Source organism: Mauremys reevesii, linkage group 12 (assembly GCF_016161935.1).
Source record: "Mauremys reevesii isolate NIE-2019 linkage group 12, ASM1616193v1, whole genome shotgun sequence".
In the NCBI taxonomy this organism is placed as follows: Eukaryota; Metazoa; Chordata; order Testudines; family Geoemydidae; genus Mauremys; species Mauremys reevesii.
In genome coordinates this window covers 40,912,958-40,984,172 of record NC_052634.1, presented here as the reverse complement: position 1 = coordinate 40,984,172, position 71,215 = coordinate 40,912,958, and the positions used below count along the sequence as shown (strand labels likewise).

Genomic DNA, 71,215 nt, shown 5'->3' with positions numbered 1-71,215 from the left:
AGAGGAAGATTATTTACCAAATCAGAGTGTGAATGTTGTGATCCTCTGTGAGTTTACTGTCTGTGTGCCTTTAGCCAGAATCCACCTTGAGTGGAATGGGGCTCAGCATGAAGTGATAGCTGGCGTCAGGAAGTTATTGCCTAGAGATCTTTTAATTGGGGAAAATGTTAAAGCTTTGTTCAATCCAGGTAGCCAGTCACAGGAGAGGAATAATCTTAAACCTGTGTCTAGTGTGAGCAATGATTTGCCTGAGGTGGGTTGCTCCAAAGGTTTGTCTGTGCAAAAAAGCAGCTTGTCTGGGAATGAAGTTTCTAAATGTCTGTCTAATGTCTCAGAAGTGAATCTGGAGTTAAATCAAGAACAGAAAGATCTCATTGGGGAGGAAAATGTTTCTCAGGTTAAATCCCTAACTAAGGAAGGAGAGGGTAAATTTGTAATGGGTAATGGATTGGTGGCTAGTGCAGCTTGTAAAAGTAAACCTGAAATGGGTAACTGTGATTTGCTAAAAGTAGCTCAGTGTAGTGAAAAGAGCAGCAGCTTATCTGTTGGGAGAGGCAATGTGCCTGGTAGGGAAAGTTTGGAGGAGCCTAGGCAGCCTTGTGAGCTGATGGCTTTGTCTAATCAACAGTTTGGGAAGGGAGGGATAGTGGAAGATGAGTGTCCATATCCCTTATCTGTTTCCTGTGTGGAGAAATGTGACAGTGAAGGGAATGTGCCTGTCTCTGTCAGGGGTATTGACTTGCCTATGAAGGGAGCTACCTCAGTCTCCAAGCAGTTGTCTGTGAACAGCCCTGTGTGCTGGGACAAGGGAAATGAGATCCCAAGCTGTGTGTCTGGTAAAGGAGAATGTGTCTCCGGCTCTTCTGTGTCTGTGGAGCAAACAGAAGGGGCCTTTCAGCCTGTGATGGTTGAGGGTGATTCAGTTGTCTCGGAGTTGGTTGTAAATACAGCTAAAGCCCAGGAAGGGAATAGTCCTGAGTTTGTGTCTGCTGGGGAGAATGGCACTGTGACTAGGTTGCATCCAGTTAGTGTCATAGCAAGGTCCCAAAGACAAGACAGTTCTGGTGCTTGTAGTTTGCCAGTTGCTAATGTGTGGTTGGAAAAGGGTGCAGCAACTCTGTCTGATCAGGGTGATACCCTAGCCAGGGCACAAGGAGAGCGTGAAGGTAATTTAAGTGTGTTACCTACTGACAGTTTGACAACTGGTAGCAAGAAGGAAAAGATTCCTGAACTTGTTCATGGCCAAGGGAAGGAGACTGCTTCTGACCTGTTGTCTAGAAAGTCTGTAGGTGTGCCTAAAAGGGGATTGTGTAGAAATCCGCCTGTGGGGCCTGAAGTGAGTCTAAGTGTAAGTGAGACCCAGAAAGCGGCTGTGGTTGCTCAGGGAAGTGTTCCTGTAGAGCAAGCCCTAGGTGGAGAGGGGAAGGGCAGAATTTCTGTGAGGGGTGAATTGCTGCTTAGAGAAGCTCCTAGGGAAAGGAATCCTCATGGTAGCCTGTGCAAGCAGTTTACTGCAACTGAAGGGTGTAAAAGTGATTTAATCAAGAAAGTTTCAGTTCCTAACAGCCAGAAATTTTCTGTTGTGAATGGATCCACTGACTTTCCTTTTGAGAGATCCAGTGTGGGCAGCTTTGAAAAGGTCTCAGGTGGAGTAGAAGCTGTTAAGGAAGTTGAGCAGCCCTATAACCACCTGGCTGTGTGTGGCCAGCTTGTTGGTGGGGAGACAATGCTGTTGGGACAGGAATGTCTCCATGCTGAATCTGTAAGTGAGCAGTCGGTGCTTCAGGATCTGAGGACAGATTCAGTTACTGGTGTTTCAGGGCAGAACAGTTGTATGGCTAAATGCTTGAGGAGGCAGGGGAGAGCAAGCCAGCTCTCACCCTCAGACTCTTTGGATTTGTGTGGTATCTCTGTAAGACAAAGTCCAGCCGTGGAATCCATAGCAGCTAAGAAGTTAAAAGCGAGTGTCTGTGTTGATGCGAATTACTTGGCTGGCAGGGAGAAGAAAGACTTGCTAATAGCTGTTAGCACAGAGGGCCCACCCCATCAGCCGGTGATCTCTGTTAAGCAAGAGAAATCAGGGTTTAGTCCCGAAGAACAAGAAGGAAAGAGAAGACTGAATTTTGCAAAGGGAACCCCCAGGTTAACCCTAAAATGCCCAAATTCCAATGGTATTGAGCCAAGGGTGTGGCATGACAAACATGATTGTAAATGGACACTTGCAATGAATTTGTTGTTATTGCTAATGCTAATTTTTGTAACTAATGTGTTGCTATGGCCAAGAACTGTAACAATGTACAATGTGCCTAATCTTTTGGAAAATCCCTGGAACATGGTGAAAGGAATACATGAAAACACACTTTATGTTAAAGGGCCTTGCTATACTGATGTTTCACAGTTAATGCATGTAAACAGTGTTGGAACTTTTCACAGGGGAAAATACATTCCAGACCTGATGTGCTGTATGAGAGGGAAACTGAGGCACACTACCATATTGCTTTCATGGCTAAATGCCAAGATTCCTGTAATATGAACAACCTCTATATCTACATTGGTTTAATGTTATTTGGGTTCAAAATATTGGCCAGAACTGGTATGGATAAAGTAGCTATTTTCTTTAGCTCTTGGCAAGATCACATGAAACATACAGGAACCATGCTGCAAAAGCTAACCAAGTTATACCTTGAGTTTGTAAAGAGATCCATTCATGTTATTGAACATGACTTTGATAAACCATTTCGGTTATACCCTGGTGCGGCCTCTAGCCCAACACTAGCTGTAGTGAGACAGACCCAAGGAAAGGGGCTCTTGGGATGCAGTCAGCGATGTTTTGTCATCCCTTCCTGCATCAATTTTGCGTTGGGGGTGTGACGTTATTGATATAAATGGGGACCATATAGAACATGGGTTGCAACCAAGGTCCTGTAGTGGCACCAAATCCTAAGTAAAGGGGGTCATATAAGGTGTCTAAGACCAGGTTATGGGTTGCTGGTTATAATTATGCTGTCTGTATGTCTGTATCATTGTTAGCTGAAGTTATGAATGTTGGCTCCATGCTGTCAGTATTTCAAGTTTGTGCTGTGCTTCTGGGAAGCCTCCCAGACAAGCTGGTGTTAGCTCTGCCTAGCCTATTTGATGGCCCATTAAGGACCATTAAGGACACAATGGACCCATGGAGAGAAGGCAGACACGCCTTGTGACTCAGCAAAGTATGCAGGGACTGGCCCATGTGACTCCAGACTCCATATTTTTGCTGTAAAATTCACAGTGAAGACAAAGGGATTCTTACACCTGGAAAAGTCTATATAAGCCTAATGCCTCATCTCCATCTTGTCTTCAATCCTGCTTCTGACCTCTGGAGGGACTTTGCTACAAACTGAAGCTCTACACCAGGGACTGAAGGACCCATCCCAGTGGGGGATGCTCTCCAGAGACTTAATCTAAACCTGCAGTTTACTCCATCACTGCTGCAAGCCTGAACTAAGAACTTTGCCATTACTGCATGTAATTGATTGCATTTAACCAATTCTACCTCTCTTCTCTACCTTTTTCCCTTTGTAAATAAACCTTTAGATTTTAGATTCTAAAGGATTGGCAACAAGCGTGATTTGTGGGTAAGATCTGATGTGTATATTGACCTGGGTCTGGGGCTTGGTCCTTTGGGATCGAGGAACCTTTTTCTTTTATTGGGGTGTTGGTTTTCATAACCATTTATCCCCAGGACAGTGCACTGGTGGTGATACTGGGAGACTGGAGTGTCTAAGGAAATTGCTTGTGTGACTTGTGGTTAGCCAGTGGGGTGAGACCAAAGTCCCTTTTGTCTGGCCGGTGTGGTTTGCCTTAGAGGTGGTAAAAACCCAGCCTAGGGCTGTAACTGCCCTGTTTAAGCAATTGGTCCTGATTTGGCACTCTCAGTTGGGTCCCGCCAGAATCGCTCCATCACAACAGGGCAGTTACAGCCCTAGGCTGGGGTTTTTCCACCTCTAAGGCAAACCAAACCAGCCAGACAAAAAGGACTTTGGTCTCACCCCACTGGCTAACCACAAGTCACACAAGCAATTTCCTTAGACACTCCAGTCTCCCAGTATCACCACCAGTGCACTCGTCCTGGGGATAAATGGTTATGAAAACCAACACTCCAATAAAAGAAAAAGGTTCCCTCGATCCCAAAGGACCAAGCCCCAGACCCAGGCCAATATACACATCAGATCTTACCCACAAATTACGCTGTTGCCAATCCTTTAGAATCTAAAATCTAAAGGTTTATTTACAAAGGGAAAAAGGTAGAGAAGAGAGGTAGAATTGGTTAAATGGAATCAATTACATACAGTAATGGCAAAGTTCTTAGTTCAGGCTTGCAGCAGTGATGGAGTAAACTGCAGGTTCAATTTAAGTCTCTGGAATGCATCCCCCGCTGGGATGGGTCCTCAGTCCTTTGTGCAGAGCTTCAGTTTGTAGCAAAGTCCCTCCAGAGGTCAGAAGCAGGATTGAAGACCAGGTGGAGATGAGGCATTAGGCTTATATAGACTTTTCCAGGTGTAAGAATCCCTTTGTCTTCACTGTGGAATTTTACAGCAAAATGGAGCCTGGAGTCACATGAGCCAGCCCTGCATACTTTGCTGAGTCACAAGGCGTGTCTGCCTTCTCTCCATGGGTCCATTGTGTAGCCGATGGCCTTTAATGGGCCATCAAACAGGCTAGGCAGAGCTAACACCAGCTTGTCTGGGAGGCTTCCCCCAGAAGCACAGCACCAACTTGAAATACTGACAGCATAGAGCCAACATTCATAACTTCAACTGAAAATGATACAGACATATAGACAGCATAATTATAATCAGCAACCCATAATCTGGTCTTAGACACCTTAGATGACCCCCTTTATCTAAGATTTGGTGCCACTGCAGGACCTTGGTTGCAACCCATGTTCTATATGGTCCCAATTTATATCAATAACGTCACACCCTCCCTGTCGGGGAACCGAACCCCGGTCTCCCGCGTGACAGGCGGGGATACTCACCACTATACTGACGAGGAAAGGGGCACAGTGAGTGGCCCCAGCTCCCACAGACCAGCTATGGTCAGCGTACACCTACACCATCGCATGGGCCCCAGCAGGCAACAACACCCCTGGCCATCTTCTGCTTCCCAAAGGCTTTGGCCGCAGCAACAGCCCTGGCCCTCCTCACCTGCCCTTGCCCAGCAGGACGCCTTTTCGGGCCTACACAGCTCCTCACACAACACCCGCCTGGGACCTTGCCCTCCCCTACCAGCTCAGCAGCACCTTTTTTCCTCTCAAAACCTCCTCTTGCCATCCTCCCCCTTCCACACTTCACACTCACCTCATCACAAACTCACCCACGGCCCCTTTGGCTTCTCAAGCGCCTCTGGAGGGATGCAGCTTCCCTGGCACGCAGATCCTTCCCTTCAACGCGCGCACTGGATGGACATTCGATACACAGCCCTTTCCAGGAGGGAATGCGCTGCTTTTGGACCCTGGCACCCAGCAAGAAGTCCTGGGACACTTTGTCAGACCGATGGACCACACTGACTTGACTTTACCAAGCAGAAAATGCGGACCGGCTGATGGCTCTCTTTGCAAGCGGAGGCCAGCAGACTGAGGCACGAGGCGTGCTGCAGGATAGCCCTCCCCACCAAAAAGCAATGCCGTGACCCGGATTCGAAACGAGGTTGCTGCGCCACGGTGCAGAGTACTAACCACTATACGATCACGGCCAGGTGCTGGGGCGCAGGCAGCAGCCCAGCGGAAAATGCTCAGCTCTGCGCTCTCGGGGCGGCCACCTACCTCGCCGGCGGCCACAGGTCTTTCTCAAGTCTCCCCATTACAGTCACAGGTCAAATGCTGAGCAAAGGAAACAAGACAGGAAGCCAATCCCATGCCTGTCCCTTTTTCTGTCTTCCTCCACCCCTGGACCAAGTGCCTCCCTGTTTGTCTGGGCCATTGTCCTCATGGTCCTGGCCAGCCTATTTCCCTTTGCCGCTCTGAAACGTGCCCCCACGTGCAGGCCCCGGGGGAGGCTTTGGCTAGGGCGAGCGTGTCCTTGCGAGGTAACTGTCTCTCTGGAGGTGAAAGTCATCAGTGCGGGGTGCGAAGGGAAGTGGCCGTCGAAAGAGAATGCAAGGCATGTGGCGGGCAGGCCAGGGATTTCTTTGTCCCCCCTTCAAAAGGGGTCACCCTCCCCGTCGGGGAATCGAACCCCGGTCTCCCACGTGACAGGCGGGGATACTCACCACTATACTAACGAAGAAAGGGACATGATGAGTAGCCCCAGCTCCCACAGAAAAGCTATGGTCAGCGTACACCTACACCGTCGCATGGGCCCCAGCAGGCAACAACACCCCTGGCCCTCTTCTGCTTCCCAAAGGCTTTGGCCGCAGCAACAGCCCTGGCCCTCCTCACCTGCCCTTGCCCAGCAGGACGCCTTTCCGGGCCTACACAGCTCCTCACACAACACCCGCCTGGGACCTTGCCCTCCCCTACCAGCTCAGCAGCACCTTTTTTCCTCTCAAAACCTCCTCTTGCCACCCTCCCCCTTCCACACTTCACACTCACCTCATCACAAACTCACCCACGGCCCCTCTGGCTTCTCAAGCGCCTCTGGAGGGACGCAGCTTCCCTGGCACGCAGATCCGGCTGATGGCTCCCAAGTGTGCAAGTCCGTCCCCGCAGAGCTGCCCCATATGGTGACATTGAAGAAACTGTGGAAAACGGGACGGGGGTGGGGGGGTAATAGGCTCCTATAGAAGAAAAAGTCCTCCCAAACCGGCCTGTCCCTTTAAACATGGGACATCTGGTCACCCTGGAGCAGCCCCACACTCCTGCTCCCCGGTTGGTGCGTTTGTAACCCGGGGGCTGAAGCCGACGCGAGAAAGGGAAGGGAGCGAGCTCGGAGCTCTCCGCCGCCACCTGCTGGGAGCAGAGGGAAATGACTGAGCGACGTCCTGGCTAATTTAAATATCACCTGGTTCTCTCCTGGGTGGCTCCACTGGAGAGCTGGGGCGTGGCCTGAGTGTGGCAGCACCTTATTTGCATATTAAAAGCAGCTGTTTGGGGCCATTGGGGTAAAATATGAGTAAGTTTTGGGGTTGGTCCCCACATGTTTAGTGCAGGCTGTGGGGAGCCGGGCTGAGCAGAGCCTGCCCCGACGGGGAGTGTGTGGTCACCCTGACCTGGGAGCGTGTGGCCAGACATGGGGAAGGGGCTGCGGGGGGCGAGGTGAGGGAGATTGTTGGCTTTAGACAGTGCTCCCTGCCCCTTTCTCTTTTTGGTGTGTGGGTTGGGTTCTTGTTACCTACTGAAGAGCAGCAGCAGCAGGGGTGGGAGAGGGGAATTGAGACTCTGCTTTGGGGGTTGTTGTGAGGTGTGACACAAGCCCCCTGGTGCTGGCTGCTGCTGTGGGGCATAGGACAGGTGCGGGCGGGGCTGTCCTTGAGATGAGGGGCGGTTCCTGGTTGGCTGGTGCTGGCCTGCCTAGTGTTTTCTGACAGCTGATCTCCCATTGGCCCTTGCGCGGGGCGGTTCTCTGAAAGCTGGTCTCCCATTGGGCCCTCCCCACCTGACGTTTCTGACAGGCCCATCTCCCATTGGTGACGTTGTGTGACAGCGATGCGGGGCGGAGCCGCCAGGGCCTTGTGCGCTCAGAGCTCAGCGCCGCCCGCGAGAAGCGGCGCGAGGCCGCGCGGGGCGGGTCCCGCTGCCGGGCGGAGGGACCGAGACCGCAGCAGCGGCGCCGCCTCCCGCCTGGCGCGGCCGCAGCACCGGGGTCACAGGGCGCGGCGCTTCGCGCGCGGCTGTTTCCTGCCGGTCGCGGGGTGACGGGTCCTGCCCGGGCGGCCGCGGGGTCCCGATGGCAGCGGGGGCTCTGGCGTCCGCCCGCCCGCGCGGCTGGGAGCTGCGGGGCCCCTGCACTGGCCGGGGCTGCGGCTCCTCACACCCCGTGACTGGGAGCTCCGGGCTCGGCCTGCGGTGTCTGAGCGCCGGGGCTCCTCTCCTGCCCGGGCGGCCGGGAGCTCCCGGGCTGCGGCTCCTCACCCCTCACCCCGGTGACCGGGAGCCCGGCTCTGCCTGCGGTGTCTGAGCGCCGGGGCCTCTCCTGCCCGGGCGGCCGGGAGCTCCCGGGCTGCGGCTTCTCCTCACCCCGGTGACTGGGAGCCCGGGCTCTGCCTGCGGTGTCTGAGCGCCGGGGCTCCTCTCCTGCCCGGGCGGCCGGGAGCTCCCGGGCTGCGGCTCCTGCTCACCCCGGTGACTGGGAGCTCCCGGCTCTGCCTGCGGTGTCTGAGCGCCGGGGCCTCTCCTGCCCGGGCGGCCGGGAGCTCCCGGGCTGCGGCCCTGCTCAGCCCCGTGACTGGGAGCTCCGGGCTCTGCCTGCGGTGTCTGAGCGCCGGGGCTCCTCTCCTGCCCGGGCGGCTGGGAGCTCCCGGGCTGCGGCTTCTCCTCACCCCGGTGACTGGGAGCTCCCGGCTCTGCCTGCGGTGTCTGGGCGCTGGGCTCCTCTCCTGCCCGGGCGGCCGGGAGCTCCCGGGCTGCGGCTTCTCCTCACCCCGTGACTGGGAGCTCCGGGCTCTGCCTGCGGTGTCTGAGCGCTGGGGCTCCTCTCCTGCCCGGGCGGCCGGGAGCTCCGGGCTGCGGCTCCTCACCCCGCCCGGTGACTGGGAGCTCCCGGCTCTGCCTGCGGTGTCTGAGCGCCGGGGGCTCCTCTCCTGCCTGGGGCGGCCGGGAGCTCCCGGGGCTGCGGCGCTGCAGGGTCTGTGAGCAATGACGTGGGGCTGCAGGGTCCTCCCGCCATCAAGGCCTGTTGGGAAATCCCGGGTCCATCCGCAGCGGCTGGGAGCTCTGGGGTCCACTCGTAGGAGCTGCAGGGTCCATACGCAGTGGGGTGGGGCTGTGGGGGCTCCCCGGCCACCCATGGCGGCTGGGAGCTCCAGGGTCTGCCTGTGGGAGCTGTGGGGAGATGAGGGGTTTGGGGTGGAGGAGGGGGCTCCTGGCTGCAGGGTGGGGCCGAGGGATTCAGAGTGCAGGAGGGGGCTGTGGGTTGAGGCAGGGGTTGGGGTCCAGGACGGGGTGATGGCTCTGGGGTGGGGGCAGGGATGGGAGGAAGCTCTGGGCTGGGGCAGGAGGTTGAAGTGCAGGGGGGTGAGGGCTCTGGGGTGCAAGAGGGGGCTCTGGGTTTGGGGGGGTTCAGGGCTGGGGCAGGGGGTTGGGGTGCAGACTTACCTCGGGCGGCTCCTGGTCAGCGGCGCAGCAGGGGGGACCTACTGGCCACTTGCAGGGCGCAGTGCGGTGCCCTAGGACACGTAGGGACCAGCCTGCCTGAGCCCCGCAGCACCGCTGACCGGACTTTATAACCTGGTCACCCCACTGGGAGCTCCAGGGTCCCCCTGTCACATGTGGTACCTGGGAGCTCTGGGATCCACCTACAGTAGCTGAGAGCTGTGGGGTCCATCTGTGGTGGCATGGGCCTGTGGGAGCCCCTTCCGACACTTGTGGCTGACAGCTGTGGGGCCCCCACCGGCCGACAGCTCCAGTCTTGCTGCCCCAGGGCTGAGGTGGAAAATGTCACTGAGATCTCTGAAAGTCACAGATTCTGTGACCCCCTTTCTATAATCTTAGCCTTAATCGTTGTTAACTGTCTCTCTCAATCTAGTGATCTGCTCTAGCGCAGATGGGACAGGGAAGACAGATGATACACATCTAGAGATAGCATAATTCTAATCAGCCAGTCATAACCTCTCCATAGACCCCTTTCACGACAGCTCTTGTGTCATACAGGAGGCCTGTAGTATGCAGGGGGTCAGATTAGATGCTCTAATGGTCTCTTCTGGCCATAAAGTCGACTAATTTCTGAAAAACTGAGTGTAGCATTGGGAGCAGCGTCTGATGTTTTCCTGTCTAGCCGGCTTGCTGCCTAGAACGAACGCTCCTTGAGTGGGGTGATCCGCAGGGAGTAGCTCAAACCTGCAAAGTGCCTGGCCAGGGGCAGGACATTAGCACAGCAAGGGAGGGGTGTGGCAGTGACATCACAAAGGCCTTTTGCAGGACCTCAGACTATTGGTCAAATGTAGTGGGGAGGTGGTGACCTCACAGACAGATGCTGACATCAGCCAGGCAGGACAGGGGTGAGGGGCCAGGGAAACCTCAGAGACCCCTGTGGCTTTGCTTCAGCAAGTCTCCTTCTCCAGGTCTCTCTTTGAGGACTGAGAGAGTATTTGGGTTCAGGTACGTGAGTGCCAGGGGGTACCTCTTGAGTTTTCTCCTTTCCTTTTCCTGATTTTACTAGAAAACAGCCATCCCTGTTTAGAAGGTAAGAGCCTCCTCGAGGGAAGGGGTGTCATGGGGGTGTCAGTTTGGATGCCGTTGCCTCCCCAATGTAAGGAAGTTCCTGCCACCCTGCTCTGTGTTCACAGGGCGGGAGAGAGCAGCATCCACAGCAGTGATTTGCTCCTGGCTGCCGGAGCAGAGCAGCAGGCTCAGCTGTCAGAACTTCCCAGAGCGATGAAAGGGGAGGGGCCCATGGCGCTGTAGCAGGAATGCAGGGCAGGCGAGTTCACGGCAGGCATTGTGGGATACTGGAGGAGGCCAGTTATGGTGATATAATGAACAGCAGCGTCTACACTGACACTTTAAGTTTGCTGCAAAAAGCTCTAGACCTCTCATCAAAGTCGTTTTATTGTCAGTAAAACAGGGCAATTTTGTCGCAAGACGTGGATTTGCAGTGTGTGCACCAGCCACAAGCTGCCGACCGAGGTAGCATTGTGTGTTTTTCACACACCTGAGCAATATAATTCTGCTGAAACAACTTTGTAGTGCAGACCTGGCCAAAGATTCACTCACACACACAACTTGTAAGGGAAACGTCACCTGCTCCTCTGCTTTGCAGAATCCAAACACAAGCAAAGCTTATCAGGCCCTGGTGGCAATGGCAGGGAGTCAGGTGTGGGCAGACAGTGTGTTCTAGCTACCCACAGGCACGATGGCTTAGCTGGCTAAAGCATCTGTTTTGTAAACAGGAGATTCTGGATTCAATTCCTAGTGGTGCCTTGTTGACTGGTTGTTGGGGCACCTGCTTTTGGCTACTGTCAGAAGACAAGATTCAGAGCTAGGTGGGCCTTTGGTCTAGCCCAGGGTGGTTTTTCTCATGGTTTAAATTACACTCACAGGCACTGATAATAGAGTTACTGAAGGTTTGGGAGTTAGGAGCTGATAGCTCAGTGGTCCAGTCCCCCCACAGATGATCCCTCCCTCTGAGACAGGGGCAGGTCTGAGCTCTCACCCAAATGCTCATTGTGGCTGCCAGAATCTCTGAGCAGCTTGTTTAGTTGATGCCAAAGGTTGGATCCTGCTTTGTGCATCGTGTGTGAGAATGAAAATCCTAAACCGCCCTTTGAAATAACGAATGCAGCAGGACATGTTATTGTCCCTGCCCCAAAGCAGACAGACCAATGGAGAAATGCCGTCGAGTCCAAGGTGATATTCCACTGCCATTTTACCTTTTTTGCTTGCTAAACTCCTTCTTATCTGCCTGGCCCAGGCTGTCCTCTGCCTCAGCTGCTGCTCCCGGCCTGCTCTAGAGTCAAACAAGCAGGGCCCCCAGGGGAACAGAGGCTGGGACAGGGCAGCAGCCTGGGCTGGGCTGGGCAGATGCTGGGAGTTCTCGTTCCCTGAGAACTGGCCCGGCTCCCTTCTCAACAGCAAACAAATCAATTCCACATCCCCTCCCCAGAAAAACCAGCCTGGAGCCAAGGGCAGCAGGGGACGATTCCCTCCAGTTCCCACCGAGGCAGGAGAAAAGCCAGGGTGTTTCTAGCAGAGCTTATGGAACTAAGGTGGGGAAACCAGCCTTTAATAACAGGCAGTTCCAGTTTAAGCTCAGTGTTTTTAACAATTTCTACAACATTAAATAACCCTTCAATCATAGTGTCACCATCCATAACATTGCTTCAGCCTTATAGGTTCCTAAGTGCACAACTAAACATCTCTTCAAACACAAGGGAGTGGAGATCAGTCAATGTTCAGAGTCATCCCACATAAAAGAACCATGTTGTGGTACATACTGGCCCCATCATGTGGCCATCGCCTTTCCCTCCTCTCTGTTAAAAGTTTTAGTATTTTGCACAGAAACTTTCTTCCCTCAGGAGAGACCTGGGACCAGGGCTGCCAGCCAGCCAAACACTGTTAAGAGAAGGCGACATCTGTCAAAAAATGATCTCTCTCCTTCAGTTCAGTGACAGCCTGAAATGTTACTTATCCCGGCAGAGCTGGAGGATTGAAAGCAGCTACATCAAACCCCTGTGTAGCTAGCAGGAATGAACAAAAACACTCCCTGGTATCTGAAGAGATGTTTAGTTTTATCCTTTGTTAACTAGAAGACTAAAGGGAAAGGCAGTGGTGGTGCCAGATATTAAGAGTGAAACATGAAACAATCATCATAGTTATGTCCATAGTGACTGCAAAATCTTTCTATATTCTTCTTATCATCATCAGTGTATTATTTTCTCTGGCATCTAGACATTGACTAGACCTTGACCAAGAAATTTGGATCTTGATAAAATAATAGACTTCCCTGGTTAAGGTAATGGACTTGAGACCCACTCGGGTGTCTCCACGCTGGTTCAAGTACTAACAACAGTGGCTGCCTTTTAGCCATAGCTTTTAATCAGGGCAATACATTGATACAAATTCCTGTTAAATAATTTCTCAGCCAGAGTCCTTCACCCACATTCCTTAGGGCATTGGGCCACCATGTGGACGTTTCTTTTCCCTCCTCAATTTCACACAGAGACACAATTTCCTTTGCACAGATCCATGAACAGCAAAACCTCCCTGTGTCTCTTGTCTGAGCCAGGGCATTCAATTGTATTGAAACCTTCACTCCTGCAATGGCAATGATCAGACAGAGGGGACGTGGCCACCTTCACCTCTGACAGTGAGATATTGGCTCCGCTCTTTGTTTCTGCTGCTGTTGTTAGTCCATGAAACATCAGGGATGGAATGCAAGGCTGAGTTCATGCACCAAACCCCTGAAACATTTCAGTGCCCCTGAAAAATCCTGACCCTGGCTATTGGAAGGATATGGTGGAGATTCGAATAGGAAAGGGACTGTGTGAATTGTCAGTGTGGGGAATGAACAACAATCTATAGCAATGTCGTTAACACAAACACACTCTCATCATGCTCCAGCTGGAAGGGAAATGGGCAGGAACTCTTGCTGTTCAGCCATGGACACACTTACACTAATGCACAGCCGTGAGTGTGCTGGGGGAGCTGGTCTGAGCAATTTGAAGTGACAATTCAGTGAGAAGAGAATCATGGTGTAGTGCAGCAGTTGGACATCAAGTAGTTGTGGCCGAGTGGTTAAGGCGATGGACTAGAAATCCATTGGGGTCTCCCCACGCAGGTTAAAATCCTGCCAACTACGGAAACATTAGTGCATTGTAATTAGTGTTGTCTTAGTGCCTGAGCATCTATGGAGCCAGATCTGATGTCACTCTGAGGCTGTCTACACTTAAAATACTGCTGTAGCACTGGGGACTAGACAGCTGCTACAGTGACTGGAGGGGTTTTCCATCCCTGTAATAGCTACATTGACAGAACAATCTTTCCTTTCATTTAGCACTTAGGTCAGCTTAATTATACTGGATCCGGGGTTTTTCACACCCTGAAAGACGTACTTGTTAGAGGGTTTATTCCATCACCCTCTGTCAAGGTTCCTTCCCCACTCTGAACTTTAGGGTACAGATGTGGGGCCCTGCATGAACACTTCTAAGCTTAACTACTAGCTTAGATCTGGTCTTGCTGCCACCACTCTCAAACTAGCTCCCTTTTCTGGATAGTCTTGAGAGACTTCCTCACCACGTCCCTGGTGAACAGCGATCCAACCCCTTGGATCTTAACTAGGGCCGGCTCTGGCTTTTTGCCGCCCAAGCAAAAAAAAAAAAAAAGGAGGTGGGGCCACTGGAGCCGCAAAGCTGGTGGGAAAAAAACGGCCCGGCTGGAGCGGCAACGGGGGGGAGGAGGAGAACACGGCGCGGCTGGCGCCGCAACGGTGGGGGGAGGACACGGCGGGGCTGAAGCGGCAACGTGGGGAGGACACGGCGCGGCTGAAGCGGCAAAGTGGGGAGGACACGGCGCGGCTGGCGCAGCAAAGCTGTGGGGAACAACACGAAAACGGCAGGGCTGGAGCGGGGAGGTGCGGGGGGAAACAACAGCGCGGCCGGCAAAGCAGGGGAAAAACAAAACAAAAAACCCCACAGGGCGGCCGGAGCCAGGGGACTCCCTGTGCTGCAGAGTGTGCACCTGGTCCAGCGGCGGGGAAGGGGAGGGAGCGGGGGGAGAGAGAAGGGGGGTGGCCAGCGCTTCAGCGGAGCACTCACCACGCGGCCCCGACCGCCACGCTGCCTGGTGGGAGGGCTCCGCTCTGCTCCGGTCCGCGAGGAGGGAAGGACGCGGGCTGCCCTGCCGAGTTTGCTGCAGGGGGCTCGCCTCCTCCACACTGCCACCCCCTACAGGGCGGCCGGAGCAGCAAAAAAAAAAAAAAAAGAAAAGAAAAGAAAGCGTCCGTGCTGCCCTAGGTTTGGGCGGAAGCCGCCCCGTAGAATCTGCCGCCCCAAGCACCAGCTTGCTCAGCTGGTCCCTGGAGCCGGCCCTGATCTTAACACAAGGAGAATTTAACCATCCCCCCTCCTTTCCCCCACTAATTCCTGGTGAGTCCAGATCCAATCCCCTTGGATCTTAAAACAAGGAAAAATCAATCAGGTTCTTAAATAGAAGGCTTTTAATTAAAGAAAGAAAAGGTAAAAACCATCTCTGTAAAATCAGGATGGAAAATAACTTTACAGGGTAATCAGATTCATAGAGCCCAGGTGAACCCCCTCTGGCCTTAGGTTCAAAGTTACAGCAAACAGAGATAAAATCCTCTCAGCAAAAAGGAACATTTACAAGTTGAGAAAACAAAGATAAACCTAACCCGCCTTGCCTGGCTGTTACTTACAAGTTTGAAACATGAGAGACTGGTTCAGAAAGATTTGGAGAGCCTGGATTGATGTCTGGTCCCTCTTAGTCCCAAGAGTGAACAACCCCCAAAACAAAGAGCAGAAACACAATCCTTCCCCCCACCAAGATTTGAAAGTATCTTGTCCCCTTATTGGTCCTTTGGGTCAGGAGTCAGCCAGGTTTCCTGAGCTTCTTAACCCTTTACAGGTAAAAGGATTTTGGTGTCTCTGGCCATGAGGGATTTTATAGTATTGTACACAGGAGGCGGTTCCCTTCCCTTTATAGTTATGACACCCTCCCATTCCCTGGTCCTTCTCTTGTGACCAGAGAGCAGCAATACCCAAAGTTCAAAGGTGCAAACAATTCAATGTTTATTGGGGTAAACTTCCAGCAAGCAATTATTCCAATTTCCTGCCTCAGGATCCCCCTTCCCAGCTCTGACACCACAGAGCCTTGCCTGTGTCCCTGTTCCCATTCCCTCTTCCTATTCCCTCCCTTAGCAAAACATAATTCTAATTCCCCTACCCCCATTCCCCTTCCCCTTCCCCCCCTTACTTCCTGACTGACTGCAGACTATATAGTAAAACTGGAGTTCTGCTTAGCTATACCTTAACCAAGCATTTTACTGAAATGTAACTAACCAATCCTAACACATTGTAACATGATTATCTAACCAATTATACCCCAACACCTTAATTTACCTTAGTGTACACCCAACAATTTAATTATACAGCAGACAGAAACAGTCATAGAACCAGACAGAGATTATGCAGACAAGCAATAGGAAAGTGGGGACTACAGTGATAGAACAACACAGAAATGAGGATTTCACACCCCAGCTATTGATCAGTGAGTTGTTGCCAGACAGGTAATAAAAATAAAAATAGGTAATAATTGGAGCTATACCAATCTCTTAGAACTGGAAGGGACCTTGAAAGGTCATCAAGTCCAGCCCCCTGCCTTCACTAGTGGGACCAATTTTTGCCCCAGATCCTTGAGTGACCCCCTCAAGGATTGAACTCACAATCCTGGGTTTAGCAGGGCCCCCCCCCCCCATGCTATCATGGTAGAGGTTGTGGGTGCTGGTTGCTTAACTGTCTGGGAAGGATTTTGAGGTTCACCATTACTGTCTCAGAATACCAGCACCCATCTTTTGTTCACTTAAAACACAAGCAGGGAGATTACAACACCACAGAACTCATGGAGCTCCAGGAAACGTGTAACTTTAGGTCCAGGTGAGTGTGTCTAAAAATCAGCTGTGCTGTAGAAGGTCTCTAGGAGTTGAAAGATGTGCCACCTCGACCTCCCTAAAGAGTTCATCAACTATTAACAAAAACGAGGGCTCATAAGTCACAGTCTTTGTAGCAGGAGGATAGTGGGCTGGTCTAAAGTGCTAGTTTTAAGACTCTTTTCTCCTATCTCTTGGGTGTTCTGGTCTCTGCATAGAGACGTGGTTTCAAACCCCACTCCTGACATGACCATCTGGAGAAAATAACCTCACTTCAATCTCCTGTGCAACAATAGAACCCTATTTGCTTAGCTTTTCTATTCCAGTAGTTGTGGGAGAAGCTCCAAACCAGGGGGAAACAGGGCCTGTTCTCTCGACCGATCAATTTTTGTCTTTCTTCATTCCAAGCCCTTTCCTCAGATACATCCGTATTTCCCACACTATTTTGTTTAATGTTCTTTGCTTTTATGAAACTTTAGGGTCATCATTTAATTGCCACACAACTGTACTTATGAAGTAAAGTGAAACACAATATTTTTTGGATATTCTTGCAGAAGAGTTTTGTTTTCTGACCTGGAATTGAACAGGGGCTGCCTGAGGGGACAATGCTGCTCCCTTTCTTGGCTCATCCAAAAAACATAAGTTTGTGGTGCCCTTTGTTTCCCTGTTCTTCAAACACCTGTCGGGGTGGCCTAGGGATACTTGGCCCTGACTCTTGGCTAGCCAACTACAAAAGCAATTTCTCCTCCCTTGGTATTCACATCTCAACTGCTAGAAGAGGGCCTCATGCTCCCTGATTGAACTAACCTCCTTAGCTCTAGACTGATTCTTGCCTGCATATTTATACCTGCCTCTGCAAATTTCTGCCACATGCGTCTGACGAAGTGGGTATTCACCCATGAAAGCTTATGCTCCAATATGTCTGTTACTCTGTAAGGTGCCACAGGACTCTCTGTCTTTTTGAGGCGAGTGCAGCTTGCTTGGGATGGTGCTGACGATGGATAGAAAAAAGGCTGGAGTCAATGACTGATGAGACCACAGAAGGGGAAGGGGAATGGCAGCCCCATAGAAGGTCCTGGGTGCTCAGATGCCCCCGTTATTGCACCCTGGCCTGTTGTAGAGAGAGAAAAGACACCGAGGGACCCAGCCCCCCTACAGTGATGCCATGGACAAGAACCTGGTTGGGAGTGGGGTGAAGGTTCCCTCTGGGCAAAGGGGAGCTGAAATCCCTCAATGTCATGGAATTTAAGTAATGCAAGCTTAAAACCATGCACAGGTCTGGGCTGAGGTGCATCAGCAGAAGGTTGGGCTGGACAGGGGTGGCAGATTTGTATAATTTTTGGTGGTGCCCAGAATGGAACCAAGTCCTGCCCCACACCCCACACACATTTGCCTAAGGCTCTGGGAGGGAGTTTGGGTGAGGGAGGGAGAGGGGTTGGGCTCTGGGAGAGAGTTTGGGTGCAGGGTCTGGGTTCAGTCAGGGGGTTGAGGTGCAGGAGGGTGTGTGGGGAGCAGGGTCTTGGAAGGAATTTGGGTGTGGGGCAGGTTGCTTTGGGAGATGCCTGAGGTAAATGTTGCACCCTTCACCATCTCCTGCACCCCAACCCCTGCACCAACCCAGACCCCATACCCTCTGGCAGCAGCCCCTAAGCCGGGAGGGCCGGGGTGTCTCTACGCACCGCTGCCCGCAGACTCCACCCTTGCAGCTCCCATTGCCACAGTTGACAGAGTTGGCACTCAGGGAGGGAGCAGCGCGTAGAGACCCCTCCCACCCCAGGGGCCGAAGGGCGTGCCAGCCGTTCCAGGAGTGGTGTGCCACACGCAGCGAGGGCGGGCAGGAAAGTGCCTTAGTCCCCTTGTGCTGCTGGCGGTGGTGGCGGGGTCCCCAGGCCCTTTAAATTGCCCAGGGGCGGCAGGAAGGACCAGGAGGACACTCCCAAGGGCGTAACGTTGCTTTGCACAAGGATAAATCTTGGAACAGGAAACAAATGAAATGGCGGCAGAACCTAAGGAATTAAAAGCCTCCGGATTCTTGTGTGTGCACTGACTCCAAACGGAAACTGTAATTTGACTCGCTTTGTGTCTGCGGCTGCTAAAATATCAAGGCAAAATCATTCCAATGAGTGTGACCCTGGGTTTGAGGAGGCTTTGGTCTTATTAAAATATAACTAGCATATTACACTTGTGTTTTTAAAGGTGGCTTCCCCAAGCAATATCAAGTTGTTCTTCCCACAGCTGGCTGATGGGGGCAGCAGGATCTCCCAATCTGGGGAATCTCTCTGGGACCCACTGTGAGATCTCCATCCTTTCTCCCCCTAACCACACACACCACTCCCCACCCCATTATCAGTGTTTTGGAGCGACCCCTCCCTCCCTTTATGGGATACAGACTCTGTGACAGAGACTGACTGGGACTCCTCTCTGCGTGGCCCCAGTGGGGAAGGAAAGTGACTGGCGGGGGTGGGGGCGGCGAGATGGGCAGAAGGAGTCAAATGGGGCTAAACGAGAATTGAGGAGATTTTCTTCCTGTTAAAATGTCCTGGAGTCTCATGGCTGAAAAGCCGCATCTTGAGTTAGGTTTGATGCATCAACCTTTCAATTACCAGGCAAAGATGTGACCCAGAGACTGATAACTGCCTGCTTCCCAGCTTTGTCTAAGAAGCACCTGCACTGGTGCAACTGGTTAGTGCAAATGGGGAAACTGCTGGGGTCATGAATTCAAGCCTTATCTGGCGCCCTGGTTTCTATTACCTGTGTAGTTTCCCCAACTTGCTTTGCTTAATTCACATGGAAAGTGCCCTACTAGGAAAAGGAGAGTAAGTTCTAAAATGTGGAAGTAGGTGCACAGCTTGGAAATATCCCCCCTGTGCTGCCATTAGTTCCAGTAGATTGTTCACTGGCAGCATGAATTGATTTCTTTGCTGCTGTGAAAGCTGCCAGGAAAAGTCTCTGGTCACCAGAGCTCCCTGCGTCTTCCAGCACATTCCTGGCTCTTTCCCTGCCCCAGTCACGGCTGTAGAAGGGTCCTATATGCACTGAGCCTAAAGTTTTTCCAAGCCTTCTCAGTGCAGTTGGCAGCGTGTCAGTCTCATATTCTGAAGGCCTTAAGTTCAAACCTCAGAGAAAATGATTTTATTTTTTTACTCCCGGCTTCAGATTTTCTACAGGAAATCAGAGAAAACTAGAGAAGAGTGGTTTCTAGACACCCTCCCACCCATCTCACAAACACACACACAGACACTTTTCTAGGGCATTAACTTTTCCTTCTCTGTGGAGTTTCTATTCTCCACAAAGCAAAATAAAACAAAAACATGCAAGTCTAAGCCTAATACAGATAAAAATCTCATCCTCAGAGATCTTCCAAAAAGCTTCTTTTGCAGACTAGACTTATTTCTAGTCTAGGCCCAATCTTTTCATCTGGTATAGTCCTTGTTCCAGCTCAGGTGGTAGCTAAGGGATTTCTCATGACTGTAAAGCAACAAAGAATCCTGTGGCACCTTATAGACTAACAGACGTTTTGCAGCATGAGCTTTCGTGGTGAATACCCACTTCTTCGGATGCAAGTGGTGGAAATTTTCCACCACTTGCATCCAAGAAGTGGGTATTCACCCACGAAAGCTCATGCTGCAAAACGTCTGTTAGTCTATAAGGTGCCACAGGATTCTTTGTTGCTTTACAGATCCAGACTAACACGGCTACCCTCTGATACTTGACACCATGCAAGGCACTGCATTTAGCCGTATGGAGTGGAAATCCATCAACCTCATGAAGAAACTTGCACAAATACAGACAGACATCATCTTCCTTTCCAAATGCAAACGGATGGACATCATACCAAATGGACTAAAGGTAAAAAATCCACTGCTATCTACATACTACACAGACCACAGTGAGAGATTATGCCATACTCTATCAAAGAAACTGAGGAACCACCTGATCAGCCTCCTATACAGCAAACAGGAAAACATCAAAAAAGAGCTCTCCAACCTGGAGACTCTCATCAATAACCAAACTTCCATACAAACGGACTTCACTAAAATAAGACAGGAGATCTACATCACTCACTTCACCTCTCTACAAAGGAAAAAGGACTGTAAGCTGTCTAAACTCCTACCTGCCACATGGGGCCACAACCGTGGTACCCCTAACCCACCCAGCAATATCATCAATCTATCCAACCACACACTCAGCCCAGAAGAAACGTCTGTCCTATCTCGGGGACTCTTTTTTTGCCCTGCCACCCCACCAACATGATACAGTTCTGCGGCGATCTGGAAGCCTAGTTTCGCCGTCTCCGACTCAAAGAATACTTTCAGGACAACACTGAACAGCGCACTGATACACAGTTACCCTCCCACCAACAGCACAAAAAGAAGAACTCCACATGGACTCCTCCTGAGGGTCGAAATGACAGTCTGGACCTATACATTGAATGCTTCCGCCGACGTGCACAGGCAGAAATTGTGGAAAAACAACATCGCTTGCCTCATAACCTAAGTCGTGCAGAACGCAATGCCATCCACAGCCTCAGAAACCATCCTGACATTATAATCAAAGAGGCTGATAAAGGAGGTGCTGTTGTCATCATGAACAGGTCTGACTACCAAAAGGAGGCCGCCAGACAACTCTCCAACACCAAATTCTACAGGCCACTTCCCTCAGATCCCACTGAGGAATACACTAAGGAACTGGACCATCTACTCAGGACACTCCCTACACTAACACCGGAACAAATCAACATACCCTTAGAGCCCCGACCAGGGCTATTCTATCTACTGCCCAAAATCCACAAACCTGGAAATCCTGGACGCCCCATCATCTCGGGCATTGGCACTGTCACTGAAGGACTGTCTGGATATGTGGACTCTCTACTCAGACCCTATGCCACCAGCACTCCCAGCTATCTCCGTGACACCACTGATTTCGTGAGGCAACTACAATGCATTGGTAACCTTCCAGAAAACACCATCCTGGCCACCATGGATGTAGAGGCTCTCTACACCAACATCCCACACGCTGATGGAATACAAGCTGTCAGGAACAGTATCCCTGACGATGCCACAGCACAACTGGTTGCTGAGCTCTGTGCCTTTATCCTCAGACACAACTATTTCAAATTTGATGACAATATATATCTCCAGATCAGTGGCACCGCTATGGGCACCCGGATGGCCCCACAATATGCCAATATTTTTATGACTGACCTGGAACAACGCTGCCTCAGCTCCCGTCCACTCACGCCCCTTCTCTACCTACGCTACATTGATGACATCTTCATCATCTGGACCCATGGGAAAGAGACTCTGGAAAAATTCCACCACGATTTCAACAGCTTCCACCCCACCATCAACCTCAGCCTGGACCAATCTACACGGGAGGTCCACTTCCTAGACACTACGGTGCAAATAATTGATGGTCACATTAACACCACCCTATACCAAAACCTACCGACCGCTATGCCTACCTTCATGCCTCCAGCTTCCATCCCGGCACACCACAAGATCCATTGTCTACAGCCAAGCACTGAGGTACAACCGCATCTGCTCTAACCCCACAGACAGAGACCAACACCTACAAAATCTCCACCAAGCATTCTCAAAACTACAGTACCCGCACGAGGAAATAAGGAGACAGATCAACAGAGCCAGACGTGTACCCAGAAGCCTCCTACTGCAAGACAAATCCAAGAGAGAAACCAACAGGACTCCACTGGCCATCACATACAGTCCCCAGCTAAAACCCCTCCAGCGCATCATCAGGGATCTACAACCCATCCTGGAGAATGATCCCACACTTTCACAGGCCTTGGGTGGCAGGCCAGTCCTCGCCCACAGACAACCTGCCAACCTGAAGCATATTCTCACCAGTAACTGCACACCGCACCATAGTAACTCTAGCTCAGGAACCAACCCATGCAACAAACCTCGATGCCAACTCTGCCCACATATCTACACCAGCAACACCATCACAGGACCTAACCAAATCAGCCACACCATCACCGGTTCATTCACCTGAACGTCCACCAATGTAATATATGCCATCATATGCCAGCAATGCCCCTCTGCTATGTACATCGGCCAAACTGGACAGTCTCTAAGGAAAAGAATAAATGGACACAAATCAGATATTAGGAATGGCAATATACAAAAACCTGTAGGAGAACACTTCAACCTCCCTGGCCACACAATAGCAGATCTTAAGGTGGCCATCCTGCACCAAAAAAACTTCAGGACCAGACTTCAAAGAGAAACTGCTGAGCTCCAGTTCCTCTGCAAATTTGACACCATCAGCTCAGGATTAAACAAAGACTGTGAATGGCTTGCCAACTACAGAACCAGTTTCTCCTCTCTTGGTTTTCACTCAACTGCTAGAACAGGGCCTCATCCTCCCTGATTGAACTAACCTCGTTATCTCTAGCTTGCTTCTTGCTTGCATATATAAACCTGCCCCTGGAAATTTCCACCACTTGCATCCGAAGAGCTCATGCTGCAAAACGTCTGTTAGTCTATAAGGTGCCACAGGATTCTTTGTTGCTTTTGCTTGTGAAAAAGACTCCTCTTTTGGCTCCCCTTCCAAACTTCCAAATGCCTCCAAATGGGAAAACACACACACTGAAACACCCAAACGGTCCTAACGCTGGGGCCAGGCGAAAAAGAAAAGCAAGGAAAAGATTTCTAAATGGCCACCCTGCCAGAGTCATACAGCTCCGCAAGTGAAACCCGTGGGAGGGACATTACACAGAAAAGGGGAATGGAAAGCTGCCCAAATTGAGATGCTGTGGAAAGCTACAGCCCCATCGCTACTCCTACTCTGCACACTTCTTGCAACAGCTGATGAACGGCCAGGTGCTTTTCGCATCCAAGCCCACACCAGGGGAAGACCTTGAGAAGCTTCCCGTGGCTTGCCTGGTTCAGCTCGTCAGAATGCGGCACTCGTGGAGGCAAGATGGTGCAGAGGAGCCCCTGGGTGGCTGTGGGCCTGGGGAGGGTGGCTTTTGATTTTTCGGCCTGACCGCTACGGGCAGCAAGGCCAAAAGTCAGATGGCCGGCTCTCCCGTCCACCACGCTCATCAGGAGCCCTTAGTCGACAGGCTCGGAGAATGCGGGCAGCGTCCCCCACTACCTCTCGCATGCAAAGCGAGCCTCTGCCGCTTGAGCTAATTCCCCGCAGCTGGCCTGACTCTCAGGCACCGGGCAAAAAAAGGCAAGGGCTCTGTGGCCTTAAGCAGAACACAGCCTGAAATGGGGGGGAGGGGGGCGTGCTACCCAGAGCTGGGGAAGGGGGTCCGAGTCCCAGCCACGCTCCACGGCACAAACATCAACGCTCCCTCCCTGGAGTGTGTCTGGGCTGAGAGTTAGCCCCTGAAACAAGCACCAAACTTCAGAAGACAACGCAGGGATAGATCACTTGATGATTGCCTGCTCTGGCCATTGCCTCTGAAGCGCCTGGCATCGGTTACTGTCAGAAGACGTGATAGTGGCCTAGATGGACCATCGGTCTCACCCAGGATGGCCGTTCTTATCTTCACCACTTTCCTCTAACCCAAGCAAAGCCAGGAGCAGGCCCAGCTCAGCAACTCTAGCAGGCTCCCTGGCCCCTGGCCCAGCATACAGCAAAACGACCCTGCCTCCACCAGGATAGACAGCCACCGACTCCCTCTTCCAGAGCAACGCAGCCTTTCCCCGCTTTGGCTGTCTCCAAGCTGTCTGCGTGCTCTGCTCTGCTCCACGGCTGCCATGCTGCCTGAGATCAGGAGGCTGCGAGGTCTCACGGTCTCAGCTGAGCTGGTATCGCGTGCCACCCCGCCCATCTCCTCATTCCCTTCATGGACCCCTGGGATGTGAGTAATTCTGTATTTGAGTGGCTCTCCCTCCCGGCCAATGAGCTTGGCGTAGACTAGCAGGGAGGGAGGAGGAAAGGGATTGTGCTCCAGTGAGAGCTCAGAAAGAAAGGTGCAGGTCCCCCACTAGAGCCCAGCACAGCAGAGCAAAGCAGAGCAGAGCAGACTGGAGAATGTGTGTCTGGGTCTGACTACTTCTCCCATGCTCTTCCATTTGAGCTAACTTCCCCCAGCTGTCGCCAGCCTCCCAGTCAGTGCAAGGGGGAGAAGGGCCGGGGTGGAAGAGCTTTGTGCTCCGCAAGGGCTGGCCTTTTGGGAGGCCAAGCGGGGAGAGGGATGGAGGCCACTGGAGGAGCTGAGCCGGCTGACTGTCCATGGCTTCTAAAAGAAGGGCAAGAGAAGGTCCCCGCGGCTGCCTTGCTGCTGGAGAATGCGGGCATTGATCCCGATGCCTCTCGCATGCGAAGCAAGCGCTCTACCACTTGAGCTAATTCCCCTACCTTGGCAGGCGGTGTCTTGATCCATCCATTTGATAATGGAGGCCACATCGTTCCCCGCGCCAGCCGGTGACTCCTTCCAAAAGGGTCAGGCAAGAGAGGGCTTCCCGTAGGCCGGCTAGCTCAGCTGGTTAGAGCGTGCTGCTAATAACGCCAAGGTCATGGGTTCAAGCCCCATGCTGGCCACTCAGGGTGCAGGAGGAAGAGTGTGGCTTCTGGTCTTTTGGCTGACTGCTAGGGGTGGCAGAGGCCAAAACCAGGTGGGCCGGGAGCGGGCAAGAGCCCTGCTGGGCGCGGGCGCAGGCGCCGGGCAGGAGGAGGATCCCGAAACCTCCCTGGGCTCCTCGCTCCACCTGCTGCCTGAAAGGAACTTGGGTCCGGGGAGGAGACGGGTGAGCCCAGCCGGCTGCCTTCCAGGCTCATAGGAGGCCAGGCTTGAGCTGCCCGCCCGCGAAGCCAAAATCGCAGGCCTGCCGGCTCACCCCCATTTCCACAGAGGGTTGACCTGATGGCCCGAATTCTTGCCGGCCGCCAGCTCCACCCAAATGGACCCGACGCCGGATCATGCTCCCCAGCCCAAGCCACAGAGGAAGGCTTAATCCTTGGCACCCCAACCTAGGGGAGAGGCTTCACACTCCGCCGGCGCAGGGTGACCTTTGGGACTTCCCTGGACACCATCCTCCCACTGCCCACAGCCAGACTCCCCAAGCCCACACTAGAGCCCACACCTCCGACAGGAAGGGGCAGGAGGACCACTCCGCCCAGGGGCACCACCACTCAAAGTCAGCTTCACTTGCTTCCTCTTCTACCCCTTTCCTCCCAAGTTATGCGCGCCTCACGGGAGCCGGCCCTGGGAAGACGCAGGCACGGCACTCTGACTGGTGCAAGCCAAACGCCCACTCCGAGAGTTTAGCACGGGCTCTTGAGGCACTGGAGGAACCCCATGCAGACGCAATGATGGAGCTAAGCTTTACGGCCAAGGGCCCTACCTGTGCAGAAAGCTAACTTGCTTGTGAAAAGACGCCTCTTCGGCTCCTTCCACACTCCCCAATGCCTCCAAATGGGAAAACACACACACTGAAACACCCAAACGGTCCTAACGCTGGGGCCAGGTGAAAAAGAAAAGCAAGGAAAAGATTTCTAAATGGCCACCCTGCCAGAGTCGTACAGCTCCGCAAGTGAAACCCGTGGGAGGGACATTACACAGAAAAGGGGAATGGAAAGCTGCCCAAATTGAGATGCTGTGGAAAGCTACAGCCCCATCGCTACTCCTACTCTGCACACTTCTTGCAACAGCTGATGAACGGCCAGGTGCTTTTCGCATCCAAGCCCACACCAGGGAAAGACCTTGAAAAGCTTCCCGTGGCTTGCCTGGTTCAGCTGGTCAGAGTGTGGCACTCGTGGAGGCAAGATGGTGCAGAGGAGCCCCTGGGTGGCTGTGGGCCTGGGGAGGATGGCTTTTGATTTTTCGGCCTGACCGCTACGGGCAGCCAGGCCAAAAGTCAGATGGCCGGCTCTCCCGTCCACCAGGCTCATCAGGAGCCCTTAGTTGACCGGCTCGGAGAATGCGGGCAGCGTCCCCCACTACCTCTCGCATGCAAAGCGAGCGCTCTGCCGCTTGAGCTAATTCCCCGCAGCTGGCCTGACTCTCAGGCACCGGGCAAAAAAAGGCAAGGGCCCTGTGGCCTTAAGCAGAACACAGCCTGAAATGGGGGGAAGGGGGGCGTGCTACCCAGAGCTGGGGAAGGGGGTCCGAGTCCCAGCCACGCTCCTCGGCACAAACACCAATGCTCCCTCCGTGGAGTGTGTCTGGGCTGAGAGTTAGCCCCTGAAACAAGCACCAAGCTTCAGAAGACAACGCAGGGATAGATCACTTGACGATTGCCTGCTCTGGCCATTGCCTCTGAAGCGCCTGGCATCGGTTACTGTCAGAAGACGTGATAGTGGCCTAGCTGGACCATCGGTCTCACCCAGGAGGGCCGTTCTTATCTTCACCACTTTCCTCTAACCCAAGCAAAGCCAGGAGCAGGCCCAGCTCAGCAACTCTAGCAGACTCCCTGGCCCCTGGCCCAGCATACAGCAAAACGACCCTGCCTCCGCCAGGATAGACCGCCACCGACTCCTCTTCCAGACCAACGCAGCCCTTCCCGCTTTGGCTGTCTCCAAGCTGTCTGCGTGCTCTGCTCTGCTCCACGGCTGCCATGCTGCCTGAGATCAGGAGGCTGCGAGGTCTCACGGTCTCAGCTGAGCTGGTATCGCGTGCCACCCCGCCCATCTCCTCATTCCCTTCATGGACCCCTGGGATGTGAGTAATTCTGTATTTGAGTGGCTCTCCCTCCCGGCCAATGAGCTTGGCGTAGACTAGCAGGGAGGGAGGAGGAAAGGGATTGTGCTCCAGTGAGAGCTCAGAAAGAAAGGTGCAGGTCCCCCACTAGAGCCCAGCCCAGCAGAGCAAAGCAGAGCAGAGCAGGCTGGAGAATGTGTGTCTGGGTCTGACTACTTCTCCCATGCTCTTCCATTTGAGCTAACTTCCCCCAGCTGTCGCCAGCCTCCCAGTCAGTGCAAGGGGGAGAAGGGCCGGGGTGGAAGAGCTTTGTGCTCCGCAAGGGCTGGCCTTTTGGGAGGCCAAGCGGGGAGAGGGATGGAGGCCACTGGAGGAGCTGAGCCAGCTGACTGTCCATGGCTTCTAAAAGAAGGGCAAGAGAAGGTCCCCGCAGCTGCCTTGCTGCTGGAGAATGCGGGCATTGATCCCGCTGCCTCTCGCATGCGAAGCAAGCGCTCTACCACTTGAGCTAATTCCCCTACCTTGGCAAGTGGTGTCTTGATCCATCCATTTGATAATGGAGGCCACATCGTTCCCCGCGCCAGCCGGTGACTCCTTCCAAAAGGGTCAGGCAAGAGAGGGCTTCCCGTAGGCCGGCTAGCTCAGCTGGTTAGAGCGTGGTGCTAATAACGCCAAGGTCATGGGTTCAAGCCCCATGCTGGCCACTCAGGGTGCAGGAGGGAGAGTGTGGCTTCTGGTCTTTTGGCTGACTGCTAGGGGTGGCAGAGGCCAAAACCAGGTGGGCCGGGAGCGGGCAAGAGCCCTGCTGGGCGCGGGCGCAGGCGCCGGGCAGGAGGAGGATCCCGAAACCTCCCTGGGCTCCTCGCTCCACCTGCTGCCTGAAAGGAACTTGGGTCCGGGGAGGAGACGGGTGAGCCCAGCCGGCTGCCTTCCAGGCTCATAGGAGGCCAGGCTTGAGCTGCCCGCCCGCGAAGCCAAAATCGCAGGCCTGCCGGCTCACCCCCATTTCCACAGAGGGTTGACCTGATGGCCCGAATTCTTGCCGGCCGCCAGCTCCACCCAAATGGACCCGACACCGGATCATGCTCCCCAGCCCAAGCCACAGAGGAAGGCTTAATCCTTGGCACCCCAACCTAGGGGAGAGGCTTCACACTCCGCCGGCGCAGGGTGACCTTTGGGACTTCCCTGGACACCATCCTCCCACTGCCCACAGCCAGACCCCCCAAGCCCACACTAGAGCCCACACCTCCGACAGGAAGGGGCAGGAGGACCACTCCGCCCAGGGGCACCACCACTCAAAGTCAGCTTCACTTGCTTCCTCTTCTACCCCTTTCCTCCCAAGTTATGCGCGCCTCACGGGAGCCGGCCCTGGGAAGACGCAGGCACGGCACTCTGACTGGCGGAAGCCAAACGCCCACTCCGAGAGTTTAGCACGGGCTCTTGAGGCACTGGAGGAACCCCATGCAGACGCAATGATGGAGCTAAGCTTTACGGCCAAGGGCCCTACCTGTGCAGAAAGCTAACTTGCTTGTGAAAAAGACGCCTCTTTCGGCTCCCCTTCCAAACTTCCAAATGCCTCCAAATGGGAAAACACACACACTGAAACACCCAAACGGTCCTAACGCTGGGGCCAGGTGAAAAAGAAAAGCAAGGAAAAGATTTCTAAATGGCCACCCTGCCAGAGTCGTACAGCTCCGCAAGTGAAACCCGTGGGAGGGACATTACACAGAAAAGGGGAATGGAAAGCTGCCCAAATTGAGATGCTGTGGAAAGCTACAGCCCCATCGCTACTCCTACTCTGCACACTTCTTGCAACAGCTGATGAACGGCCAGGTGCTTTTCGCATCCAAGCCCACACCAGGGAAAGACCTTGAAAAGCTTCCCGTGGCTTGCCTGGTTCAGCTGGTCAGAGTGTGGCACTCGTGGAGGCAAGATGGTGCAGAGGAGCCCCTGGGTGGCTGTGGGCCTGGGGAGGATGGCTTTTGATTTTTCGGCCTGACCGCTACGGGCAGCCAGGCCAAAAGTCAGATGGCCGGCTCTCCCGTCCACCACGCTCATCAGGAGCCCTTAGTTGACCGGCTCAGAGAATGCGGGCAGCGTCCCCCACTACCTCTCGCATGCAAAGCGAGCGCTCTGCCGCTTGAGCTAATTCCCCGCAGCTGGCCTGACTCTCAGGCACCGGGCAAAAAAAGGCAAGGGCTCTGTGGCCTTAAGCTGGACACAGCCTGAAATGGGGGGGAGGGGGGCTTGCTACCCAGAGCTGGGGAAGGGGGTCCGAGTCCCAGCCACGCTCCTCGGCACAAACACCAACGCTCCCTCCCTGGAGTGTGTCTGGGCTGAGAGTTAGCCCCTGAAACAAGCACCAAGCTTCAGAAGACAACACTGGGATAGATCACTTGACGATTGCCTGCTCTGGCCATTGCCTCTGAAGCGCCTGGCATTGGTTACTGTCAGAAGACGTGATAGTGGCCTAGATGGACCATCGGTCTCACCCAGGAGGGCCGTTCCTATCTTCACCACTTTCCTCTAACCCAAGCAAAGCCCGGAGCAGGCCCAGCTCAGCAACTCTAGCAGACTCCCTGGCCCCTGGCCCAGCATACAGCAAAGCGACCCTGCCTCCGCCAGGATAGACAGCCACCGACTCCCTCTTCCAGACCAACGCAGCCCTTCCCCGCTTTGGCTGTCTCCAAGCTGTCTGCGTGCTCTGCTCTGCTCCACGGCTGCCATGCTGCCTGAGATCAGGAGGCTGCGAGGTCTCACGGTCTCAGCTGAGCTGGTATCGCGTGCCACCCCGCCCATCTCCTCATTCCCTTCATGGACCCCTGGGATGTGAGTAATTCTGTATTTGAGTGGCTCTCCCTCCCGGCCAATGAGCTTGGCGTAGACTAGCAGGGAGGGAGGAGGAAAGGGATTGTGCTCCAGTGAGAGCTCAGAAAGAAAGGTGCAGGTCCCCCACTAGAGCCCAGCACAGCAGAGCAAAGCAGAGCAGAGCAGGCTGGAGAATGTGTGTCTGGGTCTGACTACTTCTCCCATGCTCTTCCATTTGAGCTAACTTCCCCCAGCTGTCTCCAGCCTCCCAGTCAGCGCAAGGGGGAGAAGGGCCGGGGAGGAAGAGCTTTGTGCTCCGCAAGGGCTGTCTTTTTGGGAGGCCAAGCGGGGAGAGGGATGGAGGCCACTGGAGGAGCTGAGCCGGCTGACTGTCCATGGCTTCTAAAAGAAGGGCAAGAGAAGGTCCGAGGGCTGCCTTGCCGCTGGAGAATGCGGGCATTGATCCCGCTGCCTTTTGCATGCAAAGCGAACGCTCTACCACTTGAGCTAATTCCCCTACGCTGGCAGATGGCGTCTCGATCCATCCATTCGATAACGGAGGCCACATCGTTCCCCGCGCCAGCCAGTTACTCCTTCCAAAAGGGTCAGGCAAGGCAGGCCTTGCCATTGGCCGGCTAGCTCAGTTGGTTAGAGCATGGCGCTAATAACGCCAAGGTCATGGGTTCAAGCCCCATGCTGGCCACTCCAGGAGGGAGAGGGTGGCTTCTGCTCTTTTGGCTGACTGCTAGGGGTGGCAGAGGCCAAAACCAGGTGGGCCGGGAGCAGGCAAGAGCCCTGCTGGGCGCGGGCGCAGGACAAGGCTCTGGACACCTCCCTGGGCTCCTCGCTCCACCTGCTGCCTGAAAGGAACTTGGGCCCCGGGGAGGAGACGGGTGAGCCCGGCCGGCTGCCTTTCAGGCTCATAGGAGGCCAGGCTTGAGCTGCCCGCCCGCGAAGCCAAAATCGCAGGCCTGCCGGCTCGCCCCCATTGTCCACAGAGGGTTGACCTGATGGCCCGAATTCTTGCCGGCCGCCAGCTCCACCCAAATGTACCCGACGCCGGATCACGCTCCCCAGCCCAAGCCACAGAGGAAGGCTTAATCCTCGGCCTCCCAACCTAGGGGAGAGGCTTCACACTCCGCCGGCGCAGGGTGACCTTTGGGACTTCCCTGGACACCATCCTCCCACCGCCCACAGCCAGACCCCCCAAGCCCACCCCTCCGACAGGAAGGAGCAGGAGGACCACTCCGCCCAGGGGCACCACCACTCAAAGTCAGCTTCACTTGCTTTCTCTTCTACCCCTTTCCTCCCAAGTTATGCGCCCCTCACGGGAGCCGGCCCTGGGAAGACGCAGGCACCGCACTCTGACTGGCGCAAGCCAAACGCCCACACCGAGAGTTTAGCACGGGCTCTTGAGGCACTGGAGGAACCCCCTGCAGACGCACTGACGGAGCTAAGCTTTACGGCCAAGGGCCCTACCTGTGCAGAAAGCCAACTTGCTTGTGAAAAAGACGCCTCTTTCTGCTCCCCTTCTAAACTTCCAAATGCCTCCAAATGGGAAAACACACACACTGAAACACCCAAACGGTCCTAACGCTGGGGCCAGGCGAAAAAGAAAAGCAAGGAAAAGATTTCTAAATGGCCACCCTGCCAGAGTCGTACAGCTCCGCAAGTGAAACCCGTGGGAGGGACATTACACAGAAAAGGGGAATGGAAATCTGCCCAAATTGAGATGCTGTGGAAAGCTACAGCCCCATCGCTACTCCTACTCTGCACACTTCTTGCAACAGCTGATGAATGGCCAGGTGCTTTTCGCATCCAAGCCCACACCAGGGGAAGACCTTGAGAAGCTTCCCGTGGCTTGCCTGGTTCAGCTGGTCAGAGTGCGGCACTCGTGGAGGCCAGGGGCACCAACTTAAATAGGCTCCTGGGGCTAAAGCCCCAGGAATATGCACAGTCAGGGGCTCTGCTCCACCAATATTTGGAGCTAGGTTTCTCTCCTGCTTGGAGCGCCCCCCCCCCCGCCTCTCATTTCCCCCCCTGCCGCCGCCGCCGCAAGGGCTGGAGCTTCCCCCCACTCCCCGCTCTGGAGCTTCCCTGCCTGAACGTAAAGAGTGTGCAGCGCGCGTCTCTCTCCCTTGCTGCTGCTGCTGCCACCGCCTAAGGGCTACAGCATAAGAGCAGTGCAAGCTGCTGGTGCTGTAGCACCTCAGGAGCGGGAGGGGAGTGGAGGGGCCCGTGCCGTGCTTGGCAGCCCTCCCCTCCCCTGCCCCTACCTGGAGGAGACACGAAGGGGACGTCCGGCCAGGAGACGGTCCTCACTCACCTTAGCAGCTGCTGGGGCTTCCGTGAGTGTTTGACCCTATGATTCCCCCCCTGCCCCCACCCCAGCCCCAGCCCCCACTCCTGCCCAACGCTGGGGAAGGGGGGGCATCTCCACCCCCTCCCACCGTCCCCCAGTGAGGCTGTGGTGAGGGGCAGCAGGCTGCAGCAGGGGTCAGGGAGGCAGGAAGCCACATGTGAAGGCAGTGCCCCTCCCCACCTCAGGGCAGATGGGGGAGGGGGTTCATAGGCCTACCTGAGCAGCTGGGGCTTGGGTGTATTTTGTGCCAACTTGCCCTCCCTGTCCCGCCCCCCCAGCCACCACGCTGCAGCCCCCCCCCACTCCTGCCCCACGCTGGGGACGGGGAAGCCCCATCCCCTACCCCCAGTGAGGCACAGCAGGCTGCACAGGGGAGGCAGGAAGCCACATGTGAAGGCAATGCCTCCTCCCCCAGCACCTACCAACCCACCCGCCACAGGGGGGATGGGAGAGGGAGGCTTCCTAGACCTGAGCAGCTGGGGCTTGGGTGAATTTTATGACACCCTGCTCCCCCGTCCCATAGCCAGCCACCACCCTGCAGACCCCACTTCTGCCCCATGCTGGGCAAGGGGCAGCCCCATCACCCATCCACAGTGAAGGGTATGGTGAGGGGCAGCAACATGGAAGGCCACCTGTGATGGCAAACCCCCCCCCCCGTACCAATCATAGGGGAGGTGAGTGAGCTTTCTGGACCTGAGAGGGGCCCTAGGAGCATGTGCAGTGACTGTGGGGCAGAGTGAGTGTGCTGTGGGGGGTAGGGGGAGAGGGGGGTCCCTCCTCTGGAGCTTGCTGCTGCCAGTGGTGGTGATGGGGAGTCCTCTCTGGCCCTAGCCCTGGGGCAGCCTGTCTGCACCCCAAGTTCCTCATCCTCAGCCCTGCCTCACCCCAAAGCCTGCACCCCCAGCACCAAGCACGCTCCTGCACTGTGAACCCCTCATCCCCAGCCCCACCCCAGAACCCTCACCTGAGGGGAAAAACGTGCAACTTAAATTTGGTGGTCAGTTTGGAGTATCATTGTGTTTAGCTTGATACTTGATTATTTTACACCCTTCAAAGTATGTAACTGGTCATATGCAGGTGTTACGAAGTGGGAATGTTCTTAATGTTTTCTCTGAATACTGTGTGGGTGCCTCAGTTTCCCCAATGCATTTCTCAAGGATCTAGATGGTGGGATAAGGGGGTGTGATTGTTGTAGAGCCCTAGAGGGCCAGTGTGATGCCGTCTGCACAGAGAATGTCCGACACCCTGTCGCCGGGCAACTGATGGCCTGGGCCCCTCCCCTGCAAAGGTGCCAGTTGAAGGTGTTGGAGACAAAGAGATCAGGTGACCTCCTGGCCCGGGAAAGGAACTGAGCAGAGAGGAGTGGGGGCTGGAGGGGGTTTGGGAGTCCGGAGCTGGCTGGGGACCAGGCGCGAAGTGTAGACAAGGGGGGTCTGGCTCACTGCCCCCAGAATGGACCCGGCCGAGGGGTCCAGTTCACTGTACCTACAAGCTCTGTTTTACACCCTGTTCCTGTCATCGAATAAACCTCTGTGTTACTGGCTGGCTGAGAGTCACGACTGACTGCGGAGTGGGGGTGCAGGACCCTCTGGCTTCCCCAGGACCCTGCCTGGGTGGACTCGCTGTGGGAAGTGCATGGAGGGGCAGAGGATGCTGAATGCTCCAAGGAGAGACCCAGGAGGTGAAGCCGTGTGAGCTTCTTGCTCCGAGGGAGAGGAGGCTCCCCAGAGTCCTGCCTGGCTTTGTGAGGAGCAGTTCCAGAGCATCGCCCAGGGACTCCATGACACCCGGTACCCACCACAGGGGAGGCGAGTGGGCTTTCTGGACCTGAGAGAGTCCCTAGGAGCATGTGCAGTGACTGTGGTGCAGAGTGAGTGTGCTGCGGGGGGCGGGGAGTGGAGGGGTCCCTCCCCTGGAGCTTGCGGCTGCCGGTAACGGGGAGGGGGAGTGCTCTCTGGCCATAGCCCTAGGGCAGCCTGTCTGCATCCCAAGTTCCTTATCCCCAGCACTGCCCCACCCCAGTCCCTGTGCCCCCAGCCCTGAGCACCCTCCTGCACTGTGAACCCCTCATCCCCAGCCCCACCCCAGAGCCCTCACCTGAGGGGAAAAACGTGCAACTTAAATTTGGTGGTCAGTTTGGAGTATCATTGTGTTTAGCACGATACTTGACTATTTTACACCCCTTTAAAGTGTATAACTGGTTGTATACAGGTGTTACAAAGTGGGAATGTTTTCTCTGAATACTGTGTGGGTGCCTCAGTTTCCTCTCTGCATTTCTCAAGGCTCTAGATGGTGGGATAAGGGGGTGTGATTGTTGTAGAGCCCTAGAGGCACAGTGTGAGCTGTCTGCACAGAGAATGGCCGAAACCCTGTCTCCTGGTAACTGATGGCCTGGGCCACTCTCCTGCAAGGTGCCAACTGAAGGTGTTGGAGAACAGAGAGATCGGGTGGCCTCCTAATGCCTGGAAAAGAGACAAAGGCCAGAGGAGGGAGTGTCAGTGCCTGTGCGGACTTCTGGGAAGCGCATGGTGTGGAAGGGGATGCTGTGATGCTTTGGAACTACTCCACACAAAGCCAGTCAGGACTCTGGGGGAGCCTCCTCTCTCGGAGCAGACTGTCTCCAGGGCAAGAAGCTCACACCTTCCTGGGTCTGACCTCGGAGCATTCAGCCCTTCCACATCATGCACTTTCCACAGCGAGTCTGCCCAGGCGGGTCCTGGGGCAACCAGAGGTCCCTGCACCCCAACTCTGCAGTCAGATGTGACTCTCAGCCAGACAGTTAAAACAAAAGATTTATTAGATGACGGGAACACAGTTTAAACAGAGCTTGTAGGTACAGAAAACAGGACCCCTCTGTCAGGTCCATCTTGGGGGGTGGGGAGCCCAGAACCAAGTTCTGGGTCTCTCTCCATTTCCTCAGCCAGCTCCAAACTGACACTCCCTCCTCTGGCCTCTGTCTCTCTTCCGGACAAGGAGGGCACCTGATCTCTTTGTCCCCAACACCTTCAGTTGGCATCTTGCAGGGGAAACTGAGTCACCCACACAGTATTCAGAGAAAATATTAAGAACATTCCCACTTTATCACAACAGGTGCAACAAAATATAATACTGTATATTGAAGTAGGCAAGTGCTGCTTCTGACTTTCCACTTTTAATTGACACTTGTAATTTTGTGGCACTGACGCATTGTAGCTTCATTTTATATTGGCTTACAGGGTGGGAGCGGGGAGGCACCACCATTTTGGGCCCCACGAAAAATTATACAAACCTGCCACCTATGCGAGCAAGCACCTGCCCCAGTGCCACAAGAAGCAGGTAGGAGAAGGAGGTGAGGTCTCTCAGCTGCTCAGCCCCTTGCTCCAGGAGCAGTTCCCCTCGCTGATCGGCTGGTGGCCAAAAAGCAGCTAGACAGTGAGCACTCGCACTCCCCTAGCCAGCTACCCTACTGCCCCTGCCCTCTACTAACTGCTGATGGCTCATGGGGCCCATAAACAGTTGACTGGTGGGTGGGTGCCTCTGCCCCCTATAGGGGCATTTCCCAACCGACCCCCTTCTTCCCCAAGGCCCCAGCCCCTCCTCCTCCAAAGGAGCCAAGCTTGCTGGAGCTCAGTTTTCCCCCTCCCGCCCTGATTAGCTGTCTGGCTCCCTCCTGCTGGGAGACAGCTAATCAGCGAGGCAGGGAGGGGGCCAGGTTTAAGCAGCGCACTAGGGGAAGCCAGCAGAGCCTACCTGCAGGAGCCCAGCTCGCTGGAGCTCAGTTCTTCCACCTCATCTCCACATGCTTCTTTCCATTGGTTTGAACCCCACAGGCTCTGATCAAATCAATTACAGGGGATTCCAGAATTCACACTTCTATACCTTTTAGCCAAAGCACCATTTCACCATCCTATTATCCAAACATGCTTTATCCCTGTTGTACATTTCCTGAGGACCCAGGGCCTCCCAAATTCAAGGCAAAAAACTCTGTAGTCTTGCCTTCCCCAAACTTTTCTGCCAAGTGTCTGGGTATAAAAGGGAGTGTTTCAGCATAAAATGAATTGCCTTTTCCGTGGTGCAGTTCAGATATCAGCTCCTTGCCCTGAGAAAAGCTCCCTCGGTCAGAATGCTCCAATGTATGTACCTTTACATCATCTTTTATAGCGTACGCTAACAAGCACATAACCTATGGTGACTCCGAGTGGGTCAGCATCATCACCTCTACTTAAGATTATTCCTAGTTATGTGATGTTTGGTTTTCAAGCTGAATATGAGTCAACAGTGTGCCCTTGTTGCCAAGAAGGCTAATGGCATTTTGGGTTGTATAAGTAGGGGCATTTCCAGCAGATCGAGGGATGTGATCATTCCCCTCTACTCAGCACTGGTGAGGCCTCATCTGGAGTACTGTGTCCAGTTTTGGGCCCCACACTACAAGAAGGATGTGGATAAATTGGAGAGTCTCCAGTGGAGGGCAACAAAAATGATTAGGGGGCTGGAGCACATGACTTATGAGGAGAGGCTGAGGGAACTTCTAATTGCCTTCTATGACGAGATAACCGGCTCTGTGGATGAGGGGAAAGCAGTGGATGTGCTATTTCTGGACTTTAGCAAAGCTTTTGATACAGTCTCCCACAGTATTCTTGCCAGCAAGTTAAAGAAGTATGGGTTGGATGAATGGACGGTAAGGCGGATAGAAAACTGGCTAGATGGTCGGGCTCAACGGGTAGTGATCAATGGTTAAATGTCTAGTTGGCAGCCGGTATCAAGTGGAGTGCCCCAAGGGTCGGTGCTGGGGCCGGTTTTATTCAATATCTTCATTAACGATCTGGAGGATGGTGTGGACTGCACCCTTAGCAAGTTTGCAGATGACACTAAACTGGGAGGAGTGGTTGATACGCTGGAGGGTAGGGATAGGATACAGAGGGACCTAGACAAATTAGAGGATTGGGCCAAAAGAAATATGATGAGGTTCAACAAGGACAAGTGCAGAGTCCTGCACTTAGGACAGAAGAATCCCATGCACTGCTACAGAGTAGGGACCAAATGGCTGGGCAGCAGTTCTGCAGAAAAGGACCTAGGGGTTATGGTGGACGAAAAGCTGAATATGAGCCAACAGTGTGCCCTTGTTGCCAAGAAGGCTAATGGCATTTTGGGTTGTATAAGTAGGGGCATTTCCAGCAGATCGAGGGATGTGATCATTCCCCTCTACTCAGCACTGGTGAGGCCTCATTTGGAATAGTGTGTCCAGTTTTGGGCCCCACACTACAAGAAGGATGTGGATAAATTGGAGAGAGTCCAGCGGAGGGCAACAAAAATGATTAGGGGGCTGGAGCACATGACTTATGAGGAGAGGCTGAGGGAACTGGGATTGTTTAGTCTGCAGAAGAGAAGAATGAGGGGGGATTTGATAGCTGCTTTCAACTACCTGAAAGGGGGTTCCAAAGAGGATGGATCTAGACTGTTCTCAGTGGTAGCAGATGACAGAACAAGGAGAAATGGTCTCAAGTTGCAGAGGGGGGAGGTTTAGGTTGGATATTAGGCAAAGCTTTTTCACTAGGAGGGTGGTGAAGAACTGGAATGGGTTACCTAGGGAGGTGGTGGAATCTCCTTCCTTAGAGGTTTTTAAGGTCAGGCTTGACAAAGCCCTGGCTGGGATGATTTAGTTGGGTTTGGTCCTGCTTTGAGCAGGGGGTTGGACTAGATGACCTCCTAAGGTCCCTTCCAACCCTGAGATTCTATGATTCAGACGGCAGCAGCTAAACAAACAAAATAGCTGACTACAGTTAGGTAAAGTCCTGGGGTATGTGCAGGAATGTCAAATTCTAGGGCAACAGGGGCTTGGAAAGCCAAGCCGGGGGGGGGAGGGAGAGAGAGAGAGCGCGCACCAACGACAGAGGAGGAGAGAACACATGAAGAGGGGAAGCAGCTAGAGAGAAGCTGTGAGTGCAGAGGGCAGCCTCACAGCTGAGCATCATAGGTACACAGACACCATAATGACAGGTTTCAGAGGGGCAGCCGTGTTAGTCTGTATCAGCAAAAAGAATGAGTACTTGTGGCACCTTAGAGACTAACAAATTTATTTGAGCATGAGCTTTCGTGGGCTAAAACCCACTTCATCGGATGCATGCAGTGGAAAATACAGTAGGAAGAGATATATACACACAGAGAACATGAAAAAATGGGTGTTGCCATACTAACCATAACAAGAGTAATCAATTAAGGTGGGCTATTATCAGCAGGAGAAAAAAACACTTTTGTAGTGATAATCAGTATCAGGTGACATGGTCACTGGTCCTGTGAGACCCCAGCCTCCATTCTTCCAGGGCTGGGCCCCACGCACCCAGGAAGGTTTGCAAGTGAACAGAGCCATTTACAACCACTTGTCTTAGTCAATGGGAGCCATCAAGCTTCCGAAAGACCATTAAGGGCCCACACTTTGCATAATTACAATAGGCCTCAGAGTTATACTTCATATTTCCAACTTCAGATACAAGAATGCTACATACATACAAATAGGTTGAACACACTCAGTAGATAATAAGCTTTGTAATGATACCTTACAAGAGATCTTTTGCATAAAGCATATTCCAGTTACATCACATTTATAAGCATATTTCCAAAAAACACATGGAGTTTGAGAATGTCTGAGTTAGAGCATTGGTGGTTCGGTAGCAGAAGTCACAGCTACAGCGGGGGAAGTCTAGCTCTGGTTTCTGGCCAACAGAGGGATGAGTTTTATTGTCTCCAAATTTCAGTAGAAAAATTTAGCCCCAAACTGGGTGCGGTGGGGGTTTCTCTGGCTTTCATTTGGTTTGGTTTTCTCATTTGAAATGTCCTTGATCATTTTTCTGGGAAAACTGTTCGGACAAGGCCAAGGAAGAGTCGGAACAATTACAAATCTTCATGGGAGTGAGGGGGTCTCTCAGCGCCGGGGGAGGGGTGGAGATTTTCATGGAGGGGAGTTGAGGAGATAAATGAGAGGCTTTTGCTCCAGCAGAGGGGGCGGTTTGGCAGGTTCATTTTTACCAAGTGAATCTTTCCCCCCCACACACCTGTTGCTCCCCTGCTGCTGCCCCAGCTCAAACCCCACTGTCACCCCCAGCATGTGACCTACAGCTTCCCACTGACAAAGCCCTTAAATATCAGACACAAAATCCCCTAGTCTGCCCCTTCTCCCAGCTGAGCCCTGCCCCCACAGAGCCCAGGACAACCCCGACCTAGCTGGATCTCATGGCAGATGACTGTGAATGTGCTTTGCCGACACAAGAAGCCAAGTGTGCAGCCACCCAGGAGATGTAATAACTGTGTAAGTTCAGTGGACAGAATCCCATAGTACAGACATTGCCTTAGTATTTCACTCCGTGCACTGAGATCTGAATGTAAAAGATTCACCCACAAATGCAGCCATTGAAATCTCCCAATTTACGATCTCTGCCTTTCCCAGACAGTCATAAACTTCAGTTCCTTCTGGCTGGCAGAGGGGAAATTCAAGTGACACTAATGTTCACAATTCATTGACTAATGTTTACAGTTTAATTAATAGAACAGAAAAAAACAAACAAACAGTGATTCCTTGACACAACACCACAAAGGTGAAATAGGAACAGAGACAAACCTTGCCAGTAAAGTCTCTTTTCCCCAAAGATCCTCAAAATCCTGTTAATTCCCACCCCTGCATCAAGCCTCCCATTAGAATTGCCCTCGTTGGACATTCCCAGACTTGGACGCTGGTGAAATACAGAATTTGAACAGCAAACCCGGCTCCCTGCACCTGTCACTTACTCCTTTATCATGCCACAGAGAACTTTTCTGGCATGGAAAACAGAGCAGAACTGCTGCCCAGGATCACCAATTGTAGGGAAGAAACAATTGGCTTTGCTTTGGGGAAGCTGCCTGGAATCAGCTATAACATCATTATTCAATCTGAGATACGGTTACAACATCCACAACCCCAGTGTCACAATTATTGAAATCACATGGTCCTTATAGTATACCAGCCACAGAACTAAAGGGATTTGAAATAAATCCCTGTTCAGAGTCAAGACTGAGGTAGGAGAAATTATAGAAAGTATTTTAGATGTTCCTCCCCCGAGAGAAGATTTTACCATTGAAAAGGAATCCAGAAGTGGATTCTAGGGGGTTAATTGGTAAGTGGGGAAAGCAAAGTAGAGAGGGTAAAGATATAATGAATAGTCTGATAGAAATTGAAGAATTACTTAAGGAGGATTCAACTAAAACATTTGGATGGACTGAATTGGAGAAGATATGTCTCATTAGTAGATGGAAAGAATCTTGGAGGAGATAAACAAATTGAGATGAGGACTAAAGGTAGAGGGAAGGGAGTAGGTACTGAAAGGACGCAGTCCAGTGCGATTAGGAGGTATGCAACAAAAAAAGCAAAATATAAATTTTATCAGGAATTATTTAACAAAGATAGAAGATTAGCTCGAGTTATTATGGGAGAACCGGATAAAGTGAACTGTGAAATCCCTATGGATGAAATAGAAAAGTATTTTATAGATATTTTAGGAAATGCTGGACATGGGAATATAGTGGGGTGGCCTTCATCTATGGAGAGGGCGGATAATGATATATTAATGAGTCCGATCTCTGTGGATGAAGTTAGAACTGTATTAAGGGAAATTAAAAAAGATAGTGCCCCTGGTCCAGATAAAATTAAGGTGAGTGATTTAAGGGACATTTTTAATTTAGACTCCTTAATTATCACAAAAAATTTTAATATGTGGTTTTTAAATGGGCACAGGATGAGGAGGAATTGAAGAAATTAACCTCCTGGAAGCCACTAACAATTGGGTCAGTATGGGTAAGATTGTATACGAAAAAATTAGCAAAGAGATTATCGGAGGCAGTGAAAATTTGTAACAGGCAGAAAGGGTTCATAGCTGCTCCCGGCTGTGAGGAAAACACTGCTATTCTAGATAATCTGATAAAGGGAGCCAAGTGCAGGGGAGACGAAATAGCTATAGTCTTTATAGACTTGGCTAAAGCATTTGACTCAGTAGGCCATGGGCACATAATAGCTGGTCTCAAGAGATATATTGATGAACGTTTTATTGAAAATATTAGAGATTTGTATGATAATTGCATAGCGAGGGTGTGGGTTGGGGATAAACATTCTGAGTCTATTTTAATTAGGAGAGGGGTAAAACAAGGCAGCCCTCTGTCCCCGATTTTATTTAATATTGCTTTGGATCCGCTTTTAACTAAATTAGAGTTAGATGGAAGTGGGTTTTATGTTCAAGGCAATAGTGTCACGTCATTGGCTTTTGCCGATGTGGCAATTTTAAGTCGTTCACATTTAGGGATGGTTAAAAATTTGGGTATTTTACAGAGCTTTTGTAATAGTACTAATCTTCAGATAAATGTGAATAAAACAAAGGGATTTCACATTTTGCCTAAATATAAAAAACTTATTTAGTGAATCCTAAAAGTAGATGGACAATAGGGATTGAGGAGATAGAGTATGTTCAGCCGGGGGAATTTGAGAAATATCTAGGGGCAAGAATAGATCCCTGGATTGGTGTAGGAGGGTCTTTACTTAAGGAGAAATTGAAAGAATGGAGTGAGAGTTCCTTGAAACTAGCTAAAAAATTGATTTTACAGACTTATGTTTTACCAAGGTTATTTTATAATTTGCTTTTAATAGAACCCCCATTTTATATTTTAGACGATTTGGATATTTTAGTTTAACTATCCTCCTAAGATATTTTACATCTACCTCAATGTACTACGGATGGGCTATTTTATTCTAGGGGGAGAGATGGTGGTTTAGCTCTCACCAAATTTAGTGTACAAATTCCAAATATGTTATTGCGAAAATGGAGAAGACATTGTCTCTAGGGACACATGGATTGATTTTTCTTATTTATAGGTAGGTGAAAATTTGGTAGATAAAATCATGGTACTTAGTGCAGCAACCTCTCATCCCAGAAAATGGAGAGAGGAGGAGTTTTTAAGATGGGCTGGGATGAGATGTCAGGGAGTTGGTATAAAATATTTTAGGAAAGATATACTTAGTAATTCGATTTTTAAGAACTCAGATAAAATCAAGTCCTCTGCATATATTGCTGCACTGCAAGCCATGGCTGGATGAGGCACCGCCTGGTCCTGGGGGGTGGTGGCAACTCTGGATGTGAGCGGGGCCCTTCGTGTGGATCGCCCCAGCTGCGGCAGGCGTCGCTCGCCTCTCCCCCTCCGCGGGGACGGGGGTGGGCTGGCGTTCCGTGTGGGGCGGTGCCTAGCACCTGACTTAGAACTGGTGTGGACCAGGGGAATCCAACTGTTTAATTAAAACAAAGCATCGCGAAGGCCCGCGGTGGGTGTTGACGCGATGTGATTTCTGCCCAGTGCTCTAAATGTCAAAGGGAAAAAAAAAATCAATGAAGCGCGGGTAAACGGCGGGAGTAACTATGACTCACGTTCCAAGATGGCGGCCCCCATGCAGCGGGGCTCGGCTCAGCTCTCCGTGCTCTCCATGCGTCTCTGGACCCTTTCAGTTCTCAGGTTTGAACGGCTGCATTGCCTAAGGGTAGTGAGAGGCTGGGTTATCAGTGAGGTGAGGATGGGCGCGAGCCTGGTCGCTAGGGGCAATCCTCGCCGAGATCTGAGCCCTTTTCTCCACGCCTGTTAAAACCTGAGGTTATGCTGACTGGGACCCCTCATTGAGGAAAGCCTCTGGGATGCACGTCCAACTGCTCCCTTGAGGGGAGAGTTGGTAACCATTTGGATAGCTGGGCGAATTGCTGTGGACGAAGTTACTCTCCCCCCGGTAAGGGTAGCCTCCCCCAGGCACGGGTAAGACTCCCCCTGGTAAGGGTAGCCTCCCCCTGGTACGGGTTAGTTTCCCCCTGAGAAGGGTAAATCTTGGAGACATGGAAAAAAGTAATTTTTATTTAAATACCGGAGAGGCGCTGGACCGGGTTAAAAACGCCCCCGCTACCGGCTTTGATGCCCCGGCCGATAGTGTAAAATATATTAGGGGAGTGATTAGAATCACTGGACCAATGACCGAAGCAGAGGGGACGGAAATGATGCCTCAGGTGGCTGAGGTTGAGGATATGATCCCCTTAGTGGAGGAGAGAGTTGTGGAGGATGAAGAGGAGGTTTTTAGTGAAGACCAATTGGATGAACTTTTAACTATCTTCCCCATGGTTTTTACTGGGGAAGTTTTTAATGATTTTATAAAGGACAAAGTCAATCTGGATTTTAAGTATTTAAGTAAATTTGAGGACCCATATTTTATAGAGCCGGGAGGCTTTTATTCTGTTTTAGTGAGAGGTTCTAATGTGAAAGTTAATTCAATCCCCTTAGAGGGGGATTTGAATAGGGGTTTTAATGAAGATTTAGTGCAGGGAGCGAAAGTGATAGAGAGTAGCTCCTGGAAAGAGGGTGTTTTTTACTTAGAATATCCGGTAGACTGTTTTAATTGTCCCATTTGTCCCCAAGTTTTAGCTACGTTTGGAAAATAGGCTAAACATATCAATGTAGTACATAAGAGTAAGGCAATACGTGTGCTATGTAAGAAATGTGGTAAAGCTTCTCAGTATCATAGTATTGCTTGCCACTACCCTAAGTGCAGGCCCAGGGAAGTGGATACCCCGTCTGGGAGTCATGCCTGTTCTGCCTGTGGACTTGCGTTCCATACTAAGTCTGGCCTTAGTCAGCACTGTAGACATCGACACCCGGCTATTAGGAACGAACAGCGGATTAATGAGAAGGTTAGGAATAAAATTAGAGAGAGTTCAGCTCGAGTTCGTATATGGACTGAGGAAGAGATTGAGCAACTGATAGTACTAGAGAGGAAATATATTGGGAAGAGAAATATTAATAAATGTATAGAAAGTGAATTAAAAACGAAGACTAATAAGCAAATTTCGGATAAAAGGCGAGAGTTAGCCAAAAAGAGACAGGAGACAGCTCAGATAGAGGAAATTGAGGTAGAGAAGATTGTAGATAGTATTTTAGAGGTTCCTCCACCTAGAGAAAGGATTTTACCCCTGAGAAGGGATCCTGAAGTTGATCCTAGGGGATTAGTTAGTAGGTGGGGAAAGCAAAGTAGAGAGGGTAAAGACATACTGAATGGTTTGAGGGTAGTTGAGGAATTACTTCAGGAGGATTCGACTAAGAGGTTAGGATGGGCAGAATTGGAGAAGATATGTATTTCTTTGGTTGATGGAAGGAAATTAGGAGAGGATGAACAGGTTGAGATTGGGATTGATGGTAGAAGGAGGAAGGGAATAGGTAATGGTAGGAAAAAGCGGTCTAATGCTCTTAGAAGATATGCAACGCAGAAGGCAAAATATAGGTTTTATCAGCAGTTGTTTGATAAAGATAGACGGAGATTAGCTAGGATTATTATGGGAGAACCAGACAAGGTGAATTGTGAAATCCCTATGGAGGAGATAGAGAGGTATTTTATGGATATTTTGGGAAATATTGGACATGGCAATATTGTGGGGTGGCCCTCATCCATGGAGAGGGCGGATAATGATTTATTAATGAGTCCGATCTCCGTGGATGAGGTTAGGAGTGTTTTGAAAGAAATTAAGAAAGATAGTGCCCCAGGTCTGGATAAGGTTAAGATAAGTGATTTGAGGGACATTTTTAATATAGACTCCTTAATTATCACTAGAATTTTTAATATTTGGTTTTTAAATGGGCAGGTCCCTGATGTTTTTAAGGAAAATAGGACTATTTTAATACCGAAAACAGATGATGTGGAGGAGTTGAGGAAATTGACTTCTTGGAGACCACTTACAATCGGATCAATGTGGGTCAGAGTATATACTAAGATATTAGCGAAAAGATTGTCGGAAGCAGTTAGGATTTGTGATAGGCAGAAGGGATTTGTAGCTGCTCCAGGATGTGAAGAAAATATAGCAATATTGGACAATTTGATAAAGGGAGCTAAGAGGAAAGGTGAAGAAATAGCGGTAGTTTTTATAGACTTGGCTAAGGCATTTGATTCGATTGGTCATGGACATATAATAGCGGGTCTTAAAAGATTTGATGTGGATGAGCGTTTTATTGGGATAGTTAGGGATTTGTATTTTAATTGCACGACTAGGGTTTGGGTTGGGGATAAAGCTACTGAGTCTATTTTAATTAGAAGAGGGGTGAAACAGGGTGACCCTTTGTCACCGATTTTATTTAATATTGCCTTAGATCCGTTTCTAACTAGATTGGAGTTAGAAGGTAGTGGTTTTAATGTACAGGGACAGAGTATTAAATCATTGGCTTTTGCAGACGACGTAGCGATTTTGAGTGATTCGTATTTAGGTATGATTAAGAATCTGAGTATTTTGCAGAATTTTTGTAGAAATACTAATCTTCGGATAAATGTTGGTAAGACTAAGGGATTTCATATTTGGCCAAAGCATAAAACTTATTTGGTGAATCCTAGGAGTAGATGGATGATAGGGAGTGAGGAGATTCAGTATGTGTTGCCAGGGGAATTTGAGAAGTATCTAGGGGCCAGGATTGACTCCTGGATTGGTGTAGGTGGGTCCCTGCTTAAGGAGAAGTTGGTGAAATGGAGTGAGAGCTTGAGCAGGGCTCCCTTAAAACCAGCCCAAAAGTTGTTGATTTTACAAACGTATGTTTTACCAAGATTATTTTATAATTTGCTTTTAATGGAACCTCCATTTTGTATTTTAAATGATTTAGATGTTTTAGTGAGGACAATAGTTAAGGAGATTTTACATCTGCCTCGATGTACCACAGATGGGCTGTTTTATTCAAGGAGGAGAGATGGAGGGTTAGCTTTGACTAAGTTTAGTGTTCAGATCCCAAATATGTTGTTGCGGAAATGGAGGAGACATATTGTCTCTAAGGATTCTTGGGTTGATTTATCTTATGTGTACGCTGGTGAGAATTTGGTAGATAAAATTATTGTGTTTAGTGCAGCGACCCCTCACCCACGGAAATGGAGGGAGGAGGAGTTTTTAAGATGGACTGAGTTGCGATGCCAGGGAATTGGGGTTAAGTATTTTAGGAATGATGTTATAAGTAATTCAATTTTTAGAAATTCGGATAAGGTTAAGTCCTCAGCGTATATTGCGGCATTACAAATGAGGGCGAATATATATCCCACGAGAGAGACGTTAGCCAGAGGGAGAGGAGGAGTTACTGCCCTCTGCAGATGGTGTGGGAAGGTTAAAGAAACGATTCCTCATATTTCGGGCCAATGTTATAAGACAAAGGAGATGCGTATTAAACGGCATAATAGGGTTGTTTCTGTGTTGGTAGATAGGGTGGTTAAAGTAGGATGGAAAGCTGTTGTGGAACCCCACTTGAGGAATGATAAGGGGGAGTTAAGAAAGCCGGATATCGTATTCACAAAAGGAGATACGGCAGTGGTAGTTAATGTCACGGTGCGTTGGGAGGATAATGACGGGAGTTTGGAGCAGGCCCATAGGCAGAAGGTGACCTATTATTTTGAATTAGAGAACAAAATCAAAGAATTGACGGGAGTTAATAATATCCATTTTTTTGGGTTTGTGGTTGGGGTGCGTGGCAAGTGGAGTGATGGGAATGATGAGTTGCTACAAATTTTGGGAATAGATAGGGGGAAAAATTTTAAAGAAAGTGTAAGTAGATTGGTTCTTTACTCTACAATTGATATGTTGGCGGTTTTCAGTGACAGGTAAAGATCCCGGAGTTGTCATTCCGTGTATCTTGCCGAAATTAAATTAACTTAAATTATATTTTAGTTATTTTAGTTTCCATGTCTTGAAAGAAATTTTAATTTTAATTTTATTGTTGCTATTTATAATCTGTCCTTTAGAATAGGGTTTTAAGATTTATATGGGAGTTGATAAACAGATGACTTTTATTTTTGTAAATCATTAAATACATTTTTTTAAATTACTGGATATGGCTGCGGACTGGCCGCAAAGTAACCAGGAAAGGGCAGGTTGTCACGCCTGTACATAAACATGGCTCTCCATGCATCTCTGGACCCTCTCAGTTCTCGAGCTCGGACTGTTACATTGCCTGAGGGTAGTGAGAGGATGGATTATCGGTGAGGTGAGGATGGGCGTGAGCCTAGCCAATAGGGGCAATCCCTACCAAGATCTGAGCCTTTTCTCAGATGCCTGTTAGAGCTCAAGGTTAAGCTGATTGGGACCCCTCATTTGAGGAAAGCCTCTGGTTTGCAAGTCCAACTGCTACCTCTTCGTGGTGAGAGTCGGTAAGCGGCTTGGATAGCCGGGTGGATTGCGGAGGATGAGCCCACATCCCTTCTGTGGTGTGGGTTGGGGATGGGCAACCCCTTTATGTTTGCCCCCCTGGAAAGGGTAGCCTCCCTCAGGTATGGGTTAGCTTCCCCCTGGTAAGGGTAAATCTTTTAAAAACATGGAAAAAAGTAATTTATATTTATATACCGGATTGGCGCTGGACCGGGTTAAAAACGCCCCCGCTGCCGGCTTTGATGCCCTGGCCGACAGTGTTAAGTATATTAGGGGTGTGATAAAGGTCGCTGGACCAATGACTAAAACTGTGTGGACTGAAATGGATGTCTGAGGAAAATGAGATTGAGAAGCGGGTCCCTTCAGTTGAGGAGACAGAGGAGGATGAGGAAGAGGAGACTATTAGTAAATACCAAGGTGAGGAGATTTTATCTATTTTACCAATGTTTTTACTGGGGAAGCTTTTAATAATTTATGGACAATATTGATCCAGATTTTAAGTATTTGAGCTAGTTTCATGATCCATATTTTAGAGAACCTGGAGATTTTAATTTTGATTTAGTAAAGGATTTTAATTCATTTAATTTGAATAGGAATTTGAATAAGGGTTTTAAAAATAGTATGGATGACAAAGTTAATGCATCAGAAAGTAGCTCATGGAAGGGGAGGGTTTATTTGGAATATCCAGTAGATAGTTTTAATTGTCCAATTTGTCCCCAGATATTGCATCATTCGGTAAATGGGCCTAACACATTAATGTGGTACACAAAAAGTAAGGCCAAAATGTGTGATATGTAAGAAATGTGGGAAATCTTCTCAATTTCATCATATAGCTTGCCATTACCCCAGGTGCAGGCCCAGGGAGGTGGATACCCCATTAAAGAGTCATACCTGTTCTGTCTGTGGGCTTGCGTTCCACACCAAATCGGGCTTGAGCCAGCATTGTAGACATCGACACCCTGTTATTAGGAATGAACAAAGGAAAATACGGCAGTGGTGGTTGATGTCACAGTGCGATGGGAGGACAATGATGGAAGTCTGGAGCAAGCTCACAGAGAGAAGGTGACCTATTACCTCGAATTAGAGGATAAAATCAAAGAGTTGACGGGAGGTAAAAATATCCACTTCTTTGGGTTTGTAGTGGGGGCGCGTATCAAGTGGAGTGAGGGAAATAATGATTTGTTACAAATTTTAGGAATTGATAGAGGGAAGAATTTTAAAGAGTATATGTAGACTCGTTTTATATTCCACAATTGACATGATGGCTATGTTCAGTGACCGGTAAAGATCCCGGAGTTTCCATTCCGTGTATCTTGCCAAAACTAAATTTTAGCTATTTGTTTCCATGTTTTAAATTTTGTAATGGAGGCTTTAATGCCTGAATTCCTATTGCTATTTACTATCTGTCCTTTTAGAAAATGGTTTTAAATAGATTAAATGCTTAATAAATGGATTAATTCTATTTTAAATTATTAATTGAATTTTTTTTTATTTTATATTTTTTAATTACTGGATATGGATGCGGACTGGCCCCAGAGTAACCAGGAAAGGGCAGGTAGTCACGCCTGTACATAAAATGTCTCTCGATTGAGAATCGAGTCCTCCCAGTGAAAAAGGGAGTGGAGGAAGAGGAGATGATAGGTAAGGATCAAGGTGAGGAGATTTTATCTATTTTACCTACGGATTTTACAAAAAGACACTTAATTTATCTATGGACAATTTTAATCCAGATTTTGAGTATTTGAGTACATTCGACGATCCGTATTTTAAAAACCGTGAGCATTTTAACATTAATTCATCTAATGGTCTTTAATTCATCAATTACTTCTAGTTTGAATAGGGATTTTAGAGATAGTACTGGTAATAATTTAAATACATCAAAAAGGAGCTCATGGAAAGATGTTTTTTTATATTTAGAATATCCCGTTGATCATTTTAATTGTCCTTTTTGCCCCCAGATTTTACCACCATTTGGTAAATGGGCTAAACACATTAATGTGGTTCATAAAAGTAAGGCCATACGCATATTATGTAAAAAATGTGGAAAATCTTCTCAGTATCACAATATAGCACAGATACCCCGGTGAAGAGCCATACCTGTTCTGTCTGTGGGCTTCCGTTCCACACTAAATCTGGATTGAGCCAACACTGTAGACAGACACCCCGCCGTTAGGAATGAACAAAAAGACGATATTGCTGCTAAGAGTAAGAGTAGAGAGGGATCGTCTCGATCTCGAATATGGACTGATGATGAGGTTGAGCAGCTCATACAATTAGAGAAGACATATATAGGTGTAACAGGCCGGTGTGGCTCCCCTAATCCCCAGGGAGGGTTGAGCCCCAGACACCAGAAGGGGTGGGGCGACAGAGCAGTGAGCCCACCCCTCAGAGGGTCAGGCGGCGACCCGGAAGCATAAAAGCCTGCCATCAAAGCTCAGTCAGGCCCCAGCCACCGTCAGGAGCAGACCTGCCTGAGAGGGCTCGGGACTGGGCAGCTGCTGGGGCCCAGAGCAGTTGCCCGGATTGGCCGGAGCTTCCCCTCGCTCGCTACTGGGAGGACCCACCGGAGCTTCCCCGGGCCACCTACGAAGAGGAGCCGCCGGGGACCTCCCCTCTCCCTTGTTGTTACCCCGAGGAACTCCCGGGGCAGAATTGGCCGGACTTCCCCAAGGAACTGCCGGATCTACCCCCCAGCCCGGGCTGCGAGGAGCCCATGTTGTTGGACTTCCCGGAAGCGGACGCCACGGACCAGGTAGGCCCAGAGGGGGAAATTGGAAGTGGCCCGGGGGCAGCCGACCCCAGTCAGGCTGCATCAATCAATGCCCATGTCAGTGTGTTGCGGCCAGGATCCCCACTGACCATCAGCGGTGGTAGCTGCTGCCTAGGGCCCTGGGCTGGGATGCAGTGGAGTGGGTGGGCCTGCGTCCCCCCCGCCACCCCACTCACGGGTGGCAGTTTTCCCCCTCACCCCAGTGCTCAGCCCCTGCACCCAAGGGCCCGGGCCTTCCTGAACTGTTTATATTGTTGCTCAGCCTTGCAGCAGAAGGCCTGAGCCCTAACTGTCTTTTTGTTACTATTGCTCAGCCTTGAAGAAACAGGGCAGGAGCCGAGTAAGAACCACAGGACGGTGTGGCTCCCCTCCTCCCCAGGGAGGGTTGAGCCCCGGACCCACATGTTTACAATAGGAAAAGGAATATAAATAAATGCATAGTGAGTGAGTTGAGAACTAAAACTAACAAACATCAGACAAAATATGAGAATTACCAAAGAAAAAAATTGGTGCTAGTGGAAGATAAGGATGAAGCGATAGAGGTAGAACAAATTAAAGAAAATACATTAGAAGTCCCTCCCCTGAGAGAAAGGATTTTACCTTTGAAAGGGCATCCAGATGTGGATCAAGTGGTCAAAATTTGTAAGCGGGGGAAACAAAGTAGGGAAGGAAGGGAAATAGTAAATAGCCTGGGGGAAATTGAAGGGTTATTAAAGGAGAATCTAACTAAAGCTCTAGGATGGGCTATGTTAGAAAAACTGTTATTCATTAGTAGAGGGAAAGGATATTAGAAATGAGAAACAAGTAGAGCCGAGGAATAAGGGGAGAGGGAAGAAAAGAAAAGGAGAGAGAAGGAAACAGTCCAATGCAATTAGGAAATATGCTACTAAGAAAGCAAGATACAAGTTTTACCAACTATTATTTGATAAGGATAGAAGAAGATTAGCTCGTATGATAATGGGAGAGCCAGATAAAGCTAAGTGTGATATCCCCATGAATGAACTAGAGGAGTATTATGTAGCTATATTGGGGAGAACTGGACATGGAAATACAGTAGGGTGGCCGTCATCCACAGAGAATGCAGATAATGAGTCCAATTTCTGTGGATGAAATTAGGGAAGTGTTAAGGGAAATTCGAAAAGATAGTGCCCCTGGCCCGGATAGAATAAATGAGCAATCTATGGGATATTTTTAATCTAGACTCCTTAATTCTCACAAATATTTTTAATATATGGTTTTTAATATATGGTCCCTGATGATTTTAAGGAAAACAGAATGATTTTAATTCCAAAGACGCAAGATGAGGAGGAATTGAGGAAGTTAACCTCCTAGAGACCATTAACGATCGGGTCCATATGGATAACAATCTATACTAAGATTTTAGCAAAAAAATTAATGGCGGCAGTTAAAATATGTAGTAGGCAAAAAGGGTTTATATCTGCCCCTGGTTGTCAGGAGAATATTGCCATTTCAGATAATTTGATAAAAGGAGCCAAATGTAATGGGGATTGTAGTGAGGCCATGGGACACCCCACTGCCCGCTGAGGACAAACCTTCCCAACCCCGCTGTGGGCGGAGCCACCGGGTCCTGCACCCGCCCCTCAGAGGTCATGGCGCAGACCCGGAAGTATAAAAGCTGGCCTGCAGAACTCAGTAGGGGCCCAGCCACCACAGGGACCAGACGGCTGCGGCCCGCCGGGGCACATGCCTGCCCAGCCGAGCCTGCCCCGCACTCGCTACCCGGAGGAGGACCGGCCGGGATCACTCCATAACGGCTGCCCCACGGAGGAGCCGAGCCTGCCTCTCGCCCGCTACTCCGAGGACCCGCTGGACCTACCCTCGAACACTTACCCCGAGGAGCTGACGGTGGTTGAGACCTCTGGTGACACCACAATGACACAGGTACTCGATGAGGGGGAGAGTGGAAGTAGCCTGGGGGCAGTCTGGCTGCAGCACTGCCAGAACCAATGTCAGTGTGTTGCAGCCAGGATCCCCACTGACACAGCAGCAGGCTACCTGCTGCTGTTAGGGCCCCGGGCTGGGGCGCAGAGGAGTGGGCCTGAGCATATCGACTCCGGGCCTATTGGCCTGCCCTGACCGAGGACCGAGCTTCAGGCTATTTGTAGCAAGGCTGTGGGACACCCCACCGCCCTGCTGAGGGACAAACCGCGGCCAAGCCGCATTACATGTGGTACCAGAAGTGGGGACCCTCTGCCCCGAATGTGGGCACGAGCCCTTGATCCCTGTGAGAAAGGGTCTGGGGGAGAGCGGTCCCCCACCCGAGAAATGGATCTCACCAAGCTCTTCGCCTTTTGGACAGAGAACCAGGAGCGACAGCAGGCGGCCCAGCTGCAGCAGCACCGGGAGCAACAGGCCGCCCAGCTCCAACAAACTACAACAAACAACAACAGCTGGTCAAGCAGCTGGGAGCCCAACAGCAGCAGCTGATTCAGGACCTGACTACGCAGAGCCAAGATTTCCAGCGACAATGTTTACAGCAGTTCACAGCGGTGCTGTCCTGGCCCGTCGACCCCCAGCCAGGAGGCCCAGACGGGACCCCTCGGCTACCACCGGCCGTAAGACTGACCAAGATGGGCCCACTAGATGACCCCAAGGCCTTCTTGGTGACATTTGAAAGGGTGGCCCAGGTTGCTGGGTGGGCCCCTGATCAGTGGGCCACCCTCCTGGCCCCCTGCCTGACGGGGACAGAGCAAACCGCATACCGGGGGTTATCCACAGACGAGGCCAGGGACTACACCCGGGTAAAGGCGGTGATTTTGGCTGCCCTGGATGTCAGTCCCGAAACCTTTCGACAGCGGTTCCGGAGTCTCGCCTACAACGCCGGCGCCAGGCCCCGGTTGGTGGTGCAGGAGCTGAGAGACCTGTGCAAGAGGTGGCTACAGCTGGACAGGCGGAGCCCCGAAGAGCTCCTGGAACAAATTATTTTGGAGCAGTTTCTACATATCCTCCCATCACGGGGAAGGGCTTGGGTCCTCCGCCACCGGCCTCCGATGGTAGCCGCCGCCGTCACCCTCATGGAGAACTTCCTTGCGGCGGAAAGCCTGGTTGGGCCGGGTATGCGGGATCATCCTCCAGGACCCAAGCAGCCCAACCCCGAGAGATGGGTGAGCACCTGCACCGAACCACGGGCACCCCCACGAAGTCAGGAGCCCCGGTCGGGGCGACCCGACGGCCCCCCCCCCCCGGCAAACTCCCACGAGTCCCGGGGCCGGGACTGGCCGCGCCCCGCAGAGCCCCGCTATGAGCCCGAAAGGTGGTGTGACCCGAACCGGACAGTCCGAGATTGGGCCCTGTTTTTCCTGCGGGAAGCGGGGGCACCTCCAGCAGGACTGCATGGAGATGGAGTGCAGCTTTGGGCACGTCTGTACCAGAGAAAACCGTGCCTGGTTGCCGCAGGCCAACAAAGTCACCGTACCCGTAATGTCGGGTGCTGCCAGACGCGGGCCCTGGTCGACACGGGCTGCGGGCAAACCCTCATCCACCAAAGCCTCAGCTGCCCAAAAGACCCTCACCTGGGAAGTATCCGCCTCCAGTGTATTCATGGCGAGGTCCGGCCGTACACCAGTGCCCGAGTTTCCCTGACCGTGGATGGAGTCACACGAACCCTCGTGGTCGGCCTGGCCCCACGACTCGCCTACCCCGTAATCTTGGGGCGGGACTGGCTGGAGTTTTCGGACAGTCTGCGGGCCCACACACGGGAAGCCCCTGAGGTAACCCCTGCCTTAGAGGGTGACTGCCCCAAGGACCTGGCCGAGGAGGCTGGACCTAAAAGCCAGGACGGCGCATCGGAGGACCTCCTGTCCACGTCCACAGACGACCCCCTCCCATCAACACGGATTTCTGCCGGGACCAGAGGGAAGACCCCATCCTGGGCCGGGCATATAAGCAGCTCACAGTGGTCGACAGCGCCCTGATTGATCCAGCCCTGGCTAAGAGCTGGCCCCACTTCGAGCTACGGCACGACCGTCTCTATCGGATGGATTGAGACACCCACTCTGGGGCCCTACAGACAACTGGTGGTGCCTCGGTGCCACCGACGAGCAGTAATGAGGCTTGCCCACGACGTCCCAGTGGCCAGGCACTTAGGCCAGGAGAAGACCCTTGCCCGAATCCTGTCTCGGTTTTTCTGGCTCAGGGTGCACCAGGAGGTGCGGAACTACTGCAACAGAGTGACAGCTGGCTGCGCCCTCTCAGACGGTCCCGGCCCCCCCAATTCCCATGCCCATCATGGAGATGCCATTTGAGCAGGTGGCGATCGACCTGGTGGGACCCCTCCCGAGAAGCTGGGCCGGGTTCCTCTACATCCTGGTCATTGTGGACTATGCCACCCGCTTCCCCGAAGCTGTCCTGCTCCGGAGCATTGCAGCGAGGACTATTGCTGATGAACTGGTCAAGGACTTTGCCCGAGTGGGTCTGCCCCGGGAGATCCTTACCGACCAGGGTACCAATTTTACCTCCCGGCTGCTGCGGCAAGTCTGTGAACTCGGTGTGCCACCTGCAGACCGATGGCCTGGTGGAGCGGTTCAACCGCACCCCAAAAGACATGCTGCGCAAATTCTCACCCGAGGACCTGCGCTGATGGGACCAGTTGATCCCACCGCTGCTCCTGGCCGTCCGAGAGGTACCTCAAGCCTCCACCAAATTTTCTGCCTTCGAGTTGTTGTATGGCTGGCGTCCGAGAGGGCTCCTGGACCCCATGAGGGAGACCTGAGAGCAGACCCCCTCACCCACGCAGGGCCTGCTACAATATGTCCTCCAGCTTCAGGGTCGCCTCACCCGAGCCGGAACGCTCGCTCAAGAGAACCTGAAGGCGGCGCACGAAGCTCAGGCCTAGACCTATAACCGGGGGGCCCAGACTTGCCAGTTCCAACTGGGAGACCGCGTGCTGCTTCTCTTGCCCTCCAACGAGTCTAAGCTACTGGCCTGGTGGCAGGGTCCCTATGAGGTGGTTCGGAAGGTCAGGCCAGTCACCTATGAGATCAACCAGCCTTACCGCCGGAGGAAGACCCAGAGGTACCATATTAACCTCTTGAAACCCTGGTGGGAATAAGAAGGCCTCCTAATCAATCCCTGCCCGCCAGAGCCGGAATTAGGACCCTGGGCTGCCCCGCCTGAGGACCCCATGACCTCTCAGCTTGGGGAGTCGCTCACGGACGAGCAACGGAAACAGACCGGATGTCTCCTGCATGCATTCCGTAAGACCTTCACCGCCTAGCCAGGCTACACAACCCTCAAGTCCGAGTCGGGAGTGGTGATCCAGGAGGCAACCAGGCCCTTACCTTATTGGATGAGGCAGGTCATCGAGGATGAAGTTTCGGCCATGCTAGAACTAGGCGTTATCGAACAGTCACAGAGCGAGTGACGTAGCCCCGTAGTCTCGGTTCCCAAACCGGATGGCACCCAGCACTTCTGCATTGACTTCCGCCGCGTCAATTCGATTTAGAAGTTCGACGCATACCCGATGCCACGCATAGACGAGCTGCTGGATCATTTGGGCAAGGCCCGCTTCCTTGTGACCCTCAACTTAAGCAAGGGATACCGGCAAATCCCCCTCCAACCTGCGTTGCGGGAGAAGACCGCCTTTGCCACCGCCTCAGGCCTCTACCAGTTCACTCGGATGCCCTTTGGTCTCCATGGGGCCCCTGCAACGTTCCAGTGGCTCATGGATCGTCTCCTTCATCCTCATCAAGAGTATGCAGCCGCATACCTGGACAATGTTGTCATTTACAGCGACCGCCGGGAGAACCACCTGGAGCGAGTAGCACCTGTGGTCCCTACGAGCCATAGGGCTGACTACCAATCCGAAGAAGTGCTGTATCGGGTGGCAGGAGATGACCAACCTGGGATACACTATTGGAAACGGACAGGTGAAACTGCTCGTGGGGAAGGTCCAAGCCCTCGCCGCTTGTCCACCCCCCCACTACAAAGCGTCAGGTGCGCCAGTTCCTAGGCCTGGCGGGCTACTACCGGATGTTCATCCCCGACTTCGCCTCCATCGCTGCCTCGTTAACGGGACTCCTGACTAAGGACTGTCCCCGACGCGTGGAGTGGATCTCCGAATGTGACCATGCCTTCCGGGCCCTCAAAGATTGCCTCTGCTGTGAACCCGTCTTATACAGCCCAGACTTTTCTTGAGGGTTCGTCCTCCAAACGGATGCCTCCGAGGTGGCCCTGGGAGCGGTCCTGTCCCAGGAAGTGGATGGGGAGGAACATCCCGTTATATATCTTAGCTGGAAACTCTTTCTGTGAGAACAGCACTAAACCGTGATTGAGAAGGAGGCCTTGGCTGTGAAGTGGGCCTGCGATGCCCTACGATATTACATCCTGGGGGCCCCCTTCCTACTTCTCACCAACCACACCGCACTGCACTGGCTGGCGCAAATGAACAACATGTGGCTTACGCGCTGGTACCTGGCGCTACCACCATATGCTTTTACCATCCGCAAGAGGGCTGGTAAGGGCCATGTTAACGCGGACTTCTTGTCCTGCCTGGGGGAAGCGGAGGGGGCTGACCCCGACAGACGGGAGCTAGTCTTGAGGGGGGGGGGATGTGTGTGTAGCGAGGCCGTGGGACACCCCACCGCCCTGCTGAGGGACAAACCTTCCCCAACCCTGCTGTGGGCAGAGCCACCAGGTCCTGTGCCCGCCCCTCGGAGGTCACGGCGCAGACCCAGAAGTATAAAAGCTGGCCTGCAGAACTCAGTAGGGGCCCAGCCACCGCAGGGACCAGATGTCTGCGGCTGCGGCCCGCCGGGGCGCACGCCTGCCCCGCACTCACTACCCGGAGGAGGACCAGCCGAGCCTACCCTGCACTCACTACCCGGAGGAGGACCGGCCGAGCCTACCCCGTACCAGCTGCCCCGCAGAGGAGCCGAGCCTGCCTCTCGCCTGCTACTCCGAGGACCCACTGGACCTACCCTCGAACAATTACCCCGAGGAGCCGATGGTGGTTGAGACCGCTGGTGACATCACAACGATGCAGGTACTCGCTGAGGGGGAGAGTGGAAGTAGCCTGGGGTAGCCGACCCCAGTCTGGCTGCAGCGCTGCCAGAACCGATGTCAATGTATTGCGGCCAGGATCCCCACTGACACAGCAGCAGGCGGTCTGCTGCTGTTAGGGCCCTGGGCTGGGACGCAGAGGAGTGGGCGGGCCTGCGTCCCCCCTGCCACCCCACTCATGGGTGGCATCTCCCCCTCGCCCTGACACTCAGGCCCAGGAGCCTGGGCTTCTTGGGCTTCAAACTGTTGCTGCTTGGCCCTGCCTGAGGGCTGGAGCATATCGATTCCAGGCCTGTTGCCCCGCCCTGACTGAGGACCAAGCTTCAGGCTACTAGTAGCGAGGCCGTGGGACACCCTAGCTGGTCTCAAAAGATTATATTGATGAACATTTTATTGGAATTATAAGGGACTTGTATGACAATTGTACCACGAGGGTGTGGGTGGGTGACAAATATACTCAGTCTATTTTAATTAGGAGTGGGGTCAAACAGAGTGACCCCTTGCCTCCTATTTTATTTAACATTGCTATAGATCCCCTTTTAACTAGATTAGAACTAGAAGGGAGTGGTTTTTATGTTCAGGGTAATAGTGTCACATCATTGGCTTTTGCTGATGACATGGCAATTTTAAGTAGCTCATATCAAGGGATGATAAAAAAATCTGGGTATTTTAGAGGGTTTTTGTAATACTAATCTTCATATGAATGTGAAGAAAACAAAAGGTTTTCACATTTTAACTAAATATACAACTTATGTAGTAAATCCTAAAGATAATTGGAAGATAGGGCCTGAAGAAACTGAATACGTCCAACCAGGGGATTTTGAAAAATATTTAGGTGCAAGAATAGATCCCTGGATAGGGGTAGGAGGACTATTACTTAAGGAGAAACTGAAAGACTGGAGCGAGAGTTTGATTAAGGCCCCTTTGAAACCGGCACAGAAACTATTGATTTTACAAACATTCATTTTACTGAGGCTATTTTATAATTTGCTTTTAATAGAACCCCCTTTTAATCTTTTAAATGATTTGAATATTTTAGTTAGAAAAACAGTTAAACAAATTTTACATTTACCTCAGTGTACCACTGATGGACTATTTTATTCAAGAGGGAGGGACAGAGGTCTTGCACTCACAAAGTTTAGCATACAGATTCCAAATGTTAGTTCAAAAATGGAGGAGACATATTGTCTCAAGAGATAATTGGATAGTTTTTTCTTATCTATATGCGGGAGAAAATCTTATTGATAAGATAGTGTTGTTTAGTGCAGCAATACCTCATCCCAGGAAACGGAGAGAGGAGGAATTTTTTAGATGGTCGGAGATGAGGTGTCAGGGAGTAAGGATAAAGTATTTTAAAAACGACATTACTAGAATTTTAAGTACTGAATTACTAATTAAATTAAGTCTTCTGCATATATCACAGCATTATAACTTAAAGCAAATATTTACCCTACTAGGGAGACGCTAGCAAGAGGAAGAGGGGGGAGTAAATGCTTTTTGTAGGTGGTGTGGTAAGGTGCATGAGACATTTCTGGTCAATGCTATAAAACTAAGAATGCAAGGATCAAAAGACAGAGTAGTATCTGCAGTTATAGATAAGGTATTCAAACTAGGGTGGAAGGCAATAGTAGAACCCCATTTAAGAAACAGTAAGGGAGAGTTGAGAAAACCGGACAGTATATTTACAAAAGGGGATATGATCGATGTCACAGTGCGGTGGGAGGACAATGCTGGAAGTTTGGAGCTAGCCCACAGAGAGAAGGTGACATATTACCTCGCGTTAGAGGAAAAGACCAAAAATTAACAGGAGGTAAAAAATATCCACTTCTTTGGCTTGATACTTGGAGAGCGTGGCAAGTGGAGCAAAGGAAACAATGATTTGCTACAAATCTTGGGAATTGATAGAAGTAAAAATTGTAAAGACAGTATCTGTAGACTTGTTTTCTATTCCACAGTCGACATGATGGCTCTGTTCAGTGACCGGTAAAGATCCCAGCGTTCCCATTCCGTGTATCTTACTAAAACTAAATTTTAGCTATTCTGTTTCCACGTTTTAAACTTTGGATTATAGGTTTTAGTACCTTTATATCCATTGCTATTTACTATCGGTCCTTTTATAGAATGGTTTTAAATGCATAGAATAAATATTTAATACATGGATTAAATTCTATTTTAAATTATTAGTTTATTTTTTTAACTACTGGATGTGGATGCGGACTGGCCGCTTATAGTAACCAGGAAAAGGCAGGTAGTCATGCCTGTACAGAAATAGCCAAATGCCTCAACAGTGAAGGTAAATAGTGGGCGTAACTATGACTATGACTCTCAGTGTCTATCCATGCGTCTCTGGACCCTCCCAGATGTTGAGCCCGGACACTTATGAATACCTGAGGGTTGTGGTGGATTGAGTATCCGGAGAAGTGGCCGATGGGGCAATCTCTGCCAAGATCCGAGCCCTCTTCCACACTCCCGTTAGCGCTTAGCATTATGCTGGCTGGGACCCCTCAGTGAGGAAAGCCTCTGGATGGTAAGTCCTACCACCACCTCCTCATGGTGAGAGTCGTTAACCATCTTGGCTAGCCAGGCGGATTGCAGAGGGCAAATCCCCATCCTGATTGGGGTGGGCAGGTGTAAATGGAGTACAGGGAAAGAGTCTAATACAGCTGCCTAATGATAATCCAGCATCTCCTTTCTGTGGAGATCATGCTGGGAAATAGAGTGCTCTGAGCATCCACCTTAAGTGTAATCATGGTGGGAAAGATGTGGGATTCTAGTGCTCCTTGTGTAAAAAAAGTGACCTAAAAGGTCAACAGTCTCACATTGTTGAATGTAAAGGGAGAACAGCAGAAGAGCAGCAGGTGACTGGGCTTGTGAAGCATGTGCCAAGCGATTTGACACCAAAATTGGTGTGTCAACATAAGAAAGTAACTCATCCGCCAATATGAAATGAATAGCGTATCCAAGCCAGTCAACCTAAACTGAACTCACAGTGCAGAAAATACAAGGATTTGTTGGACAGCTGACGAAGAGCAACTTCTCATTGACTTTTACAACCTTTTGGGGCAAAAGATGCATAACTATTGTGATTGTGGAGCACATTAAAACCAAAACTGCTAAATAAATAAGTGAAAAATGGCAATTACTGGGCCTCCATTAAAAAAATCAAACTGAGGACAGCTGACCCAAGACCTGGAGCAAAAACATGCTTTATGGCTGACAAGCCCAATATCATCACTGGGCTCAAGGACACCTACATGCGTAAAATAAATGAAAGCCTAATAAACCAAGGCACAGACCAGAAACTCCAAGGTCAGATAAAGTTTGATATGGAAGTTATAAATGCATGGGGGACTGGAAACTCCAATTTCAGATCCCTTGTTGAATCCACCTCCATGACATCTTCTTTTCCTTCCTAAGGAAAGCACCTGAGCCGAAGAATAGATGGAACAAAATCGCCACAAACAAAAAGAGGAAAGAAAAAGGCTTGGATGCAAAAAAAAAAGGCACCACAAAAAGGAACCTACAAAAGATACCAATATCTATTTGAAAATGACAGATGCAAGCTCGCCTCTATCATCCTTGATCCTGCTTGCAGAAGTGCTCCAGGTATATAAGGACAAATGGGAGACCCAAACACCCTTTGAAGGACTAGGCCAGTTCAGATCTCATGCTACTGCCAACAACTCTGCTTTCAACATCTTAATTTCATCTAAAGAAATCATTAAGAACATGAGAGATGAACAGGAACTCAGCTCCAGGTCCTGACAAGGTCAGTTTGAGGGACTTACTCTGAGTAGACCTTGAAGGCCACATGCTGGCTGGACTATTCAACGCATAGCTGATTACAGGTTTAATACCTGATGGTATAAAATAATGCTGTTCCCTATTGATCCTGAAAACAGAAGACTCCGACGTGCTGAAAGATCTGGGAAATTGGAGGCCTCTTACCATCGGATGGGTCTACAGTGCTACAGCTTTTCTCAAGAATACTAATGAACAGATTGACAAAAGCATGCCCATTAAATGCATATCAAAGAGGATTTATCGCTGCACCAGGCTGCTCGGAGAACCTCAGCATTCTCCATACCATAACAAAGCAAGCCAAAAAGAACAAAAAGCCAATAGGAGTTTGTTCATAGACATATCCAAAACATGGGTCTCAGGATCCCACGACCACATCATGTGGGTACTATGGGAAAGGGTCTGGATCAGCACATTGTTGACATAACATCCATGAGAACATCCATACCCGCATGGAAGTAGGGATGGAGCTCAGCCCAGCCACCGAAATAAAAACTGGCGTACAACAAGGAGACCCTATGTCACCACTGCTATTCAATTTCACGCTAGATCCTCTAATCTCAGCATTAGAGAAGGCTGGTCTGGGATTCTCATATGGGACACAAAGATTACAACACTTGCCTTTGCAGATGATCTAGTCATGCTAAGTGACACTCGGGAAGCTATGAATGCAAACATCGAAGTACTAGAAGCCTTCTGCAAGCTGTCTGGTTTGGTTTCAAAGTGCAAGCTAAGAAATACTACAGATTCTTCCTGAGCCCAACTGATGACTCATTCACTTGGCTTGAAAGAATGAACAAAGTCCCACTAAAACCTTAACAAAAATTGATTATGCTAAACACATTTTCAGTACCGAGGATCATTTACCTAGCTGAGCACACCAATTGTAAAAATACCTTACTATCTTCCCTGGATGACAACATTAGGAATGCTGTGAATCAGTAGCTCCATTTACCAACAGACACCTGTAATAACTTCATTTATGTCAGATCCAGAGATGGTGGATTGTGAGTGATGAAACTTGCTTGCTTCATTCCTTCTATTCAGGCAAGGTGGTTACACAGAATTGCATATTTGGAAGATAAAATAATTCAGTGCATTGCATTGGCAAGCAATATAGAAGAATTTCAAAATCTCTGGGTGGCTGCCAGTGAGGAATAAGGAAGAGATAACTATGATAACACACCCAGTCTTTGTTGACCACAGACTACCACATCTTAGAACTTCAATGAGTGGGAGAAACCTAGATAGATAGATACACACACACCCCCACTCACACACAAAACAGGAGAGATGCAGAATTATCCCAGTGGAAAAAATCTACCATGCCAAGGCAGTGGAGTTGAACACTTTTATAATAATTCAATCAGCAATGATTGGTTGAAATTTCATTGTGGGTTCTCAGAACAACAATTTCTGACAGCCCTCAACCTCAGATCAAGGATGCATCCCACCACAGAATACCTAGGATGTGGCAAGAATAATCAAACTGAATTGCAGGCACTGCTCTGCCTCTTACGAATCGTTAGCTCACATTTTAGGACAATGTCCTGCAGTTCAGGGTGCCCACATACGAAGACAGACTGTGATACATTGAAGCAGGAAGCCCATGAATTAAATGAGTGATTTATGAAGAACCTCACTTACACACTGCTGAGAATGAGCTAAGGAAATCAGACCTCATCTTTGTTAAAGATGGAACAGTCTTGGTGGTAGATGTCAGTTTGGTTTGACTATAAGGAAAAAGTCTTCGACGATGCTGCAGCAGAGAAAGCGAGGCATTTTAAAACATTGACAAATCAGATTAAAGAACTGACTGGGGCCAATGAAGTCAAATACTATGGTTTCCCTCTAGGAGCAAGAGGGAAATGGCTGAAGATCAATGAAAAAGTCCTTTCAGCCTGGGCATGCCAGAATACCAACAAGGAAGAACTGCCAGGCTTTTTAGTCAAAGGGCTCTATTGTATTCCCTAGATATTAATACCTTTGTTAGCATGGGAGAGAATAAATAAAACCACTGTTCCATGAAGTTCTGTCCCTCATGTGCAGACTTTCCTTTCTCTTGACCTATCTGTTATTCAAACTATATACCCCCCACCTTCTATGGGAATCTTGTAAGGATTATAATAATTCATGACCACTCACACTGGACACAGCACCTGTCAGGCTCGGCTAGGCATGAGTGGCTGGTCCCTGATGGTCGTGCTAGAAATTTTCCTAAAGTCCCCATTCAGCCACCAGGTCAACCCCAGTCCTGCAGTTTTGGGGGTTGTGGGTCCCCCATGGAGGAGGCTGCACATCTGCTATCCAGGCTGGCCAGGCCTCACCTGGGGGGCTGCTAGAGGATTTGGGGTGGCTCTATGGGCCAGCAGCTGGGCACAGAGGGTCTTAGCAATTCCGGGCATGTCTGCCCCAGGGCCAGGGGTGCCTCCTGCAACCTTGGGGCTGTGGGTCCCTGGTGGAGAAAGCTGGGGAGCTGGACACCCACTGCCCAGCCTGCTAGGCCAGGCCTTGCCAGGGTGGCTGCTGGAGGATTTGGGGTGGTTCTATGAGCCAGTGGCTGGGTGCAGGGGGGAGTCAGAGCAACTGATACTGATCAAATCAAGCAGTTCTGCAGTGCTCCAAGCAGGATAGCGTTTGCTGCGTGGAGCCCCAATGGTCAGCTGGGAAGATGGGATGTGAATACTCCATGCTGAGCAAACAGGAAGGGGAATTAAAAAAATTCCTGGGCCTTTAAAGGGGGAGGGGTGGAAGGTGTTTACCTGGCTGCAGGGCAGCAGAGTTGAAACTGCTGACGAGAGGGGTCAGGATAGGCATTGAGAGACGCCTTCCAGAGGCCAATCACAGCACTAAAATAAAGCAGTGTCTACACTAGCACTTTGGTAACAAAAACTTTTGCATAAAAACCCTTACGACTCTCAAAGTGGTTTTATCATGTCGCTGAAACTGAGGAGTTCCATCACCGAAAGTGGCTTTGCACTGCTGTAGACAAGGCTTAGGTGCAGCATGGGAGAATGACATCTGTTATCTGGCCAATAGAAGTCAGTTTTATTGCCTTAAAATTTCAGGAAAAAAATTCAGACCCAAGCCATGTGCGGTGGAGAGACTGGTGGGAGTTTCTTCGGTTTTGTTTTTCTCATTTTAAATGTCCTTGATCATTTTGATGGGGAAAATGTTTGTACAAAGCCAAGAAAAGTTAAAAATGTGCACAGGAGTGGGTGGGTTTCTGAGCGCCAAAGTGGGGTGGAGATTTACATGCAGGCGGTTTAGGGGGTAAATGAGAGGCTTTTGCTGCAGCACAGAGAGAGATTTTGCAGTTTCATTTTTCCCAAGTGACAAGTCCCCCACATTGCCCCCTTGCTGCTGCTGCCCCATCTCCGACCCCATGGTCACCCCTAGCTGTAGTTCAGTAGGAGCTCAAACCTTATTAGACATCAGAGAATCAACACAGAATGCAGAAAAACCTTTGCTCGGCTCTCAATCCTTAGTAATCATCAGAGGATCCACACAAGGGAGAAACCCTATGAATGCTCCGGGTGTGGGAAACAGTTCTGTCAGAGCTCAGCCCTTATCTGTCATCAGAGAAGCTGCAAGGGAGTTAAAGACCATAAAAACCTTGTCTAGATTTTGTTTTCCTTTTGCTAATTCCCACAAACCGAACTTTGAGGCACCATTTGTCACTGTGGTGTCTCAAATCCCTCACCTGAGTTGTTTGCTTTTCAAATTTTACAGCTCACCTGTCCTTGGGATGAGTCCCACACTCTTTTTCATCACCTCCTTTGTGCTATGTCATGGAGGTGTGTGTCCCTCCAACAGGAATGTCCATCAGCTCCAGGGAGGGGGAACCAGGAGTGACTTTAACTAGGTACATGAAGGTTAAATGTACCTGGACCTTGACTGCACCAGGATTTGCCATGGAGTTAGCTAGCTTGAGTTCACTATCCTGATATAAAGGCAGAGATAAAAGTGTGGGGGGAAAGGCAGCCCCCTGCTGCTATGATATTCCAGGCAGGACTGAATCTCCATTAGACAAAGCTTAAAGAACGGAATGACTGGAAGTCATTCCCATTTTTGCCCAGGCGCCCCCGGCTGACCTCAGCGAGGCCAGCCAGGAGCACTCACGGGATGATGATGATGATGATGGATACCAGTCATATTGCACTGTGCCATCAGGGAAGGGAAGGGGATGCTGCCGTGTAGCGCTGCAGCACCGTGTCTGCCAGCAGCATCCAGTGACATTGAAAAAAGGTGAGAAACGATTTGCCTCTCTTTTCTTTCACGGAAGGGGAGAGGCTGACGACATATACCCTGAACCACGCATGACAAAGTTTTTGACCCTTCAGGCTTCGGGAGCTCAGCCAAGAATGCAAATAGTTTTTGGAGAGCGCGGGAACTGTGGGATAGCTCGAATCCTCAGTACCCCCTCCCTCCCTCCATGGGCGGCCATTTGATTCTTTGTCTTTCCGTTACGCTCGTCTCAGTTCCTTAAGTTTCACGCAGCACTGTGTTCAGTCTCTATTGTGGCCTCTGTCTATCATAGCTTTGGAGATTTTTTCAAATGCTTTGGCATTTTGTCTTTTGGAACGGAGTTCTGATAGAACAGATTCATCGTCCCATACAGAGATCAGCTTCAGTATCTCCCGTACGGTCCATGCTGGAGCTCTTGTTTGATTCCGGGACTGCATGGTCACCTGTGCTGATCGGCGCTCCATGCTGGGCAACAGGAAATGAAATTCAAAAGTTCGTGGGGCTTTTCCTGCCTACCTGGCCAGTGCATCCGAGTTCAGATTGCTGTCCAGAGCGGTCACAATGGTGCACTGTAGGATAGCGCCCGGAGGCCAATACTGTCGAATTGCAGCCACACTAACCATAATTCGAAATGGCAATACCGATTTCAGCGCTACTCCCCTCGTCGGGGAGGAGTACAGATATCGATATTAAGAGCCCTTTATATCGATACAAAGAGCTTCGTTGTGTGGACGGGTGCAGGGTTAATGCGATTTAACGCTGCTAAATTCAATATAAACTCGTAGGGTAGACCAGGCCCCACACTCAACACACGTGTTATTTCTCTCTCCCCTGGGGATTCTCTGCTGGGCTGTGGTTTCCTTGAGAAGTCTGTGAGTTCTCCGATAATAAACAGAATAACCAACCTTCTGCATTGCCTGGTTTCCCTGCCACCTCTCTGGAATGTGCTGACTCTCACAGGCTTTTCCCTGATCACAACTCCTGGACACACTCCCTTTGCATCTTTGCAATAGTGTGCCATGTGGTTCCACTTCCTCATCATCTTCCTGCTGAGAATTCTGCTCCATGGTCTCACTCACCAGCCCAGCACCTGCTGGGACACAGAAAGAAAAACCATCACAAACAGGAATAGAAAAGGGGAAAACAAACTGGAAGAACAGCTGGAGATGAAAAAAAAAAATCAGGGACTGAAGTTCCCCAAACTCTTCCCCAAAGGGGAGAGAGGAAGAGATGAATTCTTCAGCCAGTTGCCACCCAAATACTCAGGCAGAACGAAGTACAGGGAGGGAGCTACTGCCAGGAGTTAGTCAGAATGGATAGGAAGTAGGGCTGTCAATTCATTGCAGTTAAACCAACCTGAGAAAGAGCCAGAATTTACCAATGTACATTGCCAAAGAGCCACAGCAATACATCAGCAGCACCCCCATAAGCTTCCTCCCCCAAGCTCCCAGCACCTCCCACCAACGGATCAGTGCCTCCCCCTCCCTCCCCACACCTCCCAATCAGCTTTTTTTGTGGCATGCAGGAGGCGCTGGGGGGGAGGGGGAGGAGAAAGGGCATGGCAGGCTCAGGGGAGGGGGCAGGAAGGAGTGGAGTGGGTGCAGGGCCTGTAGCAGAGCCAGGGGTTGAGCAGTGAGCAACCCCCAGCACATTGGAAAGTTGGCACCTGTAGCTCCAGCCCCAGAGTCGGTGCCTAGACAAGGAGCCACATAGTAACTTCTGAAGAGCCGCATGTGGCTCCGGAGCCACAGGTTGGCCACCCCTGGTCTAGATAATACTTAGTCCTGCCATGAATGCAGGGGACTGGACTAGGTGACCTCTCTAGGTCCCTTCCAGTCCTATGATTCTATAAACTACAATAAAGCACAGTTAAGGTTGCCTAGTGCTGCCTCTGCCCTTCCAGTATGTGGAGAGTGGCGAAAGTTAAACATCTGAGAACCAGGAAATGAAGATCTACCCACCACACCTGCAAAAGGAAGCTTACTCCCTAACCTTGGAGCTAGCAAATGTCACTGGGAATAGGTCAGTAAGGGTGGAGCAACAGTTTACCAACCAACCAGGGAAAATTTGGCACTTGCATCTCTTGAAGTCTGCAACTCAGCACTGGATGCCTTCCTGGAAGATATTTTCATCAAAACACAAGCTATTCAGCTCACTACAATGGTAACTGGATGAAAGTGTATGGCTCCTACTATATGGAAGGTCGGACTAGATGACCTAATAGTATCTCCTGACCTTAAAATGTACTGATCAATGATCAATAGAAGGAAGACTAAGAACATGCCATTATTTGTGTTGTGTCAGCTGTAGCTTTACATGAACAGCGGAGGGAACAGTTGGAGCAGCTTGGCAGAGCCGGGACTGTGAGAAGAAGAGAGGTGCATGTGAATCTCCAAGGAACAGGTATTCCTCACGTCAGCGCTAAGTGTTGTAGGTTGTGTCAATGAAGGTGCACAAGGTGTGTTCTTGTCACGAGGGTTGTCAGCATTCTGGTGGCATGTGTGCTAATGGCCTCCAATGCTCAATGGGGGTAAGTGAAGGAATCCTGAGTGCGAGGGTAGAGGGGTGGTGACATTAGGAAAGTCTGAGATGGATAGTGAGCAGCAGACTCAGTGTTTGAGTGCAGGCCAAGCGTAAGTAGCTTCTGTTCCCTGCACTGGACCTAACCAAGTTTTGCCTTAGCAAAGAGAAGGCGTTGGGCTTTGTGTTATCCTGTTCCTGAGCTCTGCCCCAAAGTGTTGTGTGGCGGGCGGGGCAAAGTGCCAGTATGTGTCATTGGCCTGTTGGAGTGTTGCTGAAACAGGGCAGAGTAGAGGTCGCATTGTGGGGTCTTGTGAACCTCAACTCTTCTTTCCCCTTCTAATAACTGAGGGGATGGGAATCCTTACCCAGCGAGGTCACGTTCTCATAGTTCTCCTGCACGACGTCTCTGTGGAGGGCTCTCTGAGCGGGGTCCAGCAGAGCCCACTCTTCCCTGGTGAAATACACAGCCCCCTCCTCGCAGGCCATTGGCCCCTGAAAGAGCAAGAGCCCCTCACTCAGTACCTGCTGCCTACTGACAACCCCACTGCTCACAGGGGAGGGGCCAATCACGTGGAAGCTGGGGGAGGCAGGCTGGCAGCATAGTTCCACCCACACCCCCATCACAGGACAGCAGCCAGGAAGCATCAAGGGGAGAGGAGACAAAGAGCACCCCCACTCCTCCCAGCAGAGAGAGGGGGCAGGAGTCTTCCCATTCCTCACTCACCTACTAGCCAGAGGCTGGGACAGGAAATGGAGCCCGCAGCAGGGTCCAGGGACAGCTCCCTGGTGTGAATGGCAACACCCTCCTCATTGCCAGCAGCCGGATGGGAGGGGATGGGGTGTCTCCCCTGGCCTCACTGGTGGGTGCCCCTTTAGATCTCACAGCTGCCTCTGGCTAGTAGGTTCAGGCTCCAGTACTGAAGTCTGGTAAGTTTCCCTAGCCCCATGGGGGGGGGGGGGGGGTGTTTCCTGCTTAACTAATTAGGGAATTCCCACCCACAAACCATAGGGGGCTGGTGCTGGGATCTAGGCACCACAGTAAACAAATCTCGGCAGATTTATCACACCCTGTCCCCCTCCCTTCCTCCACCTTGTGGCTTTCCTGCCCCCTCCCGCTTCCAGACCAGCCCCCTCGGACGTGCCCACTGTGACGTTACTGACATGAACTGTGACCGTATAGATCACCGCTGCAACCAGGGGCCTATGGCTGCCCCAGGTCTTGTACAGGGGAGGCCCAGTGGGGTGTCTACGGAAAGGTTGTAGTTTGCTGGTTATGATTATGCTGCCTGTATGTGTGTATCATTTTTGTATTTGAAGTTATGAATATTGGCCATGCACTTGTATCTCAATGTGTTTCATCCTAAGTAGCCTCAGTGAAGCGTTTGGTCAGTTTCTTGAGAACGGGCACTCAGGCCTTGGCTACACTTGCGAGTTATAGTGCAATAAAGCCGCCCACAGCGCTGTAACTCACTCCCCGTCCACACTGGCAAGGCACATGCAGCGCTGCATCTCCGTGGCTACAGCGCTGCAGGTACTCCGCCTCCCCGAGAGGAATAACAGCTGCTGCGGAGTGGCTGAGACGCTGCCGCTCCAGTGTAAACAGGGAGTAACCTTATTACGCAGTGATTGACCTCCAGAAATTCCCCATAATCCTTTTAAGTGAAGGTTCCTCTCCTTGTTTTGTTGTGATGCCTCTCTTTGTTTTGTTGTGAACTCCGGGCTCCGGGAGCTGCTTGTCAAAAAACCAAACACAGCTCCTGTTTGCTGTGAATGAGTAGAGGGAGGCAGGGGGGCTCCCTTTGGAACGCCCACAGCTAATGTTTGCTTGAAGAGACAGGCAGCGCGGGGGAGGAGGGAAGCTGCTTATCTGGTCTGTGAGGAAAAAAACAAACAGCTGCTGTTTGCTTTCAGTGAGAGAGGGGTGGAGGAGGGACGGGGTCGGAACTTGCAAGGCAGGGTGCTGACACTCTCAGCAGTCCAAAACCCCACTCTCTCTCCCACCACGCTCCCTCTCACACTCCACCCACCCCCCTTTTGAAAAGCACATTGCAGCCACTTGAATGCTGGGATAGCTGCCCATAATGCACCGCTCCCAATGCCGCTGCAAATGTGGCCACACCAGTGTGCTGTCAGCTGTCCGTGTGGACAGACTGCAGCGCTTTCCCTACTCAGCTGTACGAAGGCAGGTTTAACTCCCAGCGCTGTACAGCTGCAAGTGTAGCCATACCCTGAGTGTCTGTGTGAGAAGTAACCCTGGACCAGCAGCCCTGACTCCAGCAGCCTGCCTCTCACACCCCAAGCACATTCTGGGGGGAGGAATAGCTCAGTGGTTTGAGCATTGGCCTGCTAAACCCAGCGTTGTGAGTTCAATCCTTGAGGGGGCCACTTAGGGATCTGGGGCAAAAATTGGTCCTGCTAGTGAAGGCAGGGGACTGGACTCGATGACCTTTCAAGGTCCCTTCCAGTTCTAGGAGATTGGTATATCTCCAATTTTTTTTTTTTTTTTTTTTTTGGTTTGGGGGGAGTAGGCTCAGTGTTTGTAGAGAAGGGCAGGGGTAGGAACCTTCTGTTCATTATGCCGGACCTAACCCCCAGTTTCACTTGAGCAAACACGAGCTATTTGACACTGTGCAATACTGCTCCTGTGCTCTGTTCCCAAAGTGTTCTGCAGTGGGGGGGAAGGGAGGGTCCTCTGTGGCATATTGGGGTGATGCTGAAACAGGCCGGAGCAGAGGTAGCATTGCGGGGCTGGCATGAACCTTATCTCTTAATTTCCCTACCAAGGAGGAAGGAGATTGGAATCCTTACCCAGCAAGGTCACGTTCTCATAGTTCTCCTGCATGACGTCTCTGTAGAGGGCTCTCTGAGCAGGGTCCAGCAGAGCCCACTCTTCCCTGGTGAAATAACAGCCACCTCCTCATAAGTCACTGTCCTCTGAAAGAGCAAGAGTCCAACACTCAGTACCTGCTGCCCCACTCACACTCCCACTATTTGTGGGGCAGAGGAGCCCATCAAAGGGAAGCTCTGGGTGGACTGCAGTCAACAGAGTCCAACCCCCACCCTGCTCAGAGCATCCAGGAAACAGCAGGGTGAGGGGATGAAGAGAGCCCCTTATCTCTCCCAGCAGATCCATCACACACCTACTAGCCACAGACCGATACAGGAGATGGAGCCCCTAGCCGGGTCCAAGAAGAGTTCCCTGGTAGGAAGCCCAACACCCTCCCCATTGTGAGGAGCTGAATATGACGGGAGGGGAATCTCCCCTAAGCCTGACTGGTGGGTGCCCCCTTCATATCTCACAGCAGCCGCTGGTTAGTCGGGTCAGGCTCCAGCACTGGGAGTCTGGTCAGTTTTCCTAGCTCCGTGTAGGTGGGTTATTTTCTGTTTAACCAATTAGGGCATTTCCACCTCCGAACCTTATAGGTCTGTTCCTAGAATCTAGGCTCCTTATTAAACAACTCCCAGCAGGTTTGCCACACTCTGTCCTCCTCCCTTTCCCACCCTGTGCATTTCCTGCCCCGCTCCAACCTCCAAACCAGACTGTGCAAACCTTCCCATCTCCAGTGTATTTGCTGTCCCTCTCCCTCCTCCAGGAACCCACCAGCCGCCCCCCGATAATCCCTACCTGAACAGGCTCCTCTG

At 51.1% G+C, this 71,215-nt stretch overlaps 5 non-coding genes across 5 annotated transcripts; 4 read left to right on the top strand and 1 right to left on the bottom strand.

Annotated features, from left to right (window-relative positions):
• Window positions 1–6,194: 6,194 nt before the first annotated feature.
• Window positions 6,195–6,266, bottom strand: TRNAD-GUC. Its single transcript has one exon. It is a non-coding gene; the product is annotated as a tRNA-Asp (tRNA).
• Window positions 6,267–13,351: 7,085 nt separating this feature from the next.
• TRNAS-AGA lies at window positions 13,352–13,433 on the top strand. The gene has a single exon. It is a non-coding gene; the product is annotated as a tRNA-Ser (tRNA).
• An 11,251-nt stretch (window positions 13,434–24,684) lies between these two features.
• On the top strand, window positions 24,685–24,758 carry TRNAI-AAU. The gene has a single exon. It is a non-coding gene; the product is annotated as a tRNA-Ile (tRNA).
• A 2,728-nt stretch (window positions 24,759–27,486) lies between these two features.
• On the top strand, window positions 27,487–27,560 carry TRNAI-AAU. The gene has a single exon. It is a non-coding gene; the product is annotated as a tRNA-Ile (tRNA).
• Window positions 27,561–30,293: 2,733 nt separating this feature from the next.
• TRNAI-AAU lies at window positions 30,294–30,367 on the top strand. Its single transcript has one exon. It is a non-coding gene; the product is annotated as a tRNA-Ile (tRNA).
• The last annotated feature ends 40,848 nt before the right edge of the window (window positions 30,368–71,215 follow it).